This window comes from Pseudophryne corroboree, chromosome 1 (assembly GCF_028390025.1).
Source record: "Pseudophryne corroboree isolate aPseCor3 chromosome 1, aPseCor3.hap2, whole genome shotgun sequence".
NCBI lineage: Eukaryota > Metazoa > Chordata > Amphibia > Anura > Myobatrachidae > Pseudophryne > Pseudophryne corroboree.
Window position 1 is genome coordinate 363,280,691 of NC_086444.1, and position 72,089 is coordinate 363,352,779.

Sequence of the window (72,089 nt, forward strand, 5' to 3'; positions counted from 1 at the left end):
ATGCTAGGGAGCGTGGAAACAGAAGAGTTGACAAGAGGTTACCGGTGGTAGTGGATACTGCTGGTAAGTAGGGATCCGCTGGAACAACACCGGCACTTTAAGGAAACTGGATACTGCTGGAAGCTGACCGCTGGAAGCAGATGGGTTAATAGCTGGAAGCTGGAATAGCCACGGAGGGCTGCAGAGTCAGGCTGCACCGCAGGATGGAAGGCAGGTGCGGGTCTTGTAGTGGATGCTAGAGACAGGAGCTGGAACCTGGAGAAACAACCACAGGAGAGAGAGACTGGAACAAGGTTTGACATTCAAAGCACTGACCATTTCCTGGTTCAGGCACAGGATACTTATACCTGCTGCAGGGCAGGCATTGGCTGGCCAATCATGCATATTCACAGTGCAGCAGATTGGTGGAGACTGAACATGTGACTGGAACAAACATGGCTGCGCCCATGTTAATACTGGAGGGAAAGTTGGTTTTGAAAACCATGTGGAAACACAGCAGCAATGACGGCGCCGGCCGCGGAGGACAGGAGACGCCAAACTGACAACTGCACACTGAGACACATGGATGACAGCGGAGGCCGCGGCAGGCATGGGGCACCACTCTGACAACCTGCATACTGGAACACAGGAGCGGCGGCGGAGGCCGCGGAGGACGGGAGACGCCACACTAGATTCAAACATGGCGCCGCTGTGACAGCATCTCAGAGTGACAGGAGGGATATGCAGAGTGTGGACATCAGTAACACAGATGAGATCCGGCCCTGGAACGCTGAGCCAGCTTCAGAAGACATCTAAAAGGCAAGTAATGGCGTCCAGATACCCGGATCGTGACACTGTTTGGGGACTATTTTTTTGAAGTGCCATCCTGCTTGACACTGCAGTGCCACTCCTAGATGGGCCAGGTGTTTGTGTCGGCCACTTGTGTCGCTTAGCTTAGCCATCCAGCGACCTTGTGCAAATTTTAGGACTAAAAATAATATTGTGAGGTGTGAGGTGTTCAGAATAGACTGAAAATGAGTGTAAATTATGGTTATTGAGGTTAATAATACTATGGGATCAAAATGACCCACAAATTCTATGATTTAAGCTGTTTTTGAGGGTTTTTTGTAAAAAAACACCCGAATCCAAAACACACCCGAATCCGACAAAAAATTTTCAGGGAGGTTTTGGCAAAACGCGTCCGAATCCAAAACACGGCCGCGGAACCGAATCCAAAACCAAAACCCGAAAAATTTCCGGTGCACATCTCTATAACACAGGTGCAGTAGTATGTACTGCTGGAAATTTGGTGAGTTTTGATCAGAGATTTGCAGAAATGCACGGCCTCACATGCCGTAGACTGTTTACTCATGAGTTTCGACTATAAAAATTATTAGAATAATACAAAAAAGATGTTTCTAATATTTCTATTTTTCATGACAGGAGATGTTCTGCTTCACCTCACCGCATGTCACTGGCCTTGATGGATCTGGCCTAAACTTATATATACTGTACCTTTCATTATCCAACTTACTATACTAGAAAGAGGTTTCAAGTGGAAAAATCCACCCCTTGCTGGGCCCCAATCACAAAAAAGAATATAGAATATGCATAGTGTTCACTCTAGGAGTGAAAAGGGGCAGGGCGCCGGACTCCGGGGGCACATGTGCGCCGCGCGCGCGTCCGAAACGGGGGCACGGCCACGCAAATTAGGGAGCCTGGCCACGCCTACGTCATTTTAGGGGGCGGTGCGGCCCACAGACGCTACTATAGAGCGTCTGTGGCCGGCGACGTCACTGTTGGGGGCGTGCCCAGCACCTCCGTCGGTGCTGGGCTTCCCCCAGCCCTCTCCCAATGCGTGAATGGATGCCGCGCGCATGCGCACGGCATCTATACACGCCGGGAGGGCAGGAAGCGGGCGGCTGTTCTAGCAGGGCGCCGCAAAAGGGGCAGGGCGCGGCGCCCTGCTAAATCAGCCTAGAGTGAACACTATATGCACTAGTCTGTTAGTGTGTTTGCCTGTCCGATCTGACAGCTCACCAGCAGTAGGCGATATTACCGGAACGCTATTCACATAAGGTTAGTGAAGGACAAAGTTAAGTGCAGCTTAGTGCAATTAGGTGGTGGCAGATTCTGAGCGTGATTAACGAGAATCAGAGGAAAGTAGAAATTATTGACAGTTACACATACCCTTCATTATCCAAATTAAAATACTTTATTGAAAAATACTTTATTAAATGCTCATCTAAAAAAATACACCCCTTTCGGGACCTGGGCTTAATACAGTATCTACAGTATCCTATAGTTTGCGCTGGGAACTCTGTAGCAGCACACTAATGGTAATCCCCTGCTAGTGGGGACTAAAAATAGATATAAGCAACAAAAATACCTCAGTGCGCTATGGATATATTCTATAAAATACCCTGAAGATATATTATTTTAAAATACCATAAGTAAATTTGCTTAAAATGATTTATTCATGTTTAGCAGACAAAGTGACCTTCATATAAGGCATGATGCAATACATAAAGTACAATATTTTATCATACGCAACAATAACATATAACCTGCTAGTTCGGGGGATACGATGTAATATGACTTCCACCTCACACTAATGGGTGTGAGCTCATAGGTGGATTGCCCCTCAAATGTTGCAGGCTGTTGTGTAGATGACCCAACGCGTTTAACTGACTTCTTCAAGGGTATATATCTTAAAGAATAAAAATACATACACACATATATATATATATATATATATATATATATATATATATAAAAAACAGTTAAAATACATAATTTCATAAAAATTCATATCTCAGGGTATATATGATATTCATAGGAGGATGCAAGCAAATAATGTCAAATGTATATATAATTTAAGTTATATAATACATACTGTATATTTAAAGTGATTACTAAAGTGATAGCTATTAGTACATGGTTTGAAATTAATATTGGTATTAATCATGTTATGGCTACCTATTTATACGTACCAGTAAATTCAGTAAAACTGTGAACCGAATCACCGTAGATAGGTTGTTAGTCCTCTAATTAGTAGTATGAGTTCTTTAGAGTGACTTTATGACACCTAATATGGAAGTAGTATCATCAATATAAAATTCTTGATGAATTTCTCTCATTATATAAAGACCCTTTTATTAATACAGACCAATCTTCAAATGGGTGTGTAATTAAAAGAATATCATGTGTTTTTCTTACATGAGTACCAACAGATAGGAACCTAGTTTAAATAATATTAGAACCATTAAGTTACTAAACTGGTATTACAATATGTATATATACTAAAAATAAATTTCTTATGTGTGGCTATCATGAATATAAATCAAAATCATATTTGTAATTCCCAATTTTGATATAAACCACTAGGATATTATTAGCTTATATTGTATAATTATTATACATGATATATGAGGGGAAGGCATTACATTTGTGATTTATTATCATATTATTGAAATTCTTATACATACATAAGCTGTAGAAGAAGTACAAAGACTCAAGTCACAGTACATACTCTAACAGATAAACTACAGATGGAGCCAGTGTTACCTTCCCCGGCCTAGTCGCAGGCGTGCACTCCCGGCGTGACTAGGTGATCCGTCCGCCTAGTCACCCCGGGAGTGCACAAAGCCGCTTCCCATTCAGAGCGTCTCTGTCTGGGCGCTCTCACTGCGCGCCTAGTCACACACGGAGAAAAGACAATGGAGGCTCCATCTGTACCTGCATAGTGCATACATCGCATATGGGGGGTAATTCCAAGTTGATCGCAGCAGGAAATTTTTTAGCAGTTGGGCAAAACCATGTGCACTGCAGGGGAGGCAGATATAACATGTGCAAAGAGAGTTAGATTTGGGTGGGTTATTTTGTTTCTGTGCAGGGTAAATACTGGCTGCTTTATTTTTACACTGCAATTTAGATTGCAGATTGAACACACCACACCCAAATCTAACTCTCTCTGCACATGTTATATCTGCCTCCCCTGCAGTGCACATGGTTTTGCCCAACTGCTAAAAAATGTCCTGCTGCGATCAACTTGGAATTACCCCAATGGTTAACAAATAGTGATCACAAAAAGCCAGTTTACTCACTTGTAATAGCAGTGTCTGTGTCTCTCCCTCTGTAAAGCAGCAATGTGTTAGGGATGACGCCTGGCTGTTAATTTATACTAGCCCAGTCTTACATCACTTCCTCCTCATGTGTTTCACAAATATGGGACTAATTAGTGGAATATTAGGCTGGATAAGTTTTTAATGATGGATTAATAATTTCTTAAAATAAAAGTGTATTTTATAGATGGATTACCTTCTAATTCTATATACAATATCTATTTACAACCTAATTATAGTAGGTACCCATAATGCATAGCGCCATTGGAACGCATGCTATACTAACCACAAATGTGTACCAGCTGTAAAATATTTCCCCTAATTAGTAGAAGCTATCTATATGGGTGGCGCTGTATAAAGCTAACAAAAATAGGGTAAGAGATGATCCCTGCGCACCAGGAGCAGCTATAGTAAATATGAGCAGGAATGTATCACCAAACACATTCAGGGATTAATGGACATACAGGTTATTGCTCACACCTTCAGTAGCGCTCCACATATATACAGAGCCGGCCATAGGCATAGGCAAACTAGGCAATTGCCTAGGGCATTTGATATGCCTAGGGGCATCATCAGCTTCTGCTTATTAAAATGATATGCGGCATGCCTATATTCTGTATGTAGCATTTCATATGCAGATACAGCCACAGTCTCACACAGTATATAGGCATGCTGCATATCAGTTTAATCAGCAGAAGCTGCTTGTGCATCCTAGCCACATAGCAATGCAAATAAGATGCATTTTCATTAAAAAAGGTGCCCGACGTTAGCATTGATGTAAGATTTGTGAGGACACATCTGTATCCAAGCAGAGGCAGAGGTCACAGTGTTAGTGGAAGTGTGAGTGCTGTGTGCATGTGAGTGGGTTGGTTGTGCAGTAGTGTTCAGAATATGTGTAAGGAGCATTATGTGTGTCATGTAAAAATGCATTAATAATGTGCAACATATGTGTAAAGGGCCACTATGTGTGTCATTATGTGTATAAGAGCATTAATAATGTGCGGCATATGTGTAACAGGGTACTACTGTATGTGTGTCATTATGTGTATAGGGGCACTAATAATGTGCAGCAAATGTGTAGGGGGCACTATGTGTGTCATTATGTGTATAAGGGCATTAATAATGTGCGGCATATGTGTAAGGGACATTATGTGTAAAAGAGCATTAATAAAGGTTGTCATAATGTGTAAGGTGCATTATTTTTATAAGGACATTAATGTGTCTCATATGTGCAGTGCCAGATTAAGGGCAACATGGGCCTGGAGCTGAAATTTACAAAGGGCCTAATTGTGTGCGGCAACAAGGGATATGGCTAGTGATATGGGGTGCATGCGGTGCAGTGATCGCGCTGAGCAAAAAAAGTTGTGGGTCTCAGGGACTCCTCAATTTAAGAAATTGGGGTCCTACTTCACGGTTTCTGGGTCCCATCACAATTTATGCATTATAGGCAGTGCTGGGGGAAGGCAGCAGTTGGGGTAGAGCTGGGGGTTGAGGCAGGGAACACTTAGGGCGGGAGGGGGTTAAGGGCAGGCAGTGCTGGGGGTAGTGAGGAGGTAAGAGCAGGCAACACTTTGAGAAGTGCTGTGAGTGGGTAGAATTTGGGGTAGAGGGAGATAAGGGCATGCAGTAGAGGGTAAGGAAAGACAGCAGCTGGGGAAGTACTGGGGCAATGCTGGGGATAGGTAGGGTGTAAGTGTAGGTAGGTAATGGGGGCAGTACTGGGGATAGTGGTAGATTTCAGCTGGTGCAGTATTGGGGGCAAGGAGTGGGTTAAGGGGCAGACAGTGTCAGAGGTAATGCTGGGGTAGCGAGGGGGTAAATTTGGGGGGGTTGAAAGTACACTGCTTTGTAATTATACCACTAAATCATGGTGAAAGGTAGTTTTTTTTATTGCAGCAGTAACTGGCAATAGAAAACCAGAGGTAGAGTGTGATGCCTTGTGGAGACAGAGAGTGACGGGAGAGTGGGTGATGGGGAGATAGTGATGCAGGGGAGAAGCAGAGGGTGAGGCAGTGGGTGACAGGGGGAGGCAGAGGGTGACAGGAGATTGTGATAGTGAGAGGCATTGGGTGATGCCAGGGTGTGGGTGACATAGAGGATAATGGGAGAGGCCGTTGGTGACAGAGAAGTGAGGTGACAAGTAGATATAGGAGGAGACGGAGAGGCAGTGGGTGACAGGAAAGGGTGATGGGGATAGAGAGGGTGACAGGGAGAGATAGTGGGAGACAGAGAGGCAGTGGGTGACAGTGTCACGTCTCCTTTATGCGTGCACAGGTGAAGCTTGGGCGTACGCTCCAGCTGCTCCAATTGTGATAGATATGAAACAGACCTAAAAGGGGAGGTAATGGGGTAAGGTAGAATGGGGTAAGGGACCAGAGATAGGGGGACGAGACAGAACGGTGGGGATGGAACCATGATAGAGCAGGGGTAGGGGGGAAGGCGGGACAGAGCGAGTTGGGGCAGACGCTGGGTGATGCGCATAATGTGCAAAATGTTTCGAAATATTAATTAGAACACTGCAGGATAATTATGGAACCACTGCCTGCTACAATGTCTTACCTGGTGAGTGCACCCCCAGGGCCCCAGCTCCCTCAGCTATTCCACTGACACCAGATGGTGCGAATGCAGCAGTAGAGACTTCTTCCAATTCTCCCTGAGCCTGGCATTCATGCTGCCTGCCCCGAGTCCTCTCACTCTGTGTCCTGCAGAATCAGACAGAGCAGCAGCACTCCCATCCACACAAACAGTGACCCGGAGCGCGCTACTGCACAGTGCACACAGCTCCTCAGCCACAGCCAGAAGGGGGCAAAGCCCCGGCTGCAGTGTCGTAAGTTTATTCCCATTGCCCGGAGGCAAGTTAGAGTTTGGTGCCCCCCACCACCCCCCTCCCACACAGCTATTTACCCTTTTATAGCTATCCTTTCCTCACACAGACCCCTCCTCCACACACACAGCTATCCCCCTTAGCTCCCCAGAAACACACATACAGCGCACCACCCTCACACAATCCCCCATCACAAAGCTTCTCCCCCTTCCTGCTGCTCCAAATCTACCGTCTGCCCGCTCCCTCCTGACTGGTCAGCGGACCTCCTTAGGTGACAAAATGGGATGGGGCTCACTCACCGATCCCCCTAATTTTTTGCCACCTAGCTCCTCTCCCCCTTAGATGGCTCCAGCACCATCTTGGCATCCTTTGCCCCTAATAAACACACACACACACACACACACACACACACACACACACACACACACACACACACACACACACACACTGCTGTCACCCATTACAGTCAGCTCCCCTGAAACACACATACAGTGCTCCACCCTCACACAATACCCCATCAGAATGCTGTCCTGTCCTCACACAGACCCAACCCCCCCCCCCCCCCCTTACTCAGCTCCCCTCAAACAGCGCACCACCCTCACATAGATCCCGCCCCCTCCCCTCACCTATACCGTAGGTCACCTTTCCTCATACAGGTTCCCACACACAGGCACAGCTCACCCCAGTCCCCAATCAGCTGCTCTCCCCAGTCCCCAATCAGCTCTTTACTCCCACCACACAGACACACAGTCACACAGCATACACACGCACGCGCACACACACACACACACACACACACACACACACACACACACACACACACACACAGCAAGCTATCCTCCCCACAGACACACAAACTCTTTAGTCCACCCACACAGATCGGCTCCCCTACACTGAGATCTCCTCCAGGCGCAGAGTCTTAACGGCCGGCTTTCACTTCCGCCGCGGGGAGGATCACTTGCTGAGCGTCTGTTTCCAGTGCAGACAGTGCTGCACTGCGTGTCCTGATCACTGCTGCCCACAGTGATTGGGACACAGTGTGAGAGAAGACACCACTTCTGAGAGAGATACTCAGTCGCCAGGAAGGGGGGGGTTGTGGGCTGTCCGATCACTGACCAGCAGTGTTCGGGACACACTGGAGGTGGAGCCGCCGCTGCAGGGGGACTGACCGGGTCTCAGGCGGCGATTAAATGTGGAGATGTGAGGCGCTGCTGACAGTGACTGGATGTGGAAACGGGGGACGCTGCCGGCGGTGATTGGCTGGGATAGGGAATGCGGCTGATTGGTTGGGGAGTCAGAGCGCATCCTGCAGGACCCACTCATATTTCAAAATTGTGTCCCTCACTGCCTATAGCACATAAAATACACACACACATACAGTACACACACGTACACTACCTCAACATACACACACACAGTACACACTACACACACATACCGTATGTACACACCACATGCACATACAGTACACACACACACAGTACTCACTACACACATACTACTGCATATACACACACAGTACACCAACACATATACACACATACAGTACACACACACTACTGCTGCTGCTTATATACACACACACACACACACACACACACACACACACACACACACTTCAGACCCTCCAACATGACCCGCCCCACTAGGTACAAAATGCTCTGTTCGTGGACTTCCCTCTTAATTTATGATTTCCATCACCTGTGTTGAACTAGTTAAATGATGAGAAAGCTGTTTCTTCACAGGTGATGGCAATAATAAAGTCCAGAAACAGAGCATTTTGTACCTAGTGGGGCGGGTGATGTTGGAGGGTATGACACTTATATATACACACACAGTAGAGTACACACTACACACATACAGTACACACACCACTGCAGAATACACACACACACACACACACACACACACACACACACACACACACACACACACACACACTTCAGACCCTCCAACATGACCCGCCCCACTAGGTACAAAATGCTCTGTTCGTGGACTTCCCTCTTAATTTATGATTTCCATCACCTGTGTTGAACTAGTTAAATGATGAGAAAGCTGTTTCTTCACAGGTGATGGCAATAATAAAGTCCAGAAACAGAGCATTTTGTACCTAGTGGGGCGGGTGATGTTGGAGGGTATGACACTTATATATACACACACAGTAGAGTACACACTACACACATACAGTACACACACCACTGCAGAATACACACACACACACACACACACACACACACACACACACACACACACACTACTTATACCTTAAGTACCAGGCTTCCTGCAGCAGCTGCAGCTCCTCGTGTGGTCTGGGGGCGGAGCTTGTGACAGGCTCAGTCAGGACCCCGGAGAAGGAGAGACTGGAGGGGAGAGGTGGCCCCCACACTGCCTGCACGGCTCTCTGTGGCTGATCTCAGAGTGCTGAGCTGAAGGAGGCAAGGTAGGAGAGAGAGGGCAGCCGCTGGCAGTGTGTGACAGGAAAAAGGTTTTTTTCCAGTCAACGCTGTCAGTGAGTCTCCTGTGGGCCTATTTTCAATGGGAGGCCTGGAGCTGCAGCTCCATCCGCCCCATTGTTAATCCGGCCCTGCTGTGAATCGACCAATAAAACTCTTCTTAAAAAAAAAAAAGATTATTTGTTGTAAATGTGCTGCAGTTGTGTACTTGCAATTGATTTTCAACATTGACAAATACAACTCACCCCCAAAAAACAGCTCTATTGATGTTCAACTTTGTAAAGCTGTTTTGTGTGAGGTTTTCAAACTCTGACTCCATTACATCAGCTGAGTTGTATCTGACTTTTTACCGGGGGCTCATGTTCAGAGTAGAAAACATCCGACTTTTCATGAACTCAGACGCTGTGACATTGGCCAAAATTTACAAAATATCCGGCTTTTGTGGCAAAATCAGACCTTTTACAATCTCTGCTCAAACTTGACTCCCATTACATGCCGGCCTTTGTGTGAAGATAAAATATTTCTGCAGGTCTCTTCTAGAGTATCCCAGTTATCTCATAGTGGTTGACGATATCCAAAATAATGATGATAATAATAATAATAATAATAATAATAATAATAGTATAATATGTATTAGTAAATAGTGACCTTAGACAACATTCATATAGGTAAATCCTACACCGTACACAGCACTCTTGTGTATCAGAAAAACACACTCCAAACATGATAAAGTGCACAGTGCTTATAAAAGTTCTTCAATAGGAAACCATATCCCAGGTACAGTGGCATAACTACCGTGGGTGCATGGGATGCAGCTGCTATGGGGCCCAAGCTGCTTCCAGGGCCCGCAGCTTTCCCTGCAGTCAGTCACGCATGCACTGCTGCACGCCTCCGTTGGTGCTCTGAGTATCAGAGTGATCCGATCTGATGCTGGTCCCTCAAATAGGAATAGGACAGGGGGCATGGTATCCTTGGCGGCCCCAATCAAAGCACTGGGACCGGCAGCAGTGGATAGCGCTGGTGGCCAGAGAGGGTACAGTCAGCAGAGCTGTGACCATCTCTCTCTATGTGCTGAAGGCAGCAACATTCCACTCCAGCCACTCGCGCGCCTACCTGTATGATGGCTGCTTAGTCAGGAACTGATGCCGGTAGCCAGCAGAAAGGAGCTGGGTTCCCGATCACTGCTGGTCACAGTGATCGGGACAGAGGGAGAGGGCAGAGCTATGACTGGCTGCTGTTCTTAACCTGATGGGAGTGAGGCTGGACTGTCTGGACACACATTCTTGCTGGGCGTGGTGGTGGGTGCAGAGACTACCCAATAACTGTGGCCAGCCTTATCAGCACACAATGGAGCAGAGCCGGAGCCATAGGTGCAGGGTGACCGGGAGCCGCACAGTGGGCACTTATGACTGGTCACATCAGATGCTACCATGTCAGGGAAAGCCCAGCCTGGTGTCGCATCTAAAGCGACCATGCCAGGCAAGTGTTTAAGGAGGTAGGTCCCTGTACTAACTAGTGTTGAGCGGGTTCGGTTCCTCGGAATCCGAACCCCCCCGAACTTCACCCTTTTTACACGGGTCCAAAGCATACTCGGATTCTCCCGTATGGCTCGGTTAACCCGAGCGCGCCCAAACGTCATCATCCCGCTGTCGGATTCTCGCGAGATTCGGATTCTATATAAGGAGCTGCGCGTCGCCGCCATTTTTCACTCGTGCATTGGAAATGATAGTGAGAGGACGTGGCTGGCGTCCTCTCACTTTGTTTCAGGGGGCTGCAGTGCAAATATCTTTATTCTGGGGACCAGCAGTATTATAGGAGGAGTACAGTGCAGAGTTTTGCTGACCAGTGACCACCAGTATTATACGTTGTCTGCCTGAAATACGCTCCATATCTGTGCTCAGTGTGTTGCATATATCTGTGCTCACACTGCTTTATTGTGGGGACTGGGGACCAGCAGTATTATATAGGAGGAGTACAGTGCAGAGTTTTGCTGACCAGTGACCACCAGTATACGTTGTCTGCATGAAAAACGCTCCATATCTGTGCTCAGTGTGCTGCATATATCTGTGATCACACTGCTTTATTGTGGGGACTGGGCACCAGCAGTATTATATAGGAGGAGTACAGTGCAGAGATTTGCTGACCAGTGACCACCAGTATTATACGTTCTCTGCCTGAAAAACGCTCCATATCTGTGCTCAGAGTGCTGCATATATCTGTGCTCACACTGCTTTATTGTGGGGACTGGGGACCAGCAGTATTATATAGGAGAAGTACAGTGCAGAGTTTTGCTGACCAGTGACCACCAGTATTATACGTTCTCTGCCTGAAAAACGCTCCATATCTGTGCTCAGTGTGCTGCATATATCTGTGCTCACACTGCTTTATTGTGGGGACTGGGGACCAGCAGTATTATATAGGAGGAGTACAGTGCAGAGTTTTGCTGACCAGTGACCACCAGTATTATACGTTCTCTGCCTGAAAAATGCTCCATATCTGTGCTGCATTGTAGTATATAGTAGGAGTACAGTGCATAATTTTGCTGACCACTAGTATATAATATATAAGAGTACGGTACAGAAGGCCACTGCTCTACCTACCTCTGTGTCGTCAAGTATACTATCCATCCATACCTGTGGTGCATTTCAGTTTTGCACAGTTTGCTGACCACCAGTATATAATATATAGTAGTACGGTACAGTAGGCCACTGCTCTACCTACCCCTGTGTCGTCAAGTATACTATCCATCCATACCTGTGGTGCATTTCAGTTTTGCACAGTTTGCTGACCACCAGTATATAATATATAGCAGTACAGTACAGTAGGCCACTGCTCTACCTACCTCTGTGTCGTCAAGTATACTATCCATCCATACCTGTGGTGCATTTCAGTTTTGCACAGTTTGCTGTCCACCAGTATATAATATATAGCAGTACGGTACAGTAGGCCACTGCTCTACCTACCTCTGTGTCGTCAAGTATACTATCCATCCATACCTGTGGTGCATTTCAGTTGTGCGCAGTATATATAGTAGTAGGCCATTGCTATTGATACTGGCATATAATTCCACACATTAAAAAATGGAGAACAAAAATGTGGAGGTTAAAATAGGGAAAGATCAAGATCCACTTCCACCTCGTGCTGAAGCTGCTGCCACTAGTCATGGCCGAGACGATGAAATGCCATCAACGTCGTCTGCCAAGGCCGATGCCCAATGTCATAGTAGAGAGCATGTAAAATCAAAAAAACAAAAGTTCAGTAAAATGACCCAAAAATCAAAATTAAAAGTGTCTGAGGAGAAGCGTAAACTTGCCAATATGCCATTTACGACACGGAGTGGCAAGGAACGGCTGAGGCCCTGGCCTATGTTCATGGCTAGTGGTTCAGCTTCACATGAGGATGGAAGCACTCATCCTCTCGCTAGAAAAATGAAAAGACTTAAGCTGGCAAAAGCACAGCAAAGAACTGTGCGTTTTTCTAAATCACAAATCCCCAAGGAGAGTCCAATTGTGTCGGCTGCGATGCCTGACCTTCCCAACACTGGACGGGAAGAGGTGGCGCCCAAGGACAATTCCATCTTGCACCTCTTTTTTCTTTCATTTTTCTTTGCATCATGTGCTGTTTGGGGACTATTTTTTTGAAGTGCCATCCTGCCTGACATTGCAGTGCCACTCCTAGATGGGCCAGGTGTTTGTGTCGGCCACTTGTGTCGCTTAGCTTAGCCGTCCAGCGACCACAGTGCACCTCTTTTTTCTTTGCATCATGTGCTGTTTGGGGACTATTTTTTAAAACGACCATCCTGTCTGACACTGCAGTGCCACTCCTAGATGGGCCAGGTGTTTGTGTCAGCCACTTGGGTCGCTTAGCTTAGTCATCCAACGACCTCGGTGCAAATTTTAGGACTAAAAATAATATTGTGAGGTATGAGGTGTTCAGAATAGACTGGAAATGATGGTTATTGAGGTTAATAATACTATGGGATCAAAATGACCCCCAAGTTCTATGATTTAAGCTGTTTTTGAGGGTTTTTTGTAAAAAACACCCGAATCCAAAACACATCCGAATCCGACAAAAAAATTTTCAGGGAGGTTTTGCCAAAACGCGTCCGAATCCAAAATCAAAACACAAAACCCGAAAAATGTCCGGTGCACATCACTAGTACTATCGCTGCCTAATCCTACCTTAGTTAGACACCATCTGTGGCTGTGCAGTGCTGAGAGGCTGAGCAGCAGTTAAGCTGGGTGCACACTGGGAGGACAGGCATTAATTCCGACATTGGAATGAATACCCGTCAACCCAGGTCCTATACACACTCCAGCTATGTTAATGAAGGATGGGATAACTGTGTTTTGTGCTTCGTTACCATGAACAAGGACGTTAGCAATATTGCTCAGTTTGATATGCAGCGCATCAAGTCTAGTGTCCATCGCTAGCGACTGTGGGAGCGCACATATCAGACATACACACTGCCTGATATGCTCTATTCTGAGCGATATGCGTATGTGTTATGCACACCAGTGCCAGCAGGAATGTACTGGTGTCTGAACGGTGAGGGATGCAAAACAAATGAACTCACAGACAGACTGGGGAATATGACATTACATACACAGAAGGTGATAGGGTAACAAAATAAACACACAGTGAACAGAGAAGCTCAAAGGCTAAGAAACTGGGTGTCTCCCTAGTATTAGGAATGCTCAGATGGAAAGAAGCAAGATGTAGTGATTTAATACGTAGAGAACCCGAAATGCTGTTGCTAAGGGCAACAGCAAAACCCTAAAGGGTTACCAACGGGTGTGGCAGTAAACTCCTTGGTCAGAGATGGAATAATAGACACAAGGAGAGTCTCCACAATCCTAGTCCTCACTTGCAGTGCACTGGTTCAGCTTACTGCCACTAAACTGACACCTGAACACCTTGCACAGTGAGAAAGGATTTTGGCAGGCAAGTCTGAGAATACAGCCGCAAACTTGCTAGGTTCACAGAGTAGCAAAAGAACCCCAGCAGGTTAAACGACTGACTCCAGTCTTACTGCTAGGTCTGGATTGGCAGAGTGTAATACCAAATCCCAAGGCCTATTTGCAGTAAGCAACAAACAAATACAAAGTTACACAGTACTAGCTAGCTTTCAGGAACTGACTAACCAACAAAGATTCAGCAGCATCTGCCTAACCTGAGAAGAGGGTTTATATAGCAGGTGCTGTCCACGCCCCACTCAGACCTCACAGACTGTGAGCACAAAAACCAGCACCAGATCCCCTGCCGTGCACAGAGCCTGTAACCACTGCACAGCAAAAGACCTGAACCGGAGTATCAGCTACGCTCAGGTTACTCCGCTAGCACTTGTCTCCCGGTTGCCATGACGACGTGGCAGCACAGAGCAGGAGACCCTAACAGTACCCCCCCTCTGACGAGGGGTCAAAGAACCCCTACCGCCGGGTTTATCGGGGAACTGCGAGAAGAAAGAGCGTAACAGTCTGGGGGCATGAAGATCACAACTGCGCACCCACGACCGCTCCTCCGGGCCATACCCCTTCCAGTGCACCAAAAATGACAGCCGACCCCGAACCATCTTGGAGTCAAGAATCCTTTCAACAACAAACGCCCTCTGGCCACGTATCAGAAGAGGGGAAGGTCTTCCACTGGAAGAAGGATTACTAATCGCCCGTTTTAAAAGGGAACAATGAAATGTTTTATTGATACCCAAAGAACGGGGTAGATCTAACTGAAATGCCACCGGATTGATAACCCTAGTGATCTTATAAGGACCGATGAACCGGGGGCCTAACTTATGAGATGGCTGTCTCAACTTCAAATTCTTGGTAGACAACCAGACGAAGTCTCCTAATTTGAAGCTGCAGGGTCTTTTCCGCTTATCAAAAACCCTTTTGGTCACTAATGACACAGACACAAGGGCTTTCTTCACTTTCCTCCAAATACCTCTAAGGACCGAAACCACAGAGGAACCACCAGGCGTGGAGTCCAGGGGGTCAAAAGAATTGGCCTTAGGATGATGCCCATACACACAAAGGAAGGGAGAGATCCCTGTAGCAGAGTGAGCCGCGTTGTTATAGGCAAACTCCGCCATGGACAGATGAGCAACCCAGTCAGTCTGACACTCGGAGACATAACACCTGAGGAACTGCTCCAAGGACTGGTTCACCCTTTCAGTCTGCCCATTAGACTGCGGATGGTAGCCTGACGACAAGCTGACAGAAATCTGGAGATCGGAACAAAATGCCCTCCAGAATTTGGCCACAAACTGGGATCCGCGGTCAGAGACCACATCAAGTGGCAACCCGTGGAGGCGCACAACATGCAGCATAAATAATTCAGACAGGCGTCTGGCCGATGGCAGCCCAACCAATGGAACGAAGTGCGCCATCTTCGAAAACCTGTCAACGACAACCCAGATGGCTGTCATCCCCGAGGATTTGGGCAAGTCCACCACAAAATCCATTGAAATGTGCGTCCATGGCTTAGATGGAATAGAGAGTGGATGTAATGGGCCAACAGGAACCCCTCTAGGAGTCTTATTTCGGGCACAGATGTCACATGCCCGAACCCACTGATCCACATCCCTAGCCACCGAGGGCCACCACACTGCCCTAGATAGCAACTCCCGAGTTCTGGCAATACCCGGGTGACCTGCCGACTTCTTGGCATGGAATTCCAGGAACACTCGCTGTCTTTACCTAGGAGGCACAAACAAAAGACCTACCGGAAGGTCTGGAGGAGCCTGCTCCTGTGCTCTAAGGACTAATGACAAGAGGTCCTGGGTAATGCCCACTTTAATACATGATGGGGACACAATGGGCAATGGCTCCTCGGTGGTCTCCTGGATTGGAGCAAAACTCTGCGAGAGCGCATCAGCCTTGATGTTTTTTGACCCAGGGCGATATGTTATCAAAAAATTAAAGCGAGCAAAAAACAAAGCCCATCGTGCCTGTCTGGCATTGAGGCGCTTCGCTGACTCTAAATATGCCAAATTCTTATGGTCGGTGAGAATTGAGACCACACACTTAGCCCCCTCAAGCCAGTGTCTCCACTCCTCGAGTGCATCCTTAATAGCCAACAATTCCCGGTTACCCACGTCATAATTCATCTCGGCAGGCAAAAATTTACGGGAAAAGTAAGCACAGGGATGAAGGCGATTATCAGACACCTCCATCTGAGAGAGCACTGCCCCAATACCCATCTCAGAGGCATCCACCTCCACCACAAAAGGACGCTCTGGATCTGAGTGTCGCAGCACCTTGGCCGAGACAAATGCCCTTTTGAGACGGGCAAAAGCCGCTTTGGCCTCACAAGACCAGTGAGCAACATCCGCCCCTTTCTTAGTGAGTGCCACCAAGGGCGCCACTATAGACGAAAATCCAGCGATAAATCATCTATAAAAATTCGCAAAGCCCAGAAAACGCTGAAGCGCCTTCAAACTAGTGGGCTGCACCCAATCCAGGACTGCCTGTACCTTGGAACCCTCCATTTGGAAACCTTCTGGGGAGATAATATATCCTAGAAATGCGATTTGCTGAACTTCAAATTCGCACTTCTCCAGCTTCGCCCCAAGCCGGTGGTCTCTGAGTTTCTGGAGGACTAAGCGTACATGCTTCCGATATTCCTCCAGGGAATGGGAGAAGATTAGGATGTCATCTAAGTATACAACTAAGAATCTATCCAAATATTCCCTGAGCACATCGTTCATGAAGTTCTGGAAGACTGCCGGGGCATTACAGAGCCCAAAAGGCATCACCAAATATTCATAATGCCCTGAGTGGGTATTAAAGGCAGTCTTCCATTCATCCCCCTCTCTTATTCGGATTAGATTGTACGCACCGCGTAGGTCAATCTTAGAAAAAATGGTGGCAGTACGAAGCTGGTCAAACAAGACCGAAATGAGAGGCAGTGGGTATGAGTTTTTAATCGTGATACGGTTCAATTCCCTGAAGTCGATGCAGGGTCGCAACGAACCGTCCTTTTTACCCACGAAGAAGAACCCCGACCCAACTGGAGACTGTGAAGGTCTGATAAATCCCTTAGCCAAGTTCTCCTGAATGTACTCTGCCATAGCCTGAGTCTCAGAACGTGACAGGGAGTACAACCTGCTCTTGGGAAGCTTAGCATTCGGCAACAAATCAATGGCACAGTCATAGGGGCGATGGGGAGGTAGTACCTCTGCAACTCTTTTGGAGAACACGTCCACAAAATCTGCATAACATCCTGGCAATCCTGGCAAACTTAGCTGCTAAAGCCTGACTGGAAGGCTCAAGCAACCCCTGAAACAATCAGTACCCCAACTAAGAATCTCCCCAGAGACCCAGTCAAACTGAGGATTGTGGGCCCTTAACCAGGGTAACCCCAACACCAATGGGGCAAAAGTACAGACAGTCACATAAAAGGACAATTTTTCAGAGTTTGTGGCTCCAATAAACAAAGAAATCTGGCTAGTGCAAGAGGTAATTTTACCCTGGGATAATGGTTCCCCGTTTAACCCACAAATCTCAATTTCCGATGCCAAGGGTACTAAGGGAACAGAGTGTTTCAGGGCGAATTGGCGGTCCATAAAAACTCCGTCGGCCCCACTGTCCACAAAGACCTCAGTCTTGACAGTTTGACCGAGGATCTTCAAGGTCACCGGAATGATAAAAGTCTTCTTGGGAAATTCTGACTTCTGGCCTGACAGGATATTTCCCATCACCCTCAGGCCCTGAAGTTTTCCGGCTTTTCTGGGCATGATACTACCACATGACCTTTATTCCCACAGTACAAACATAACCCCTGCTGTCTCCTCCGCGTCTTCTCACGAGAGGAGAGGCGGGTAGCCCCAATCTGCATAGGCTCCTCAGAAAATTCCTTAGAGTCTGAGGTTCCCTTGGGAAAGAAGGAAACCTCGGTCTCCCTTTCAAGCCTGCGCTCTCTCAGCCGTCTATCCACCCGAATGGATAACTGCATGAGCTGATCCAAGCTATCAGGCAAGGGATATTGTACCAGTTGGTCTTTTAACTGGTTAGAAAGACCTCTTCGGTACTGGTGTCTCAGGGCTGGGTCATTCCACTGGGTATCATGGGCCAACCTCCGAAACTCCGTACAATAAACCTCAACTGGCCTTCGCCCTTGCTTAAGGATCGAAATCTGAGCCTCGGCTGAGGCCGTCTTGTCAGGGTCATCATACAACATGCCCAGTGCCGTAAGAAAAGCATCAACACTTTTAAGCGACGGACAGTCAGGCTGCAACCCATATGCCCAGACCTGTGGGTCTCCTTGTAGCAAGGAAATCACTATGCCCACCCGCTGAATCTCCGACCCAGAAGACTGAGGCCTAAGCTGGAAATATAGCTTGCAGCTCTCCTTGAAACAAAAGAACTGCGAGCGATCTCCAGAAAAACGATCCGGTAGATTTACTTTTGGCTCCTTAACCCCTGAAGGTACTGCTGCTGCGGGAGCTCTGCCAGCGGCCTGCGAGGTGTGCATTTTAATGGACAAATCATTAAATTGTCGAGTCAGGACCTGCACCTGATCGACCACCTGTTGCAAAGTATTTTGAGGGGTATGCTCCATATTCCCACAAAATTTCAACAGGAGTATTAGGCTGCTGAATATGTTATGCACACCAGTGCCAGCAGGAATGTACTGGTGTCTGAACGGTGAGGGATGCAAAACAAATGAACTCACAGACAGACTGGGGAATATGACATTACATACACAGAAGGTGATAGGGTAACAAAATAAACACAAAGTGAACAGAGAAGCTCAAAGGCTAAGAAACTGGGTGTCTCCCTAGTATTAGGAATGCTCAGATGGAAAGAAGCAAGATGTAGTGATTTAATACGTAGAGAACCCGAAATGCTGTTGCTAAGGGCAACAGCAAAACCCTAAAGGGTTACCAACGGGTGTGGCAGTAAACTCCTTGGTCAGAGATGGAATAATAGACACAAGGAGAGTCTCCACAATCCTAGTCCTCACTTGCAGTGCACTGGTTCAGCTTACTGCCACTAAACTGACACCTTGCACAGTGAGAAAGGATTTTGGCAGGCAAGTCTGAGAATACAGCCGCAAACTTGCTAGGTTCACAGAGTAGCAAAAGAACCCCAGCAGGTTAAACGACTGACTCCAGTCTTACTGCTAGGTCTGGATTGGCAGAGTGTAATACCAAATGCCAAGGCCTATTTGCAGTAAGCAACAAACAAATACAAAATTACACAGTACTAGCTAGCTTTCAGGAACTGACTAACCAACAAAGATTCAGCAGCATCTGCCTAACCTGAGAAGAGGGTTTATATAGCAGGTGCTGTCCACGCCCCACTCAGACCTCACAGACTGTGAGCACAAAAACCAGCACCGGATCCCCTGCCGTGCACAGAGCCTGTAACCACTGCACAGCAAAAGACCCGAACCGGAGTATCAGCTACGCTCAGGTTACTCCGCTAGCACTTGTCTCCCGGTTGCCATGACGACGTGGCAGCACAGAGCAGGAGACCCTAACAGTATGATCCAGAACGGCATATCGCTCAGTGTGTACCCAGCAGGTAATGGCTTGTACTGCACCACAGTGCTGAGGGACTGAGCCTGCAGTGCTAGGTATGTTTTTTTCATGTGGTGGCCAATGAGGTTTTTTTTTACTTTTGTTTTGGTGCCAATTATGAGGGGGAGGGGAGAAGGGGGCCATTTTGCTATGGAGCACACAAAGCTCTAGTTATGCCACCTGCCCAGGTAAAAAAAATAAAGTGTATGTGTTCATACCAAGGACGCAATCGCAATGCATCTCAAATCCAATTTGTAAAAGATATGGAGAAAGCAACCATGAAATAGTGTATAAAAAAATAACATTTAAGAAATAATATCCAAACATACATGTAAGATCGGGAAGTAGGGCTTATCTGCTGTTGCACAAATGCATATTCCAGGCAGCCAGGGGCGCTTTAAGAGGGGAGGAGGCCTGTTTTTTAGCCTCCTCTCTGCTGGCAGCACTGTAGAGTCTGAGCACTGGAGTGCTCAGACTCTACTGTACATACACAAATATTCGGGAAAGTGGGGTGGTGCCCATTTTCCCAGTGATTTCTCTAATGCACATGCGCAGAATGCTGTGAAAATGCCCGCTGCGCCATTTTCACAGTGATTTAACACTGCTACTGCCATCGGCGTGGGACTCCGGAGGGTGAGTATTCAAAATATGGGTGCAGTGGGGGCCCCCATGGACCCAGGTGCCCGTGTGCATGCACATACTGCACCCATTATAAATACGCCAGTTCAGGCAGCATAGGGTGTAGATACAGTAGGTCATCACAGAACCACCACAACATGTTTCGTAATTGGCTGGACTTCATCATGAGGATAGGATGTATGTGCCACTTGATGCAGTATATATACCCCTACTAATTACTTAAATTAGCAATCCAAGATGACCTCCAAATGATCCACTGCACATGTGAAGTAGCAGAGAATGATGGTAGAAAAAGTCACTTGCTTATTCTCATTGTATACATTTTACATGAAAAGCCTCACGGGAAAAGGTCAAACAGCTGCAATTGCTATTGGTACAAATATTATCACAAATACATAATGTAAACAAAAGAGGCTTGTTTACGGAGTGTGCCCCAGCTCCATACTATCCCCAGAGCCTGGCCCGGTACTAGCCTCTCTGCAAATGGATAAAGAGCAGATAGGCGTCAGGCTGGCGAGGTGCTATTATGGTTCATAAAATAAACTAGGACACTATTATTATCCCAACATTTATGATTAGGGGATCAGAACTATGCGCGGCAAAGTAACGCACTTCTGAAATGGAACAACTGCTGTGGAGTGGTGTCTCTCTAGAATTATCGGCATATGGGCCCCCTCAAAATGTTGCTATGGGGCCAACAAAATACTGACTACTCCCCTGTATTTGTGTGTGTGTATATATATATATATATATATAAGCACTGCCAAGGCCCTGCAAATGACCTCCAGCAAGCCACAAATGTGCATGTGTCTAGTGTCTACTCAAACGATCAGAAACAGACTCCATGAGGGTGGTATGAGGGACCGACGTCCACAGGTGGGGGTTGTGCTTACAGCATTTGCCAGAGAACACCAAGATTGGCAAATTCGCCACTGGCGCCCTGTGCTCTTCACAGATGAAAGCAGGTTCTCACTGAGCACATGTGACAGACGTGACAGAGTCTGGAGACGCCAAGGAGAACGTTCTGCTGCCTGCAACATCCTCCAGCATGACCGGTTTGGCAGTGGGTCAGTAATGGTGTGGGGTGGCATTTCTATGGGGGGCCGCACAGCCCTCCATGTGCTCGCCAGAGGTAGCCTGACTGCCATTAGGTACCGAGATGAGATCCTCAGACCCCTTGTGAGACCATATGCTGGTGCGGTTGGCCCTGGGTTCCTCCTAATGCAAGACAATGCTAGACCTCATGTGGCTGGAGTGTGTCAGCAGTTCCTGCAAGACGAAGGCATTGATGCTATGGACTGGCCCGCCCGTTCCCCAGACCTGAATCCAATTTAGCACTTCTGGGACATCATGTCACGCTCCATCCACCAACGCCACGTTGCACCACAGACTGTCCAGGAGTTGGCGGATGCTTTAGTCCAGGTCTGGGAGGAGATCCCTCAGGAGACCATCCACTACCTCATCAGGAGCATGCCCAGGCGTTGTAGGGAGGTCATACAGGCACGTGGAGGCCACACACACTACTGAGCCTCATTTTGACTTGTTTTAAGGACATTACATCAAAGTTGAATCAGCCTGTAGTGTGTTTTTCCAGGCTCCAAATCCAGACCTCCATGGGTTAATAAATTTGATTTCCATTGATAATTTTTGTGTGATTTTGTTGTCAGCACATTCAACTATGTAAAGAACAAAGCATTTAATAAGAATATTTCATTCATTCAGATCTAGGATGTGTTATTTTAGTGTTCCCTTTATTATTTTGAGCAGTGTATATATATATATATATATATAAATAACTGTATATATAATTTATGTAGATGATACACTTAAAATACTTTTTTATTCTTTTATTATTATAGCTACCTGCACAATTGATTGTGTGCTTTTCTGCTTTCTCCTGGTTAACTTCACACCATATAAAATGGAGAAAATGTATCTTCTATCTATATGAATAGCATAAATGATCACTCCCCATTGAAACCTATAGGAGCTGAATCACCAAGAGAAGAGAAATCATCAAGTTTACTACAGTTTTCTCTTCTATAAATATGGAGAAGTGAAAAATTTATTTTCTACTACTGAAGTACTAAAGAAAATTAATTTTTGTATTTACTAAATAGTCCCACGTAGGCACCATGGACAGCACTTGCAGTTTTATATTTCTCAAGTAGAAGGTATGAGAAGAATCTTCTAAGTAGCAGCTGATATTACTGCCTAAGATGTGGTTGTTGTTGGCAATTCATTCTTGGTGGACTTAAAGCCAGAGATATAGATCTGTACATGTGCAGAAATTATGACTAATCTAGAATTGTGCTGCTTGGTACATTTGAAATTAAATTACCTGTAAATACTATCAGACATCTCTGATGAATTTAAGTAACTCTGAGTTGCTGGTGAACTTGTTCATGGATAAAATAGTGTCTGCAACACATTAATACTTTGATGAGAAACGGGATTATTTGATGTACACAAACAGTGGGAGACAGAAGGAGTGAGTGAGAGACAGTTGGAGATGGCAGGAGCGAGAGACAGTGGGAGACGGAGCAAGAGAGACAGGGGGAGACAAATGGGGCGAGACAGTGAGAGATGGAGGGAGCAAGAAAGAGAGTGGGAGACGGAGGGAGAATGAGAGTAGAAGACAGAGGAAGTGAAACAGTGGGAGACAGGTGGTGCGAGAGAGAGACAGTGGAAAACAGATGAAGCGAGACAGTAGGAGACGGATGGAGTGAGAGACAGTGGAAGTGAAAACAGACGGAAAAGGCCTATTTCCTTTACCTGTGTGCTCTTTAGAAGGCCAGCCCATTATGTAAATTGCTGGAATATTTGGCACTAGAGATGAGCGGGTTTGGTTCTCCGAGAACTGAACCCCCCCCCGAACTCCACGTGGTTTACACGGGTCCGAGGCAGCCTCGGTTCTTCCCGCCTGACTCGGAAAACCCGAACGAGGCAAAAGTCATCATCCCGCTGTCGGATTCTTGCGAGATTCGGATTCCATATAAAGAGCCGCGCTTCGCCGCCATTTTCACTCGTGCATTGTAGAGAGAGCGAGAGGACGTGGCTACGTTCTCTGAGTGGAAAGCTCAATATCAGCTCAATATCAGTGCTCAGTATCAGTGCTGCATTGTGGTGACCAGTATACTACAATAGTCCAGTGCTGCATCTCGCTGCTCAGTGTCAGTTCTAGTATCCTCATCAGTGCTCAGGATCACTGCTCATTGTCTTGTGCTGCATTGTGGTGACCAGTATACTACAGTACAATAGTCCAGTGCTGCATCTTGCTGCCCAGTGTCAGTTCTAGTATCCTCATCAGTGCTCAGTATCACTGCTCATTGTCTTGTGCTGCATTGTGGTGACCAGTATACTACAGTACAATAGTCCAGTGCTGCATCTTGCTGCCCAGTGTCAGTTCTAGTATCCTCATCAGTGCTCAGTATCATTGCTCATTGTCTTGTGCTGCATTGTGGTGACCAGTATACTACAGTACAATAGTCCAGTGCTGTTCTCACTGCCCAGTGTCAGTTCTAGTATCCTCATCATCAGTGCTCAGTATCACTACTCATTGTCTTGTGCTGCATTGTGGTGACCAGTATACTACAGTACAATAGTCCAGTGCTGCATCTCGCTGCCCAGTGTCAGTTCTAGTATCCTCATCAGTGCTCAGTATCACTGCTCATTGTCTTGTGCTGCATTGTGGTGACCAGTATACTACAGTACAATAGTCCAGTGCTGCATCTTGCTGCCCAGTGTCAGTTCTAGTATCATCATCAGTGCTCAGTATCACTGCTCATTGTCTTGTGCTGCATTGTGTGGTGACCAGTATACTACAGTACAATAGTCCAGTGCTGCATCTTGCTGCCCAGTGTCAGTTCTAGTATCCTCATCAGTGCTCAGTATCATTGCTCATTGTCTTGTGCTGCATTGTGGTGACCAGTATACTACAGTACAATAGTCCAGTGCTGCATCTTGCTGCCCAATGTCAGTTCTAGTATCCTCATCAGTGCTCAGTATCACTGCTCATTGTCTTGTGCTGCATTGTGTGGTGATCATTATACTACAGTACAATAGTCCAGTGCTGCATCTTGCTGCCCAGTCTCAGTTCTAGTATCCTCATCAGTGCTCAGTATCACTGCTCATTGTCTTGTGCTGCATTGTGGTGACCAGTATACTACAGTACAATAGTCCAGTGCTGCATCTGGCTGCCCAGTGTCAGTTCTAGTGTCTCATCAGTGCTCAGTATCACTGCTCATTGTCTTGTGCTGCATTGTGTGGTGCTCAGTATACTACAGTACAATAGTCCAGTGCTGCATCTTGCTGCCCAGTGTCAGTTCTAGTATCTCATCAGTGCTCAGTATCACTGCTCATTGTCTTGTGCTGCATTGTGTGGTGCTCAGTATACTACAGTACAATAGTCCAGTGCTGCATCTTGCTGCCCAGTGTCAGTTCTAGTATCCTCATCAGTGCTCAGGATCACTGCTCATTGTCTTGTGTTGCATTGTGTGGTGCTCAGTATACTACAGTACATTGCTAATAGTCCAATGTCTTGTGCTGCATCTTGCTGCTGTAGGGTGCTGTGGTAGTGTCCTGTCACTGTGCATAGGTCATCATCATTCCAGTCACAGTGGTACCTGGGAGGTGACAATTCCAGAGGGCTTTTGAGCTGCTCACTAATACTAGTACAGTGTCTTGTGCTGCATCGTGCTGCTCAGTGTCAGTTCTCCGTAGTATCATCAGTGCTCAGTATAATCAGTGCTCAGTATAATCAGTGCTCAGTAAAATCAGTGCTCAGTATAATCAGTGATCAGTATAATCAGTGATCAGTATAATCAGTGCTCAGTATAATCAGTGCGCTGTTAGACATGCGCCCGTTATCCGCCATTAGTGCAGTGGGATTTAGACAATTGATGAAGTTATTGTGTCCCCGGTACCAAATCCCATCTAGATTCCACTTCACTAGGCAGGCGATAGCGAGATTTTGCCAATTAATTCCAGTGATTTGGACGTAGCATTACAGTCATTTTACCAATAATATCAGTGATTTATAATTATTAATTACAGTGATCTTGACAAATAATTCCAGTGATTTGGATGTAGCATTACAGTGATTTTACCAATTAATATCAGTGATTTATAATTATTAATTACAGTGATCTTGCCAAATAATTCCAGTGATTTGGACATATAATTCCAGTTGGAATTGTTTGTGTCGCTTGGCTTAGTCATACAGCTACCTCATTGCACCTCTTTGACATCTTTGCATGAGGTGCTGTTTGGGGCCTAGTTTTTAAAGAGTGCCATCCTGTGTGACACTGCCATATTAGTCCTGGGGTACTGCCGTATAAGTCCACCAATTGCATATTTTTTTAAAGTGACTGGAGCGTGCTGGAGATGCTGTCAGTGGACCGAACAATTGCGGCCTACTCTTGACATTCAGCCACTGCGTGAGACTACTAGATGGGCCAGGTGGTTGTGTCGCTTAGCTTAGGCCTACAGCAACCTCGGTGCACCTTTTTTTCGTCTTTGTATCATGTGCTGTTAGGGGCCTTTTTTTGATATCTGCCCTCCTGTCTGTCACTGCAGTGCCACTCCTAGATGGGCCAGGTATTTGTGCTGACCACTTGGGTCATCCAGTGACCTCGGTGCAACCTTTTGGCCTAAAAACAATATTGTGAGGTGTGAGGTGTTCAGAATAGACTGGAAATGAGTGGAAATTCTGGTTATTGAGGTTAATAATACTATAGGATCAAAATTACCCCCAAATTCTATGATTTAAGCTGTTTTTGAGGGTTTTCTTTTTAAAAAAAATACCCGAATCCAAAACGCACCCGAATCTGACAAAAATTCTTAAGGGAGGTTTTGCCAAAATGCGTCCGAATCCAAAACACGACCGCGGAACCGAATCCAAAACCAAAACACAAAACCCCAAAAATGCCCGCTGCACATCTCTATTTGGCACATTTCATGACGACGATCTCCCAGTGTGTACAGACGAAATATTAATTGGACAGTGTCCTCACAACAGATAAATCTTTAGATGGCAATGATGTTTGGTCAGTGTATATGAGCGTTGAGCTCAGTTTTACCACACCCAAGTTCAGATTACACCATCCTGAGATGGTGAATTTGATCTCCTTGGAGAAGCGGAAAGCAGAGCTTTCCGTTCCTTCTTGAATCACACTCACCACACAAAGTATGGTGATGCGATTCAGCCACGGATTGGGGGTGTTGCTGGAGTAGTCAGGAACTTCTCCATGGTAACCCGCTCTGTGAATAGCCCAAAGCAGAGAAAAACCTTGTTTTCCGCAAAACAGGGCTTTTCTCTGCTTTAGGAATCGGGTCCTTACAACATTAGCCAACTGCCTACAGCATTGACACTGAGTCCATCTCTCAATCAGGCCTGATGTGTTTTAACTTTGTCGGTCACATCTGATCATTTCAATTTTGGGGGGTATACGTTCATCAAGCATAGTGAAATGTATACACCGATCAGCCATAACTTTAAAAACCACTGACAGGTGAAGCCTTTAGTAGGAGAAGGATTATAGATGTTTGGTCATTTGCACTTGCATTGAAATTTTACATGGTATATAATTACAGCCTTGTACAATTATTCATCTAACTGCGTGTTTAACTATTTTTGTTCAGTATTATACAACAGTCATGTAGCATGGACAAGGGCATTTATAGCCATGTCATTTAGTTAATGAGTGCATAAAAGGCTGTGAGCTGAAAACATTAAGCAGGGAAAAAATGTACTAGTTCTTAAAATCAGTTACCTGATTGAAGACTAGCTAATATAATGTCCCCCCTCTGGATAAAATGGGTTAATGAGTTCTCTGTTGAAGGATTTATGAATAGCCTTTTATTTGAAGGATCTAAACCTTTCCAAGGTTACCGTATACCCTTTATGTCTCTTTAGTAGGGGTATTAACTGGTATTAGTTGCTCTATACAGGCATTATATTCTTTGTTATGCAACTGACACGTCTTTCTATACAAACCAATGAAATGTTTAGCAGAAGAACCCCCTTCTTATCCAATGATCGTACTTCCTCATGTACAGTTTGTCTACATTTTATGAATCTTTTGTTTTATGTTAGTTTATTAATGAATCAATGCCACATACTCTTGCTTTTATTTACAGGTATGTTCCTAGATTCTATTTTATTGTATGATCAATTGTACTTTGTATGCATCACAGCTTTTCCTATGTTTCTGATATAGAGAACCAGTCTCTATGCTATCTCTATGTCTAGCTAGCTTAAGGCTGTAACAAGCAAACACCATATATATCTGTATATTAGTTGTAAGCACTTTCAAGTTTACATATTGTAATTGTCTGTATACGCAATGCATCATTAGACCAACTAACAGTAAATACCACTAATTGCACAAAGAACATTTTATCTTTTTGGAATTGGTTATATGAGTTCCCTGTTGATGGATTTATGAATAGCTTGTATTTTGCTGTCACCTTCCTAACAGCTGGTTCCCTGCCTCAGGATGCTTTATCAAACCCATGATTATTGCTAACATTACTATTATAGATTGTTTTCTGTGTTAATTCCTCCAACATAATTCCCACATAGTTCCGTACTATCCTTCTCTTTCAGAGGCTGTCTGACTTCAATGATGCTGTCATCTCTGTTCCTTTGCCCATTGCATAGTGTAAACATTTTCAATGATTTGTTACACATATTTGTTAGGTGTTCGGTTACTTGGTAATATGGTATTTCTAATGGGTATGGACCAGCGCCTACAAACTACTTTACCAAACCGATCAGACTGAAAGTAACTACCTGTTATTCATTGACAGTCTCTTTGCAGTAGGAAGAGATTTACCTGAATGTCCCAGGAGGAGTCATACTGACTGTTCTGCCCACCACACAGGTGGGAAAGAGTTAATGTAAAACCTTTAGCCTGATCCTTATATATATATATATATATCACTATGAGGCTGAATGGGTCTTTAGGCAATCCTGCTGGGTCTGTGAGAAGTAAGGACCAGTAGTGGGACTCTGTGGTGTAGTCTTCAAATGCACAGCTTCAGCATGAAGATATTCCAGCTCTGTGTGACTTTAACCACAGTTCCCTTAATTATACAGGCATCTGGAGGAGGTGAGAATACGTTACCACCATTACTGAATGTTACTGGGCACTGCGAGGGTCACCTCCTTTTCCAATAGATCTTCATAACATTGCACTTCTAGAACCAATACAGACTGTGCACAAGAACATTTAGGGTCTATTTACTAAGCCTTGGATGGATAAAGTACCAGCCAATCACCTCCTAACTGCCATGTCACAGAGTGTGTTTGAAAAATGAAAGTTAGAAGGTGATTGGCCGGTGCTTTATCTCCGTGCACTTTGTCTCCATCCAAGGCTTAGTAAATAGACCCCTTTAGTTTACTATTGCACTAAAACAACTTTGTATATTAACTGTCTTCAAAAAACGTTTGGGTATTATGTCTTCTAAGGGTCAGTGAAATGAGCAGCTATAATAAAAAGCAAATACAGGTTGAGTATCCCATATCCAAAATGCTTGGGACCAGACGTATTTTGGATATCGGATTTTTCCGTATTTTGGAATAATTGCATACCATAATGAGATATCATGGTGATGGGACCTAAATCTAAGCACAGAATGCATTTATGTTTCATATACACCGTATACACACAGCCTGAAGGTCATTTAATACAATATTTTTAATAGCTTTGTGTATTAAACAAAGTTTGTGTACATTGAGTCATCAAAAAACAAAGGTTTCACTATCTCCGTCTCATTCAAAAAAGTCCGTATTTCGGAATATTCCGTATTTCGGAATATTTGGATATGGGATACTCAACCTGTATATGTATTCAATGTGAAGAGAGTAATAGTTCCCCTATGACCCTCCCTTCCTGAAATGCACAAATTAACAGCTGTTAAAACTGATTTACAATGAATTAATTATACTAATTTATAACAAAAGTGTATGGTTGCCAGACTAAAGGCCAGTATTCACGGCCCGATGCTGGAGAGATGTGTGCTGAGCGAACCGCTCAGCACACATCTCTCCCTGCGCTCAGCACAGCGCGATCTGTGCTAAGCGTGCGGGGGGAGACGGGGGGGGCGCTCACTTCACCCAGCGGGTGAAGTGAGCGACCCGCTAGATTGGCCTGCATGCAGGCCAATCTAGCAGCAGCGACAGCGATGCGTGGGACTGCGCATCGCTATCGCTGTTAGGGCTACACACGGAGCGATCTTGCTGAAAATCTAAGCAATATAGTCAGATTGCTTAGATTATCGCTCTGTGTGTACCCCCCTTTAGTCAATTTACTGACCATCAGTAACAATGAAATAAAGTTGACATTTATCAGCAAGGTCAGGAGGATTCTAGCAATGAGCTGATGCAATTATACTAAAGTAACAATGACTGGTACGGTATAGAATTGTTACCCCTCTACTTATAGTCCCTAAACTTCTCTATATATACGGTGTGTAGCCTAGCAATGGGAGTTACTGTAATTAACAATACAGTTCATAAGTGTAAAAACCCCATAGCAACTGTTTTCATTGTTACAGCTTTACTAGATAGATTAAGGCATTATACTTTTATAGGTTATTACACATTTTCAATTGTTAGTTATTATATATCTTTATTATGCAAATAAAATACATATAATATATAGTTTATGTGCAGAAAATCTTATTTATTTATGTAATTAGTTCATTAATTACATGTGATGTCTCTATCTTCTACTTTTTTCAACCGCACCACATCACCAGTAGCTGCACAGAAATGTCAGTCACCAATTGCTGCTTATTATTGGTGACTGATAACGCTTCTGCATACATTAGCCAAACATAATTTCCTAACCAGCAGCTACAATTGTAACTGTATCTTGTGTTCATCTCTTTCTTCTCTTATGGTGCCCACACACTTGTGCAATTTGGACCGTTTTCATCCGATTTCAACATATCGGGCCGAGAAATCGGATGAAAAGTGGCAAATTGCAGGTGTTTTACCTCAGATTCCTATCCGATGTGCAGTCCCATGCCCAATGGAGTCAGAGATCGCAGTCTGCACTATACGTTTGTCGGATCCCGCAGCCTTGGCTGGGATCGTATACGATACATCGTATGCAAAAGGACAGCTGCCGGGGAGCTCAAGGGAATCCTATGCAACTTCCCCCCTCGGAGAAGTCGCATAAGTGTATGGGGACCTTTAGATTGTAAGCCCATTCAGACAGAGTCATCTTCACCTATTGTTTCATGTCTTTGTATGTTATTTATTTGTATCCTTTCTGATCCTCTCAGTGTACAACTCCGAATAATATGCTTGCATTTTATAAAAAGAAAACTGCAAGATGATAATAATAATAATAATAATAATAATTGTAAAAACATCTCACTGCAAAAGTTAAAAGTTGCAGTTTTCTACAGCAAAGTGTAGTATCACATAAGCAAGTAAAATGCCACCTTTAGCTGGACTTCATATTCTCTAAACCTCTTAGAAATTAATGGAGACTGAGAGCATGCCATTGTAAAGAGTGAAAATATTAATTCCTGAACTTTACATTATTATGTATCAATACTTAAGCAATGAAGAGTGCTGATGAACTTATTGCTCCTGAGACATTACCTGCAGTATTATGTCACACACAGCTACAAAATTCCAGCATAAACTTTGACAAACATACAGTACATACAATTTAGCTTCTGAAAACAAATACAATACGTACATTTGTTTTGTAAAAGAAAATACAGGTGTTTGTCCTCCATATGAACCTACGGTAAAGTAGATGAACTGGTAGTTTCAGTTTCTTCAGGAATTTTTACACTTCAGTAGCCTTCTTTTATTCTTTTATAAAGAAATGCGGTGCATTGTACATCTGCAAATATGGTGTGAAAAGTATAGTAAGATATGTAGGGGGCAAGTCAATTGTTTATGCCCGATCTCCTGTCTAAAGTGATGGGAGATCGGGGGGGACGCTAATCAGTAATGAGCGCAAAACGAACAGTGTTGTTTGGGCGGCCAAACAGCCAACTTTTCGCACACTTCAGCTTGTCACTTCTGGGGTCTGCAATCAGAAATTTGTCACCCCCACAACTGAATTACTTCATCAGGCTAGTGGCAGCCACAGGGATAAAAATTGAATTCCCCTAATAATGTCTAGTACAAGTTTGCTTATAGCTAGTACCTGCAATCCTACTGTAAATATACAAAATTGATGATGGATAAAAACATCATCCTACATCCAAGAAAACATATTATTGAGGGTTACTGAAAATAGATGCAAATCTGCAATAAACCATTGCAACCAATTGGCTTTTATCAGTCAAGTTAGCATAGCTTTCTGTGGGTCATTTCACTCGTGCTGTTATGCAGAGGCAGAACTCTGGGAGGCAACGGAGTCATCTGCCGCCGGGCTCCTGCTCTGAAGGGGGGCACCTCTCCTCCCATTCTGTGACACCATTGAATTAAGTTAATTGATAGCTGTCGCTGTCTTTTCAGTGGCCGACTTCCTCACTGGTCCCTGCACCTTACAAATCACATCCTCTCTATTATACTGAATATACACATTTTACAAGTGTCACACCCAGGATTAGAAACCACGACCTATTACACTGGAAGCAGATACCTTACTGATGAAGCTGTTTGCTCCTGTATAGGAAATATGAGAATTTTAACTACTGTATATGAAGATACTTCTCTGACAATTACATGTAACGTCATATAGTTAGAATTCTCATGCTTCCCGTACAGGAGCAAATAGCTCTATCAGTAAAGTGTCTGCTGTTAGTGTAACAGGTCATGGGTTCTAATCCTGGGTATGACTGCTAATAAATGTGTGATTCAAAATAAAAGACAATTAAATGTATAAATATAGTATATACATTTTTTCAAAACACTACACACACACACACACACACACACACACACACACACACACACACACACTTATCTTAATATAGGAAATAGGGGGGCACCAATATTTATCTTGCCTCCGGGCAACTGGGACGAACTTACGCCATTGCTGTTATGCACCTGTTTGAAAAACTCTGCAAAAAAACTAAATAAAACACAAACTAACTTCAATCCACATGTAGAATAGGCAGTAACGTACAGTATAACAATAAATCACACATCATCTCTTAACAATTACTTATATACAGACTAATATCTGATTGTCTGGTGTTGGTCACACCTCACGTTTTATTAGTGCCTTTTATGAAATAAACACTAATATTTCTCTATATGTATGTACTGTCTTTATTAGTGTAAAAGGGAACTGTCACCCTGCTAAAGTAAAATATTATCCAAAGACACCAATAGGACAATGGCCAAATTCTTATGTTCAATCATCATCATCATCATCATCATTTGCAGTCAGATATGGTACCAGAAAACACTGTAGCACCTGCCAGTTTTACAATAAGTAATACAAACAAGTTCTAGATAGAAAAAATACAAGGTTAGTTGACGGAGAAGCTGCAGACATGAAATAAAGAACAACAATAGACAGAAAAGGATTGTCTTTTCGTTGCCGCACTTTATAGAGAGAAAAACATATATTTTATTAAAATATTTAACTTTTATTTTTATTTAGTAAAAATTGCTTAGCAATTGAGAAACATATTTGTGAAAAACTTAAATGAATTGTGCACTATAAGTGATTCAATTATGTGCTGAAAAATTAAAAGCTGATTCACTGTGCTCGAACACTTGTTCCGCTCAATTTATTATATTTATTGAATATCACTGGAATATCACTGTAATGTGGTCGATTCACCGGCTTTCCGTGTACCTTAATTCCTGTCCCTTTATGGCATATGAGAGAAATTATACTCTATAGTGGATGAACAAAACAATTGTGTATAAAGAGGCCTGTGCCACACTATAGTTACTTACCCTTGGCATCAATTTCATGTTCACCGCATACTTGTGAAATATATGCTGTCTTGATTTACATTTAATACATAACAGGTACTAACAATAAAAATATGAACAATTCCAGTGATATTCAATAAATATAATAAATTGAGCGGAACAAGTGTTCGAGCACAGTGAATCAGCTTTTAATTTTTCAGCACATAATTTAATCACTTATAGTGCACAATTCATTTCAGTTTTTCACAAATATGTTTCTCAATTGCTAGGCAATTTTTACTAAATAAAAATAAAAGTTATATTTTAATAAAATATATACGTAAGTGCGCCAACAAAGAGACAATCTTTTTCTGTCTATTGTTGTTCTCCATTCTTATTGTCTATGGCAGCACCCCCTATTGACGGAAGCAGAATTTTCATGCAATAATACAATTTGGGGATTACATTACTGAATAAAATTATAAACTTTGTCTGGTGCAGGAGACATCCCTCTTCCCCATTTTCCCAATATATATTGACATGAAATAAAGGGTAGAGATTGAGAGAGTTTCCAATCATCAGGGAGAGAGCAAAACTGACAATTGGATGGTATGTTAGCTGGTATGAACCAGAGCAGTTGGGTATGTTAGGATATAGTGAAGCATTGAAGGTTGACCAAGAGTCTGGTCAGGGGGAATTGGGAGTTAGTTCCATAAGTGGGGAACCAAGGTAGTAATAAGAGATGATATAAAAGACAGACCTAATTAAGCATGACAGAGAGAGTTCTCGTGCTGAGGTCAGAGGTCAGAGATGAATGAAGGGAAGAGCTAGTGAGGGCTTTGATATTGAGGATGTCATTTGAATTGCATCTAGGAGATCATTATGCGCCAGTATAGGGTTTGCAGAGCTGCAGTGCCTGTGGTGCATCAAAATGGAGATAGGCTCATTTGTCATTTTTGATATTGTGAATTGATCAAATAGGAGGAACTTGGACTGACTATTTTAAAGCTGAAACCCCATTCAATACTGTCTCATTTACTCTCTTCTCCAACATAAACCAAGCCCTTGGTGACCCCCTATCCCCTTCCACCACCAGTTCCCCATATATCCTTCTCACCAACCAAGCACTCAGTATTTACGAACAATCTTCTCAAACATGGTGCCCATGTCCTAGATCATGTGGTTATTCGTTACTCTTTTATATTTCTAAGCAATGTTATATATCATTGTCTTGATTTCTGTCCCACACTTTTGCTGATCTCCCCTTTCACCTCCCTTTATTTTCCATGCTTTCACAGGTTACCCTATACATGTCATTGTTTAACCTTGTATTATTGTTTAAAAATACTCAATAAAAAGATTAATAATAATAATAATAATAATAATAATAATAATAATAAGGGGTGTAACAACAAGGGTGACTTAAACTGATAGAGGACATGAAAGCCATAGAAGCAAATACTAAACACTAGCTATGTACCATACATACTGGCTGCACTCTACATATATCTGCTTGGCTTTGAGATTTTTTTTTGATTTTTTTAAGCATTTTGAGTCATACAGAATATAGAATAATACATCAGATTTTAAATAATGCAGATGTCTGCAAGTCCTTTTGGTTGTACACAATATCTGAGTCATTTAAGAAAACTGATGCCGGAACATTGTTCCTTCACTTGTATCATATGCCACAAAACCATAAAATGACATACATTATTTAGAAACAGAGAATTTAACGGCAGATAAGAGCCACTTACATACTAGGGCATATTTTTGTCAGGAGACAATTTATCTACCAGTTTATAATTGCATTGCGTGAGGAAACCAGAGTACCCAGAGGAAACCAATGCAAGCAGGGGGAGAATATACAAACACCACACAGTTAGGGCCTTGGTGGGAATCGAACCCATGACCTCAGGGCTTTGAGGCAGCAATGCTAACCATTACATCATCCGTGCTGCCCTTACTACCTTGGGGGAAGTAAGAATCCATTCAGCAATCACTTTATACCTATGTGAGATATATATGATAGGATGACATTATGATGTAAAGTTAGCTGAACGGGGGAGGGGCATTCCTAGCTCATGCCATGTGGTGTCATGCAGACACTTCTGGATTTAAGATATGGTGGACACTGGTAGAATATCTATATAATGTTCCAGAATCTTTATTTTTTTAACAAAATGAGGGGGATGCAATCAATTTACCGTCTGTCGGAATTCCAGTGGTCAGGATACCGAATCCAGAATCCCGACAGTCGACAATACAAGGCCTTCTGTCACTAAAATAATTCACGTTCCAGCATATTTTCCTTTATGTTTATGGACCATTCTTGTCTTGGAATTAGGCAGCTTTAAAATTGCTAGTTTGTTTTATGTTATGCTCATTCTAATAATAAATTCATTTATTAATTTAAGAATTATAATTTATTTGTCAATTTTTAACAGGTCAATGGTGTTATTCCTCTCAGAACCCACAATGTGGTGAGTAATGTACTGACAACATGTCTGATAGATGAGCAATAATAACCCCAAATTTTCAATTTCTTTTGAATAAAAACAGGATGAATAATGTAGACTTTAACTGCTACCCCAAAGATTGCTCCATATGGTGAATAATTCTTTCCTCACTATTAAGTCAGGAAACATCTGCCTTCAGACAAACCATGGATGCCTTTCCTCGGGTACCAATCACAGAATAATGTGCCATATATGATAGTGTGACCATGTGAGGCTCAAGCTACTGGACCAAGATCTTATTTTATTTTTAATTGAGCATAGGAATCTTTTTTATCAGTAAGCAGGTCTCCCATTAATCCCAATTTGGTAATCAATCCTGGTTTGTAGACTTCTAAGAAACTTGTCATCTGCAAAATACGGGTATGGGTATGCATACTGGGGGCATGACTTCTTTTGTCCTTATTTTAATATTCAATTGCTTGGTTTCATGCAGTGCTGCAAGTATGGCGGTATGGCGTACCGGTAAGAAATTCCCAGCCAGTAGGCCGTACTACCGGGCTGTCCACCATACCTGCATTCCACTGCTGTGTGAGGGGAGGAGAGCGCAGCGCCTCTCCTGCCCCTCAATTCTCTGTGATGTCCAGTGTCCGGCGGCGGTGGTGGTGTGAATCTTAATAAGGCACCGGTTTGCTAGCCAATCAGAGCTCGCGGACCGGCAGCCATGGCTCCTGATTGGCTGCCGATCCGCGAGATCTCATTGGCTAATGAACCGGCACCTCATTTGAGATACCCACCACCGGAGATCGGACTTCACAAACATTGAGGGGCAGGAGAGGTGCTGTGCTCTCCTCCCCTCATATTGCAGCAACAGAGGCAGCGGTGAGCAATGGGGGGCACTCTGGGGCAATGTATATCTGGCACTGTGGTGTAATGTATATCTGGCACTGTGGGGCAATGTACAGATGGAGCCACGCTCAACTTGGCTTCTCTGCTGCGCCTAGGTGCACCATGGTTTATTAGCATAAACCTTTCTATTGTTCTCAGCTGCAATACAATGCAGAGAGAACAATACAGCAGGGGATTAAGTCATTACAGCTGGGGATTAAGTCTGACTGACCTGGCTCAATTAATCCTATTAAAGGCAAAGATGAAGAGGGCTCCATCTGTATATCTGACACTGGGGCAATCTCTATCTTACACTGTGGGGGCATTTGTGTATCTGGCACTGTGGGGCAATGTATATCTGACACTGAGCAATGTGTATCTGACACTGGGGTATTTGTGTATCTGGCACTGTGGGGCAATGTGCATCTGGCACTGTGGGGGCATTTGTGTATCTGGCACTCTGGGGCAATGTATATCTGACACTGGGGCAACGTGTATCTGACACTGTGGGGGAATGTATGTCTGACACTGGGGCAATGTGTATCTGACACTGGGGCAATGTGTATCTGGCACTGTGGGGCAATGTATAACTGACACTGGGGCAATGTGTATCTGACACTGTGGGGCAATGTACAGTATATCTGGCATTGTGGGGGCATTTGTGTGTCTGGCACTGTGGGGGCATTTGTGTATCAGGCACTATGGGGCAATGTATATCTGACACTGGGGCAATGTGTATCTGACACTGGGGAATTTGTGTATCTGGCACTGTTGGGCAATGTGTATCTGGCACTGTGGGGCAATGTGTACCTGGCACTCTGGGGGCATTTGTGTATCTGGCACTGTGGGAGCATTTGTGTGTCTGGCACTGTGGGGGCATTTGTGTATCTGGCACTGTGGGTCAATGTATATCTGGCACTGGGGCAATGTGCATCTGACACTGGGGCAATATATATCTGACACTGGGGCAATGTGTATCTGACACTGGGGGGCAATGTGTATCTGACACTGGGGCAATATGTATCTGACACTGTGGGGGCATTTGTGTATCTGGCACTCTGGGGCAATGTATATCTGGCACTGTGGGGGCATTTGTGTATCTGGCACTGTGGGACAATGTATATCTGACACTGGGGCAATGTGTATCTGACACTGGGGCAATGTATATCTGACACTGGGGAGCAATGTGTATCTGACACTTGGGCAATGTGTATCTGACACTGTGGGGGCATTTGTGTATCTGGGACTCTGGGGCAATGTATATCTGGCACTGTGGGGGCATTTGTGTATCTGGCACTGTGGGGCAATGTATATCTGACACTGGGGAGCAATGTGTATCTGACACTGGGGCAATGTGTATCTGGCCCTATTGGGGTCTGGCACTGTGGGGGCACTTGTGTATCTGGCACTCTGGAGCAATGTGTATCTGGCACTCTGGGGCAATGTATATCTGGCACTGTGGGGCAATGTATATCTGGCACTGTGGGGCAACGTGTATCTGGCCCTATTGGGGTCAAATGTGTAGCTGCCCCCCCATATGCCTTCGGCGCACGCACACAGTACCTATAAAATATTTTTTTTTCTACTTGCACCACTGGTTTCATGAAAGAGGTATAGTTTCTACTACTACTACTTAATTTCTAGACAGGTTGAACTAAAAGCTAAAGCAGGGTAACTTTACATATATATCCTATTTTGTTCATTGGGACCAGGTCCTGAGCACTGGAAGGACATTAGTCATAACTGTGGGGGTGGACATCAGTCTCCTATTAACATTGAAAAAGCCAAAGTAAAGAAAGACAGCCACCTAAGCGCCATCACTTTCCAAGGCTATGATCACGCTCCTTCTGGCCAATGGAAGCTCATGAATGATGGACACTCAGGTGAGGCATTCTCTTAGATGTTTTGCTGTTTTTAGATCTTCTCTTTAAGAAGTAGACAATGAACATTTAGGCCCAAATGTAATATTCTCCAATTTGCTGGTACCGAAGCGATTCTAACGATAAAGTAACTCGTTTTAAGGTAAAAACTGCTGCTTTAAATCTAGTATCTATATTGTGGGAATGATGTTGGTACCAGCAAATGGGAACTTATCACATTTGGGCCTTAGTGGCAAGTCACTGCACAATCATTCTCTTCTGCCACATACATAGTAAATGTAGATTGTTAGCTCTTCAGAGCAGGGCCCTCTTTCCTCTTGTTGTCAAAGCCCTCTTCTTGCTCATCTCTATCTATGGCCGCCAGCCCCAAGTAGTACGGTGATTACTCCCTCGCTACTTACATCTTAGCTGTATTATGTTTTGAGAATTGTGGTGCTCTTTGTTACCTGTACTCTATTTTTGTTATTTATTTACTGTAATGCTAAGTTTTGTCTCCCTGTACTGTCCTTTGTACGGCGCTGCGAAACACTTGTGGCGCCTTATAAATAAAATGTAATAATAATAATAATAATAATAATAATAATAATAACCCATCCTCAAACTTACTGCTGTTTTCTCATTTCTTTCTTGTACTGACTCCCTACTTTAGTTATAGACTCATAATGGTCTACAATGATATGTCTGCTAACTGCTATGGTTTGTCTATCACTCTCTGCAGTTTTACTGAGTCTCTCAGGGGACATTAGTATCAGTGGAGCAGGACTACCCACCACATACAAGGCTTTACAATTCCACTTTCACTGGGGAAGTCCCACTAAGGATGGATCAGAACATACAGTGGATGGGAAGCAGTTGCCACTTGAGGTACCTGTCTCTACCTTTTCTATCCCTTCTATTCTGCTCAGGCATCTCATATTTGTAGTATAGTTGCCCATCAGTACGGGATTATTATACAGTACTAATGTAATTTATCACACAACATTGCTAACGATTTGATATAAAAGGGCTCCTTTATTTTTTATATGTGTACCTGTGTACCCTCATTTCTTAAGTATGCCCAAAGACAACATAAGTTGGGATGTGGCACAATATCATATTGGAAAATTAATATTATCAGGCAGAAGAGGGGGCATAATCAAAAAAGAACAAATATAACTGACAATAGAGATGGTAATAATACAATACCCGTATATATGGAGACACATTGGGGGGAATTCAAATGTTATCGTCACCGATCTCCCATCTAAAGTGACAGGAGATTGCAAGGGGCGATATACAAATGAGCGCTATTGCGCTGATCACACCCATTTGTGTCGGTTTTAGCCACGTAAAGCAGCTAAATCCGACTAAACTAATGGTCGCGATTGGGAAAAGTGCCACTTTCCAAACATTTCAGCTTGCCACCCCTGGCGGGTGCGACACCGGCAAACGATAACGCCCAAACGGAGCTTCATTAGAATAGCTCTGTTCAACGCCATCTAGTGGCTGTCGGCGGTAAAAACTTTAGAATCTCGTCCATTATGTGGGAGATTTATCAAAATCTTGAAGAGATAAAGGCCCTCATTCTGAGTTGTTCGCTTGCTAGCTGCTTTCAGCAGCATTGCACACGCTAAGCCGCCGCCCTCTGGGAGTGTATCTTAGCATAGCAGAATTGCGAATGAAAGATTAGCAGAATTGCGAATAGAAATTTCTTAGCAGTTTCTGAGTAGCTCGAGACTTACTCAGCCATTGCGATCAGTTCAGTCAGTTTCGTTCCTGGTTTGACGTCACAAACACACCCAGCGTTCGCCCAGACACTCCCCCGTTTCTTCAGACACTCCCGCGTTTTTCCCAGAAACGCCAGCGTTTTTTCGCACACGCCCAGAAAACGGCAAGTTTCCGCCCAGAAACACCCACTTCCTGTCAATCACAGTACGATCACCAGAACGATGAAAAAACCTTGTTATGCCGTGAGTAAAATATCTAACTTTTGTGTAAAATAAATAAGCGCATGCCCTCTGCGAACCTTGCGCATGCGCAGTAAGCGACTAATTGCAGTATAGCGAAAATCGGCAACGAGCGAACAACTCGGAATGACCCCCAAAGTGGAGAAGTTGCTCATAGCAACCAACCAATCAGCTTATATATGTAATTGACAGTTACAAGCTGATTGATTGGTACTTTATCTCTCTCCACTTTATATCTCTCCAAGATTTGATGGGTCTAGCTAATCAGTGATTGAGCAGGGTGGAAAAATAATTTCCAATGTCTTTGGGTTTGGAAGAAAAATATGTAATTTGCAAAGATCCTATCACTATTTTGGTGCTAGAAGTGATAACATTGTACAGGTTGCCCACGGTCACCTGCATATTGTAGGTGAGTGGCCCACAGTAGTGCTGTGCTGCTGCATGTAGGGAAGTGATGGCAAACAGGGAAATAATAGCAGAGCCTGCCAATTGTTACTAGGTGAGACTTGCTGTATCTTGTAAAGGGAGAGAGGAAGTTAGAAAATTGCAATGGAAATCAAATAGTAATTCAGCTAAATCAGCTGTTGTAATGTATTTAAAACTATTATTTGGAAAATCTAAAAATATAACTTAATGGGGGGTATTCAATTGTTTGAAACGTCAGTTGGGAGTTTGTTTAGTCCTATCTATTAGACAGGAAAAAAACAGACACCCAACCAACTTTACAAACAATTGAATTCCACTTGTGTTCTTATCAGTTTTACCATGTCAGGTGTTCCATCAAAACGCTGACATTGTTGCGCTTTCTCACTTACACCTTACCTAGACTATGCTATATTGTAGCAGAGAACTAAAGCTTCCAGAACTTTCCAAATATTTGTTAGCAGTTTGTGCAGAAAGAGACCCACTGGCGCACAGGTACAAAGAGGAATTGTCTATCTGATCTGGACAGATATATTAGCAGGCTATTAAAAACCACTTCTCACTCTATATGTGAGTGGCTACAGTCTTATAATAATAATTGATTTGGCAAACTGTCTGCCCACAGCTGCATATTGTTCACATGAATGCCAAATACAACAGCATCGCTGAAGCCAAGAAGGACTCCCAAGGTTTGGCTGTACTAGGCATCCTGATCACAGTAAGATAAACGTCCATGGTCTGTGTTTTAAGGATTCATGTTTCTATGGAATGGGTATGACAATGCTTTGTGTTTAGGTAGGAGACAGTGATAACCCCAGTTACAGCACATTGGTTTCTGCTATGAAGAATGTGTCAATGGAAGGTCAGTATGCACAAAAGTGTAAAAAGAAAAAATGTCAATCTAATATTTTCACGGGACATTTCACTTGATTTTGTTCACAATTCTGGTTTATTAGCAAATCACAGCATTAGAATGTTCCCAATGTATAAGCAAACAAACGTGTACAGTATCTGTAACATGAGTCTGTATGTAGAATGGTGGATATGCATCTAAATTGTCTGTAGTTTTTTTTGGTAGGAGTTAGTAGAGTAAGTTTATTATATGCAGCTGAGGTGCTCTGTATAACTTTCGTATTGCTCCATGACAGTCTGCATAAATCAACACACCAAAAAAGTAGGGGGTCTATTTGGTAAGCCTTGGATGGAGATAAGTACCAGCCAATCATCTCCTAACTATCATGTCACAGGCTGGATTTGAAAAATGGCAGTTAAGAGCTGACTGTCTGTACTTTATCTCCATCCAACGATTAGTAAATAGACCCCTAGGGCACATTTATCTCAATTCAGTAACCACGCTGCATTATGAAATCTCGCCTTTACATAGAATTGTGTCCTACACTTTGTAAATGAGACCTGCAAGGCAGTCAAAATGGATATATGCAGTGGTGCCTAGAGAGGGGGAAGAGGGTACAAGTTACCTGGGCCCAGATTTGATGGAGAGGCCCAGTGGGGGCCCAGGGGGGCCCCGGGCCCCTTCCCCCTAACCTGGGAGCAACAGCTGCAGCTCTTCTCCTCAGCACATGCTGCGGTGTGCTGGGCTGCAGTGTGGCGCTAAAATACCATTTTTTTCAGTATTTTTTTCAAAGGGTGCATGACCACACCTCCTGTGATTAGGCCACACACCCTTAAAAGTACCTGGGCCCAGCCAGACTCTCTACTGCCCTGAATATATGATTGTTGTTACCTCACATCATTGCCTTCTGCACTATGCTAAGGAACAAGTGTTTCTTTGTATAACCTCTGCCTGCTGAGAAGAGCAGTGAAGACCAGGCTCAGCAGGGACATCCCCATTGCTTCTGAGTATGCCACCCACATTCTCCTACCCACCCGTACTAAGATCTGATCAAAATAATGTTATCCCAATTTTACTTCTGCCGCTAATTACCTGCTATTGTGGGTTTTTTTTTCCCCCATTGCTCGCTTCACCCCACCATGTGTTTTTCCTGTAATGTTAACCTCCACTGATTGCACACCTTGCCATTGTGCCCTACATGCAGGGTACATCATACTACTACATAAGCATCAGTTTTCCCATATATGAACTTGGCCCTTGTATGGCTCACCTACCACAGTGTAACCTTCAAAGTGCGCCCAACATGGCTGCCCCATATGGTACACTTGTGGATGGGATGAAAAATACATGGACCTTGTGGTTTTGTATGAACCCTACTCTAAACTGTAGGACTCTGAAATCACCCCCATTTTGTGTCATCTCTTCTAGGGGTGGACTATTCCACCCTGGGTAATCCTACGCTGAGCGCCCAAGATGGCTGCCGCACTTGGTACCTTGTGAGGGTGGAATACACAACCCTTGGAAGTTATTACCCAAAATGCCTACACCAATCCTGCATTATGCTTTCTGTGTGCTTAAGGTTTTCTTTTATGTCTATGTGGCTTATCTATTGCTGTATTACTTAAATCTTCTGTATTATGTGTATTGTTTTTGATGTCTGTAAAGCGCCTTGAGTCCTGTTGGAGAAAGAGCGCTATATAAATAAAATTATTATTATTATTATTATTATTATTATTATCCTGCTCTAATGAGCACCAATAAGAGTCAAACAGTCTGTCTGATGATTTTTTTCCCTTAGTTCCATCTGTAATCTACAGTAGTTTCTCTGTTGTTACGACAATTTATTTTACAGGGGATTACATAGAGCTGAAGTCAACATTTCCTCTGGAAAGCCTCCTCCCACCCCATGACAAGTTATCTCAGTATTATCGATATCAGGGCTCTCTCACAACCCCTGACTGCTCGGAAGCTGTGATCTGGACAGTGTTTGAGCAGCCAGTCACTATTAGTCACGCACAGGTAACACCATGAGAAAGAGCGTAAAAAGCAATTTGTAAACTGTATTAGTTGCAATGTTCACTGAATAAATGATTCAGCATATAGAATATTTGTTTTTCTGGTACAGCTCTGTGAAATTATGTCTAAAGCAGTGTATTTATTTATATAGATTTACAACCTCAGTTTGACTAAGTGAATATTGATCAGAGGCCTAAACATTTTTTTTGTGGAGCCTATAAAGAAAGTACAAAACACACCTACATAGCAAATGATATCCCCCCAACCTTTCCCACTTTAATGAAAGTAGCCAACTAGGCCAATATGCACTCATGCTATTTACAGTGTTATGTACAATTACCTCACTCATGGTTATAATAAGGGGGATTTTATTTTGAGGCATAAAATTGTTTACAGTAATAAAACATAATTTAGTATATAAAATAATTATCATGTGAGTGTGCTCGCCAGAAGCTAGGCTACCAGTGGTTGTAGGAGTTACCAGTGACGTATGATGGGGTAAGGCAGAGCCTTTCCGGTCATACTAACCTATATGCCAGAGTTTTAACTATGGGGGTAATTCCAAGTTGATCGCAGCAGGAAATTTTTTAGCAGTTGGGCAAAACCATGTGCACTGCAGGGGAGGCAGATATAACATTTGCAGAGAGAGTTAAATTTGGGTGGGTTATTTTGTTTCTGTGCAGGGTAAATACTGGCTGCTTTATTTTTACACTGCAATTTAGATTGCAGATTGAACTCACCACACCCAAATCTATGTCTCTCTGCACGTTATATCTGCCTCCCCTGCAGTGCACATGGTTTTGCCCAACTGCTAACAAAATTCCTGCTGCGATCAACTTGGAATTACCCCCAATGTAAAGTATATGAAAAATACAAAGAATACATTAGAAATATTTTTTTTTGTATTAGTCTAATAACTTTTATAGTCAAAACGCTGGAGTAAAAAGTGTATGGCAGGTGAGGCACTGCCTTTATTTTCCACACATCTCTGATCGTGATCATCACCAAATTTCCAGCAGTATATACTGCTGCACCTGTATATAATGCCCACATGAACCCTTTGGCTCATATATTGTGTGTAAATCTGGCTCTGGTACTAGCCAGTGCCTCCTGAGCCATTTACCTCATCGCACACTCCTGGGATTTAATGCATGCTCTATTAGAATTCAACAGTTGCTGATCTGCTTACATCAGCTAAAAGAGTCCATCACAGATAATATATATTATAATTTCTTTGCAGCATCGAATCCTGACAGACACAGCTCATTTCACTGCTCAAGGAGAGGTTCTTCTAAAGATGACTGACAATTTCCGATCACCTCAACCTCTTAAGGGTCGCCAAGTATTGGCTTCCAGAGATGCTACAGCTAGCTGCTCAACTGCTCTTTGTGCCCCGATATTAACTTTGTGTCTGTTTTGCTTAACAACTAAAATATTGATGGACTAAGAGGACTGTTTCTAATATCTTCGGACTTTCACAATGAGATCTGATGGACAACTGAACTGCACCAAGGTCTGACTCTACAGTAAAGGATCTGCACCAAGGCCTAACTCAGTAAATGCACTCTCCGGGACTGGCTGCAGTTTAATGATTATCCAATAGAAACCTAGCCCCTGATATCCTGTCAAGTACTGCTACCTTGTCTAACAGTCCCAGTTCTCAGGTGACATTCATGTTTTCAGCAATGAAGACAGGGGAGCATACCAGTTTGGGAGCATGGGCTCAGGAAACGGGGTTATCAATAGGTGGATTAGTACTGTGGTTACATGTGATAGGTTTTGTCAGATTTAACTCTTGTGTTTTTGTTTTATTTGCCTTGTTGAATTATTTGATCTCTTCCATTTAATATTCTTCAATCTTTGTGAAGATGAATTCACTTGACATCAGCTATAAAGCTCCGTTGCTGCAAGCAGAGAGGATAGTCGGCAGTATCTTGATGTAAAACCATTGGCGGCAGGAACGGGGTTAGTTTAACAAGACATTTGCACATATTTAGTACAACTTATCCTAGTGTATATATAGGAGCTACCATGGCATGTTTGCTAATATCTAATATTTAGCTATCAATATCTCTTCAGGCATCATGTGGCTTTGTGGCTGCAAAAATACACAAATATATGGGTATTGTATAGATTTCCCTTAAGGGGCATACACACAGAGAGATCAGTGCTTACTTTCTAAGCAATCTGACTAGATTGCTTAGAAATTAAGCACAGATCTCTTTGTGTGTATGCCCCACAGCGATAGCGATGCGCGGCCACGTGCACCACTATCGCCGGTACTAGATTGGCCTACATGCAGGCTCAATCTAGTCGGGTCACTAATTTGACCGCTGGGTGAAATGAGCATTCCCACCCCCCCCCCCCCTCTGTGCTAGATTGCTTAGCACACATCTCTCCCTGTGTGTACTGGCCTTTACTTCTCTCTCCATCATTTATTCCGATTCCTACTGTTTATTGGGAAATCCAATTACCCACTTATCCACCTTATTGTAAACACACACAAAAGGAGAAGCTGCATAGTTATGCTTAGGACACATGTGCCCATAGTGCAACCTGCACTGAGCAACAGTGGGCCTGATTCATTCAGGATTCAAATGCAAAGCTGTTCGTAGCAGCTTTGAATTTGCAGTCCTTCGCAATGCAAATGCAGGAGGAGGAGCATACCACCTCTTCTCTGCATTTGCGATCGCATCTCTGATGAACATTGCGACCATTGGTCTCGATGTTCATCTGCGACAGCAGGTTGAATAAGCTTCAGCTTACTCAGGCTTAACGTTGCAGAGCGACTTGCGAGGTCAAGGAAACTGCATTTTGCGAGGCAGTCCTTGGCCTCACCACTCCTGGAAAACGGGGGAGACACCCCTCCGTTTTCCCAAACACCATTCCTCCCCGCAAACACCCCTGCCTGTCAATCAGGCAGAGGTGTTCGCAGACCTGCACCGTGATCGCAGGACCCTTTCTGCAATGCGCTGAACGGGTCCCGCACATGTGCAGGAGCCTAACATTGTGGAAATGCGATCCTTACTAAATCACCCCCAGTGTTTGCTCCTGGTTGGGCAAATGTGAGAAGGCCGGGCAGTAGAATCACATTGTACTACTATATTTGATATATGAGCACATGCATAGACCAACAGCAGTCCTCTGCCGTCTGGCATTTCATGTCTGCCCAAAAATGATTGGATCTTTCTTTCAGCAGATAGCTTTTGTGAATCATGAGTACAGTATGCTTATAGTATCCGGTCTTTAGAGCTAACACTAAAAAGGTCTACAGTCAATAGGTCGCCCACTAATGGTCGATAGGCATTAGGTCGACAGGGTCAAAATGTCAACATGTAAAAGGTAGACAGTTCAAAATCTTGATAGGTTCAAAAGGCCAACAGATTCAAAAGGTCGACATGATAATGGTCTACACACATATGGTCGACACAAGTTTTTTTTATTTCATTTTTCAACTTTTTCATACTTTACCATCTACGTGGACTACTATTGGGAATAGCAAACTGTGCAGAGTGCAGCGGTAGTGGAAAGAAGATACTTGCTTGAAACATGTGAGGGGACGTGGTACACTAATTTGGCTTTTTGTGGCAGAAAAGTGACAAAACACCCCCCCAAAAAAATGTGTCAACCTTTTTTTTTTTGGTGTCAACCTTGTCAACCTTTTGACCGTGTGAACATTTTCTACTGTCTACTTATTCCACGCCGACCTTTTGACCCTGTCGACCTAATGCATGTACACCATTAGTGGTCAACTTATTGACTGTAGACCTTTTTAGTGTAGATCTAATGATCCACACCCCTTAATGTAAGCAAAACAGTAAAAAAGGTGAGCAATCAAGATTTTTGATCTAATTATTATACGACTAGCTGTTCTACCCGTTCTTTGCACAGGAGTTTCTGAATTTCACGGTTGTAAATACAAATGAGTGTTCAAAATTTGAAAAATCTATAGAGATGTAAATTTGAATTGTTTTAATGTAAGTAAATATTAATCCATGGTTCTTGGTGTTACCCGAGGAGCACCCATAGCAGATACTGTAAAAAGTGACAGGACCACTTTTGTAGTGTATTAAATTCTACACACTGGATGTGCAATCCAAATTTTTGATCTGATTGTCTGTTTGGGCGTTATCGTTCACGCAACGCAAGCCACGCATTGGTAATGACATCATTATGTCAACCCCCTTTTCATCCCCGTAGGGGAGGTTTATTAAAATTCATATATGTAGTTTTCCTATTTCCCACCTGCAGAATACTTATGTTACATTGCAGCTTCCTAACATATCGGGAAGTCAGAAAATTAGTGATGAGTCAGTGAATGAGTGAGTGATTTCGCATTTTTGTAGTTTATTAAATTCTACACACTGGAGGCGCAATCCAAATATTAAACCGATTGTCCGTTTGGGCGTTATCGTTTACGCAACGTATTGGTAATGATGTCATTGTGTCAACCCTCTTTTCATCCCCTTAGAGGAGGTTTATTAAAATTCTAATTATGTAGTTTTCCTATTTCCCACCTGAAGAATACCTGTGTTAAATGTCATCTTCCTAACATATTGGGAAGTAAGAGAATTAGGGATGATTGAGTGAGTTAGGGCTTTTGTATTTATACTGTATACTGTATATAGATTTTCCACAACATCTGCATGAAACATTTTCCGCAGTATAAGATCATTAAGAAGGGACCACTTTAACATACTTACCATGAAATACACTACAGAAATACTGACCAGTCAGTTCTCAGTCTGTTTGTGAGCTTTAGAATAGGAATTTAAGGGAAAAATACATATGTGGTTAAATGTAATAGCTTCCAAATTCCAGAGGTGGAATGATCAATGTATAGTCAGTCAGTGTATGTGGGTACCTGTCTAGTCCAGCACAACATTTAGACCCTTAGTGGCTTGTTGTTCCCAGCTTCAGTCTCAGCGCTGGCTACTTTCCTTCCAGTCATCACAGAAAATTGGGATTGAACAGCTTTATGCAATCAGAAGAAGGAGCAGGGCTAGCATGGCATTGCAGTGAGAGAGGGAGAAGCCAAATAAGCCGAGGAGCAGATAATCCTATGTAGCTTTCGAACTAAACTATATTCACTAGAGAAGGATTTCACACTGAATAGAGCTTTTCAATGTACTGTGATCATGAACATACAGTATGGCCTCTTTATTTTACTGTGGTCACCCGGATATGAATTCTACCAAGGCCGGTGCAAAGTCTCTCTGCATCCTAGGCAAAGCTTCAGCCTAGTGCCCCCTAACCTGCAAACCTCCCCACCTCCTGAAAGGGGGATGCAGGTGGCCACTAGGTGTGCTGGGGTGAACTGCATCATTATACATATACAGAGAAAAGGGATGACATTAAAGGACTTTTAAAGTGAAAAAGTATATTGTAAACTAAGTCACAAATTGACTATATGTATATAAATATAGTAAGTTGATGTTTTAAACATGCATCTGCGGAACTTGAGTCCGCCCAATTTATGCAACGGAACCAGACTGTGGGGGTCATTCCGACATGATCGCACGCTAGGTTTTTTTGCTGCGGTATGATCAGATCAAATCTCGGCAAAACTGCGCATGCGTATGCATCGCAATGCGCAGGTGCGTCGTATGGGTACAAAGCGGATCGTTGCTGAGCGGTGGGTTTTTCGGAGAATCCATTTGCACAGCCGATCGCAAGGAGATTGACAGGTAGAGGGCGCTTATGGGTGGCAACTGACCGTTTTCTGGGAGTGTTTGGAAAAACGCAGGCATGTCCAAATGTTTGCAGGGCGGGTGTCTGACGTCAATTCCGGCCACGGACAGGCTGAAGTGATCGCAGCGGCTGGGTAAGTTCAAACCTACTCAGAAACTGCCCAAAACTTTTTTGTACCGCTCGGCTGCACAAGCGTTTGCACACTTGCAAAGCGAAAATACACTCCCCCATAGGCGGCGACTATCTGATCGCAGCGCTGCAAAAAATAGCTAGTGAGCGATCAACTTGGAATGACCCCCTTAAAGTAACTGCTCTGCAGAGAAACCTAACTTAGGCAGGGATTCTAACGGGATGTGGTGCAGGTGAGACTGTGTTTATACCACGTATACCACTTATCCCCAACAATTTTCCTTTTCAATTCAAGCACCTGCAGCTTCCACCTGTGTGGCGTATTGAGGCTAGGTGTATCATAACACATCTGTATGTCCACTATTGACTTACTCACTGCAATAAGAGATTATCAGGGACATGTATTAACATTCACCCATACCCTCCAACATTTTATACATAAAAATAGGTACAAATTAAAAAGGGGGCGTGGTCACAGGTAAAGGGGGGCATAGACTGTGTATGCGCAAGTGCCCAATACCATGGAGGGATCACACATATCCCACTCCTGGCAAATCATGCGATCTGTAACTGAGCTCTAAATAGCATAGACTATTGAGAACTTTGCTGCAGGGTCCCATAACAGCTGCCATGATTGCAATTACTCCACTAAACAGACATATCAATAACATTATTAGCAACTTTTGGATTTTTTAATTGAATGCACTGTGCTTATGTGTGGTGAGTGTGGTCACATATCATGGATGCTAGGTACTAAGTCACTCCAAATACCCTCCCGTCTCCTAAACACAATAAGGTGCATGTGACATGCGTTAATGGGGCACAAAGTTCTGGCCAGCAATATATGTGTGTTCATACATTTTTTGCAACAAGAAAATGTATTTACTACATGTTGCTGCGTCAGTCTGCCAATTGTTTGTTGCGTGGTTGCATTATAGCTCAGATACATTCCACGTGTGTTTGCACAGCATCAAATGCAGTCATGCATTATACAGTACATCGTAATATATTGGAATGCAACAGGGCAGGGCTGCCATCAAAAATTGTGGGGCCCAGGAGGACTGACAAAATAGACAGGGCCCGTCCCTCCCCCAAAAAAGATTCTGGCTCACTTCTCCATCCCTATGTGATGTCATACATTGTTACGTTACATATAGGTGGGGTATTGCCGACCTGCAGGAACGGTTTATAGAGAGCAGATACGCAAATAAGACTTGTTTTAAGAAGTCCTGCATGCGCATCAACCTGTTGCTCATTCACAGACTAGTGCAGCTCTACAAGTATTGACGTAGGAGCCAGGGGTGGGACCAGAGGCGGATTGGGCACAGGGCTTACAGGGAAGAGTCCCGGTGGGCCGACGCACCCGTGGGGCCTGTTTTGTTTGAGGACATGTGGTCCTATTTATAGACATAATGAATAAGATGCTAAATAATTTGCATATACGAAAATTACTTTGCCACTTAGCCTGTGATTGCAGATGATCTAGTGCACAGGTTCTCAAACTCGGTCTTCAGGACCCCACACAGTGCATGTTTTGCAGGTCTCCTCACAGAATCATAAGTGAAATAATTATCTCCACCTGTGGACCTTTTAAAATGTGTCAGTGAGTAATTAATACACCTGTGCACCTGCTGGGTTACCTGCAAAACATGCACTGTGTGGGGTCCTGAGGACCGAGTTTGAGAACCTATGATCTAGTGCATAGGTTCTCAAACTTTCCTCCGGACCCCACACAGCAGTGCCGTAACTAGGCATTTTAGCGCTGTGTGCAAGAAATGGCATTGGCGCCCCCCCATGCAAGACAGGGGCAGTGCACGCCGCAGGCGCGCAAAAACTATATAGGGGCGTGGCTTCATGGGTAAGGGCGTGGTCACAAAATAATACCAATTCATACTACGGTGCACGGTAGCGCCACTACACCAGGTAGAGCCCCTTTTACACATTACGGTAGACAGCGTCCCCCTTTTTACACATTACGGCAGACAGCGTCCCCCTTTTTACACATTACGGCAGACAGCATCTCCTTTTTACACATTACGGCAGACAACATCCCCTTTTTACACATTACGGCAGACTGCGTCCCCTTTTTACACATTACGGCAGACTGTCCCCCTTTTTACACATTACGGCAGACAGCGTCCCCTTTTTACACATTACGGCAGACAGCGTCTCCTTTTTACACATTACGGCAGACAGCGTTTACACATTACGGCAGACAGCGTCTCCTTTTTACACATTACGGCAGACAGCGTCTCCTTTTTACACATTACGGCAGACAGCGTCTCCTTTTTACACATTACGGCAGACAGCATCTCCTTTTTACACATTACGGCAGACAGAGAATAGAACAGTGAGTGACATGAGGGGGGGGGGGCAAAAAGTAAGTGACTTGGGGGGACACAACAGTGAGTGACATGGGGGGAGAACATTGAGTGACATGAGGAGGGGAGAACAGTGAGTGACATGAGGGGGGACACAAAAAATAAGTGACATGGGGGGACAACAGTGAGTGACATGGGGGGAGAACATTGAGTGACATGTTGGAGGGGAGAACAGTGAGTGACATGAGGGGGGGAGAACAGTGAGTGACATGAGGGGGGAGCAGAACAGTGCGTAACATGGGGGGAGAACAGTGAGTGATATGAGGGGGGGAGAACAGTGAGTGACATGAGGGGGGGAGAACAGTGAGTGACATGAGGGGGGGAGAACAGTGAGTGACATGAGGGGGGGGGACAGTGAGTGACATGAGGGGGGAGCAGAACAGTGTGTAAACATGGGGGGAGGACAGTGAGTGACATGAGGGGGGGAGAACAGTGAGTGACATGAGGGGGGGGGGACAGTGAGTGACATGAGGGGGGGGGACAGTGCGTAACATGGGGGGGAGAACAGTGAGTGACATGAGGAGGGGAGAACAGTGAGTGACATGGGGGGCAAAAAGTAAGTGACATGGGGGGACAACAGTGAGTGACATGGGGGGGAGAATATTGAGGGACATGAGGAGGGGAGAACAGTGAGTGGCATGAGGGGGTGAGAACAGTGAGTGACATGAGGGGGGGAGAACAGTGAGTGACATGAGGGGGGAGAACAGTGAGTGACATGAGGGGGGAGCAGAACAGTGCATGACATGGGGGGGAGAACAGTGAGTGACATGAGGGGGGGAGTACAGTGAGTGACATGAGGGGGGGAGAACAGTGAATAACATGAGGGGGGGGACAGTGAGTGACATGAGGGGGGGAGAACAGTGAGTGACATGAGGGGGGGGAACAGTGAGTGACATGAGGGGGGGGAGAACAGTGCGTAACATGGGGGGGAGAACAGTGAGTGACATGAGGGGGGGGAGAACAGTGAGTGACATGAGGGGGGGAGAACAGTGAGTGACATGGGGGGGGGGCAGTGAGTGACATGAAGGGGGAGCAGAACAGCGAGTAACATGGGGGGGGAGAACAGTGAGTGACATGAGGGGGGGGGAAACAGTGAGTGACATGAGGGGGGAGCAGAACAGTGAGTAACATGGGGGGGAGAACAGTGGGTGACATGAGGGTGGAGAACAGTGAGTGACATGAGAGGGAAGCAGAACAGTAAGTGACATGTGGGGGAGGGAGTAGTACAGTGAGTGACATGAGGGGGGGTGAGTAAGATGGTGGGGCCGTTCACTCCGCGGGTGGCATCAGTCCAGATCTGCACTGCAGGCACAGGCAGTTTGACACTGGCTGTTTGCTACATCTCCTACCCTGCTCTCCTCCCACCGATCGCTGCGGTTTCCCAGAGGATGCTGTGCCTAGCAGCCTAGGTGTCCTGTCTGTGACCCTCTCCCTATCGCCAGTAACCTGTCTGCAGGAGTGGATCCACGTCTGCATCTTGCTGCTCCGGAGGGGGGAGGGCCGCGGCTCCATGTTCTGTGGTGGGAAACCCACAGCTACAAGCTCCAGGGATAGCGGGGGCCCTTGGCCAGCTGGCGTTTCAGCCCATAAACGGACACCCTGTTGAACTGCAGGCGGGCATGTGGGAAGGAGGGGCGACCTTCAGAATTTCAGGGGGCGGTGCTTCAGGCGGCAAACGGCAGGCATGCTGCAGTAGAGGTACAAAGAAAATCCTGTCTACCGCATGCAGATCACTGATCGGGGCTGGATTTCTGGGGGCCCTGCCACTGGCCCCCTGGGAGCCGCCAGGCCCTAGGTGGACACCTAGGTTGCCTAGCGGTAAATCCGCCTCTGCCTGCAGCCGGTTCTTCCGCTCTCTCTCCTCCCGCTGCGCCCGTTCATGCTCCTCTCTCCCCTCACTGCTGACAGACGGGCTGGGGCTGGCGGGTCTCGATAGAGTTACGGATCACTCTTTCCTATGATCAACAAGAAGCGGAGGGTGGGGAGAGACGGGCGCGCGGGGGGGGGGGGGGTGTGCTGTCGATGGTGCGCCTTCAGTGCATGTGCGCTGTGGGCAAGGCACCACCGGCACACACCTAGTTACGGCACTGCCACACAGTGCATGTTTTGCAGGTCACCCAGCAGGTGCACAGGGTTATTAATTACTCACTGACACATTTTAAAAGGTCTACAGGTGGAGCTAATTATCTCACTTGTGATTCTGTGAGGAGACCTGCAAAACATGCACTGTGTGGGGTCCTGAGGACCGAGTTTGAGAACCTGTGATCTAGTGTATGCTCTGTCTGCCTGCTTGGCTGACATATAAGATTGAGTAAATAGTGATTGGGATACGGCTGGTGTAATAAGCAAAAAAATATATCTTTCTAAAGAATTATATAGTTTCCTAAATTCTGAAGGTGTATCATATAATGTGCTCATAATATTTAATTTTATTTCCTTTTAACTTACCCCTTGATGCTGGAGATGCCCACCCACTATCTGGAAAGTCTTGGGGGGGAGGGTGCTGCTGCCAGGGCCCATGGCTAGACCTTACACCTCTGGTGCTGCCCATGTGGGGCCACTAGTACAAATTTTTCCAGGGCTGCTTTTTATTCCCAATCCGCCCCTGGGTGGGACAACCTCTCTGTAAGGGCCCTGGACAAAAGTCCCCACAGTTTCCCCCTGATGGCTACCCTGCAGCAGAGCATTCTGTCTTTGTCATATTTATTCAGTATAATGGGCGGGATGTACTAAGAGGAAAATGCGGTAAACCCCCTGTTTACCGCATTTTCCTGATGTACCATCCCCCGGCCGGCAGGTCAGCGCCGCAGCGGGGTTCGCCAGCTTTAGCTGGTGATAGTCCATAGAAGCCTATGGGCTTCTCTCCGCGGCGCTGTGTGAGGAATCCGATCGGATCCCTCCCAGCATGCCTTGTGACCACCCCCGTCACCCTACGCATGCGCAGACTGACTCCTGGGGCCGAATCCCGGAAGTCAGGCTGCCGCTGTGCATCGCGGAGGACAGCTCTTATCGGAAGAGCTGTCCTCCGCAATGCTGATCGCATATGTAAGTACATATGCAATCAGCATCGTGGCGATGGGTGGCGATGTACATTAGTACATCCCGCCTAATGTCTGATATGACACTGACTGATATTCACCCATCTGTGTCCTTGAAAGGCTGACATAATGCCAGATTTGTTTTCCTCTGGTTACTCAACAGCTTTGTCAGTACTTCTTTCATAATCTTATTTATTTTCTTATGTCTAGGAAAGTCCTGCTAAGAATGAAATTTGAGCAAGGGAAATACCAGTACAATATGCAAAAGATCTTCATTGCCAGTTTACCATATTGCGTACTTAACCTTTTCAATTACAGAGTATCAAGTACTATGTGATTACGATTACAGTCTTCATGTCCATTATATTTTTACTGCACACGAATAAATCTTTTTGTCATCTTTATTATATGTTACCAATCGTTATATGGAACATTTCTGAAATTTGCTATAATACATAAACTATATAAAAAAATTACCTCAATTCCCAAGAGGCAGTTATTAACATTGGACCTTATTTAGGTTGCATCGCTAAAATGAGGCAACCACATTCTCCCATGATCGCGGGCACTGCGCAGGTCCCGTTCTGCATGTGCGCGGCCGGGAGAATGCGATCACATCGCATTGCTGCAAATGCCTCTGCCTGATTGACAGGCAGAGGCATTCATGGGGCGTCGATGCGGCATTGCGGGGGCTCAACTTGGCTTTGGGTGGGCGTGGTGACGAATATGGTGGCGGGGTGGCCACATGACGTCACATACGGCTACTGTGACCCCAAAAATAGCTGCCCTGCGTCTGCCTCTGCACATAGGCGTGCGCAGCACATTTTATTAGGGGGTGCACCGTTGGAGGGGTGTGTCTAGCACCGCCTTTTGGGCGTGTCCAGCACCATCTATTGACGGTCAACGCAATATAAAATATCAACACTTGTACCAATCCTAATAATGCAGATGCATTGTCAGATGTTGTGGTGTGCACCAAACAAACGCCCCTGATTGCACTCACTGCAATTACACTGCTCCTCCTCAGCCTGGTCTGGATCCCCCTCTCTTTCCCCTGCAAGCTGCAGTCACTCACTGACACTGACAGTCACAGACTAGTACTGCTGCTGCTAGAAAAACGAATGACGTGTCAATGCTGCTGCCGACCGCCTGCCAGTATTGAACGCTGGCTGCATGCTGCTCATCAGTGGCTGGCATTGGCATAGAATAGAAGGAGAGAGATGGGCATGTGGTGGGTGTGGCAGGTGGGCGCGCGAGCAGCATGATGTCATCACGTCACATCACGCCAGTGGCGGAAGTTCGTCACAGTTGCCCGTAGGCAAGATAAATACTGGTGCCCCCCCTATTTCCGATATTAAGATAAATAAATGTATGTATGTGTGTGTGTGTGTGTGCGTATGGAGTGTTCTGAAAAAAAATGTATATACTGTATTTATACATTTAATTGTCTTATATTTTAAATCACACATTTCTTAGCAGTCATACCCAGGATTAGAACCCATGACCTGTTACACTAACAGCAGACACTTTACTGATGGAGTTATTTGCTCCTGGATAGGAAACATGAGAATTCTAACTATATGAAGTTATGTGTAATTGTCAGAAAAGTAACTTCATATAGTTAAAATTCTCATATTTCCTATACAGGAGCAAATAGCTTCATCAGTAAGGTGACTGCTTCCAGTGTAATAGGTTGTGGGTTCTAATCCTGGGTGTGATACTTGTAAAATGTGTACCTATAGTATAATAAAAAAGGGTGTGATATGTAAGGTGCAGGGACCAGCGAGGAAGTCGGCCACTGAAAAGACAGCGACAGATATCAATTAACTTAATTCAATGGTGTCACAGAATGGGAGGAGAGATGCCCCCTTCAGAGCAGGAGCCCGGCGGCAGATGACTCCGTTGCCTCCCAGAGTTCCGCCTCTGCATCACGCTGTTTTTGTACATAGAGGTGGAGCCGGGAGTTTGAAAGCCGGTGGCAGTGGCACCCTTGATTAACCCAGGCGTCCGGTCAGTAATGCAGTCCTGACAGGGTGCAGCGCAGAGGGGACAGTAATCAGCCTGCTCGGCGATCGCTGCATCAGGCATGTGAGATTGGGGTGAGGGACATTAGGGGGTGCCTGTGCGCACCAGGAACCCCCCCTGCGCACACCTATGCCTCCGCAGCCTGGCAGGGGGTCTCCACAAATCAGCGATACGATGGCAATTAATTACATTGCGATCACATCACTGGCGGGCATTTGCATGCTGGGTGGCCTTGCCCTGTGCTGGGCAGCCCCCAGCATGTGATCACAGCCAGTCGCAGTTTTGCTAAAATATCAAAACTGCAATTGAAGCAGGTCCATTATGTGCTCTGTGCTGGTTGCAGTGGCGGCACCAGGGTCGGTGAAACTCGGTGCTGTAAATATCCCCCAGTGCGGCCAAAAAAGGGGCGTGGCATCAATTACAAGTATGGAAAATGTGATCTACTTATTATTATTATTATAATCCTTTATTTATATGGCACCACAGGGGATCCGCAGACCCCTTTACAGAGTACATAAACAAATGAGCAAAACAGCACTTACAGTTCAAGACAATATAGGACAAGTAAGGAAAACCAGGGGTTAGGTGCCATCATATGGAGTATAAGTCATAAGATAGTGAGTGCTGCAAGTATGGCAGTATAGGGCGGCAGCATCGGTGAACAGCCCTTGGGGGGGGGGGATGTGTACCTGACACTGTGAGGGCATATGTGTAACTGCCACTGTAAGGGCATATCTGGCACTGTGGGTATACGTGTATCTGGCACTGGGGCGCCAGAATGTGTTGATCACCCGTGCTCTTTCCTAGCCGGCTCTCACAGATGCATTACTGGGAGAAGGCGTGGCCATGCTAAGCCTGCTGGGACATCCTTGCCTCCTCCCAGTAATGCCTCTGTGAAAACTCAGCTGGACAGGACATGGGGCAGAGTCTCTGCAGTGATCTGGGGGTAATCGCTCCCCCTCCTCAATGCCTATGCCTCTGCCATGTTTGGGGTAGGCATGCTGCCCTCTTGCCCCCTTAATTTCTGATGCCTATGGTGGGGGCATATGTGTATCTGGCACTGGGGGCATATGTGTTATCTGGTACTGTGGGGCATATGTGTATCTGGCACTGTGGGGCATATATGTATCTGGTACTGTGGGGGCATATGTGTATCTGGCACTGTGGGGGCATATCTGGCACTGTGGGGGCATATCTGGCACGGTGGGGGCATATCCGGCACTGTAGGAGCATATATGTATCTGGCACTGTAGGGGCATATATGGCACTATGGGGGCATGTGTGCATCTAGCACAGGGGGCATATGTGTATCTGACACATACTAGGGAATTCAATTATCCGCAAATTCGCGGCAATTTTTCGCCCGAAATTTTTTCACGGCAATCGGGCGAAAATTGCAGCGAAAATGCTCAGTTTTTCGACCTATTTAATTCCAAACGGGTTTCACGTGAAAATTCTTGCAGTGAAAAGTGCAGGTGAAAATGGGGAAATCAGCCTGTACCCCAAAAAATGCTAAACTAACATAGGAAAACAGAAAAGAAGTGTGTTAGAGATCACATAAGAGCGTTTTTGGGGACTTAAATTGTGTGAAATGGCTGTTATATGCATTTTTAAAAAAATGCAAAAAAATGATAGAAAGCAAGTTTTTTTGAGCAAAATAAATGCTCTCATTAAATTTGGGGTACATGAAAATGGGTATAAGTATATATTTGGGTCATTTTAGGGTACTTTAAAAAAAAGTGGAAACAGACCGATTACTCCCATCTGCAAGCCTAAAAACACCTGTCCCACTCATAAAGCACCCCAATATACCTGTCCCATACCTTGAACCCCAATTTCCATCACTTTGTACTTTTTCACCCCAAAAATGACATGTCATTATTGGCCAATTAAAAATAATTAAAAACCTCAATGTGCCTAATTAGTCATTAAGGGGGGTGTCCCAGGAGTTCTGTACCATGGCCCTCATTCCGAGTTGATCGGTCGCAAGGCGAATTTAGCAGAGTTACACACGCTAAGCCGCCGCCTACTGGGAGTGAATCTTAGCTTCTTAAAATTGCGACCGATGTATTCGCAATATTGCGATTACTAACTACTTAGCAGTTTCAGAGTAGCTCCAGACTTACTCTGCCTGTGCGATCAGTTCAGTGCTTGTCGTTCCTGGTTGACGTCACAAACACACCCAGCGTTCGCCCAGGCACTCCCACCGTTTCTCCGGCCACTCCTGCGTTTTTTCCGGAAACGGTAGCGTTTTCAGCCACACGCCCCTGAAACGCCGTGTTTCCGCCCAGTAACACCCATTTCCTGTCAATCACATTACGATCGCCGGAGCGAAGAAAAAGCCGTGAGTAAAAATACTTTCTTCATAGTAAAGTTACTTGGCGCAGTCGCAGTGCGAACTTTGCGCATGCGTACTAAGCGGATTTTCACTGCGATGCGATGAAAAATACCGAGCGAACAACTCGGAATGAGGGCCCATATCCAAACATTTTTACCTTAAAATAGTGACTTTTCCCAACTTTTCACCTGCTTCAGAGTAGGTGAAGTAAAATTAGTGAAAAAATGATCACCGATAAATTTTCCAGGAAAATTGAATAGGCTGTAATTGCGTTTCGCGGGAAAAGTCCGGTTTTTCGCGCGAAAACCGGACTTTTCACGCGAAAAATCCGTTATTGCTGCTAATTGAATATACCCCATAGTTACATAGTTGGTGAGGTTGAAAAAAGACAAGATGTCCATCGAGTTCAACCTGTGTTATAAAATTATATATCACTTAGATGCTGTAGCATTGGATATTTCTATCTGTTAGGAATTTATCTAATCCATTTTTGAACTTATTTAGTGAGTCCACCATTACTACCTCCTCTGGTAGAGAATTCCAGATCTTTACTGTTCTTACTGTGAAGAACCCTTTCCTCCGTTGTGTATGAATTTTTTTTTTCTAACCTCAGGAGGTGTCCTTGTGTCCTGTGTAGCGTTTTTTTGATAAACAGATCGTCTGATAAGTCCTTGTATTGTCCTTTAATGTATTTATAAATATTGATATTGTCGTTCTCAACCTCCTCATTTCCAAAGTAAACATATCTAACCTTGTAAGTCTTTCCTCATAATTCAGTGACTCTAACCCCTTAACCAGTTTGGTGACTCGCCTCTGACCCCTTTTGAGTTCCAAGATATCTTTTTTATAGTGTGGAGCACAGAACTGTACTCAATATTCCAGGTGCGCCCTCACCAATGATTTATACAATGGCAAGATTACACTCTCATCCCTTGTCTCTGCTCTTGACGGGCCCTGTGTGCAAGTGGCAGGGTTCAGAAGGGTTGGCTACTGTTAAAAATTGGGGTCCTCTGGACATACTAAGAGGCAAGTCTGCATCACTTATATCTGAAAGAGGACAGACTATCTCCTGGGGATATTCGGTCATCATGTTGACATTCAGAAAGCCAACAGCATAATGTGAACAGAGTCTGAATGCAGCATTCAGAATGTCGACATACATTATGTCGACATTCACATTTGTCAGAATCTTGACATTGTGACAAGCAACAGCCAGAATTCTAACACATGGTAAGGGTTAGGTTTACATTTAAAATCCCATTGTTGACATTCTGGCAATATTGTCATTGTCATTCTGAACATGTGGACATTTTGAATGCCAATATAATATACCACACCCCCCCAGAGAATTGTGCATTACTACATCCTTTCAACCTTATTATTGAAACAACCTAAGCAAAAAACTTAACACTGATTCCATACCTCCCAACTGTCCCAATTTTGGTGGGACAGTCCGTTTTTCTGGAACTATCCCGCTGTCCCACCCATGGGTAGCAGTGGAGAAGCAATCAGGAGGCCTCTCACCTGCTGCTCTGCAGCAGTAAATAGGTGCTGTACACGTGCACAGCGTCTGTTCTCTGTGAGAGAGGGACAGGGGGCATGGTCAGCAGCTCACAGAGCACTGGTCTTACACACACACACAGGCCCGGCGTAATCTGCTCAGCATAGGGATGCAGAGCAGGTAGGCGCTGGGCTGGAGAGGCGCTGTCCCTGGCCTGCAACCCTTTGCTGTGTGTTGTGCTGCCGACTGCGCCTGTCACACTATTAAAGGCAGCGGCGCCGGCAGCTGTATGTGATATGTACTGTATTTGTTAAAAACAAACTGGGTAAAGTGGTGCCCTCTCTGGAGTCCAGAGTGGGCCAGGATTCAGCAAACCCCACCCCACCCTCATCCTCAGTGTGATTGCAGCAAGCACTGCCCACTCAGGCACCTCATATTGCTGCTGCTGCGATCAGCCATGCTGAGCTTCCCGGCTGTCGCCATGAAGTCCCCCCCCCCCCCCCCCCCCCCCGAGTCCTTACATCTGCGATGATCGGCGCACAAGGGGAAAACGCGCCTGGTTCCCAGTAAGTAGACCAGCATCGTGGTGGCCGCAGAGAGAGACAGGCAGCGCTGAGCCAGAAATCCGGTATCCCGAGTGGGCGGCTCTGAGCTCTGCACTGCAGTTCAGGTCACTGGGCAGGGGGAAGGTACGGGGCTGCAAGCTGTAAGTCATGCTGTACACCCCCCTTTCTCTGTGGTCTGTCACTGTATCACCCCCCCTGTGTTCTGTCACTGTACCCCTCTGTGTTCTGTCACTGTGTCACCCCTCTGTGTTCTGTCACTGCCCCCCCCCCCCCCGTGTTCTGGCACTGTGTCACCCCTCCCGTGTTCTGTCACTGTGTCAACCCCCCCTTGTGTTCTGTCACTGTGTCAACCCCCCCTTGTGTTCTGTCACTGTGTCACCACCCGTGTTCTATCATTGTGTCACACCCGCCCCCCATATTCTGTCACTGTGTCACAACCCCCATGTTCTGTCACTGTGTCACCCCTCCCCTGTGTTCTGTCACTGTGTTAACCCCCCCTTATGTTCTGTTACTGTGTCAGCCCCTGTGTTCTATCACTGTGCGTCATATCCCCCCTCTGTGTTCTGTCACGTCACTGTGTCACCACCCCATTTGTATTCTGTAATAGTGTCACCTCCCCATGTTCTGTTACTGTGTCGTCCCCCCGTGTTCTGTCACTGTGTCATACCCCCCTCTGTGTTCTGTCTCAGTGCGTCATATCCCCCCTCTGTGTTCTGTCACGTCACTGTGTCACCACCCCATTTGTATTCTGTCATAGTGTCACAACCCCCCCCCCCCTGTGTTCAGTTCCACTCACTGTGTCACTCAGTTACTGTGTCGACCCCACCCTCAACTAACACTGTGCCAGCGGTGCCTAGCACGCAGTGCATATGCACTGTGGGCGCAGAGCTGCTGGCAGCAGCCCCACGTCTGTGCCACCGCCGCACCATCAAACACATTGGAGGGAGGGCGCAAATTTATAGTTTGCAGGTGGGTGCCAGACACCCTAGCACCGGCCCTGCCCACACATTGGCAAAAAAACAGGGGCACGACCCGTGATCGCAGCACTTCCTGCGAGGACACGTCCCCTAACCTCAAAGCCATGCCCCCTAATTTCAGGCACGTGCCTTTGGCGTGCGTCTGTACCCCGCCTCCAACTTTCTATGCTGATTCCTACTTTTGAAAGTCCAAGCACATAATAATGCACTGGAGGCACTATGCCCTGAAGCCATTTGTTGCTTTCAGAAAATTTGCTTTAATGTTCCATTTGTTCTTTTTGCATTTAAAATTATTTTCCCCATATTTTTTCTAACCAACAAAGCCATAGAGAGTGCAATGTTTATGACACACAGTGACATTTATTAAGAACACAAAAAAAGACAGTTTTAAATTTAGACAGACCTAAAGAAATGGAACTTAGGTGGACATGTACTAAGCAGTGATAAAAGTGGAGAAGTGAGCCAGTGGAGAAATTGCCTATGGCAACCAATCAGCATTGACATAACATTTATAGTTTGTATACTATAAAAGTATACAGAGCAGCTGATTGGTTGCCATGGGCAACTTCTCCACTGGCTCACTTCTCTACTTTTATCACTGCTTAGTATATGTCCCCCATAATATCTTAAAATTAAAAATGTTAATCTTTATAACTTTGTATAGAGTACAGTAGTTCCCACCTGAGCAGCAAACATATTACTATTTAATGAACAGGAACGTGGTCGGAATACTGGGGACTATATACTAATATTGCATTTACTGTAGGTGCATTATTTGCACAACAACCAATTAGATTTCTGCTTTCATTATAAAGTGTGTACTAGAGAAAATCAAAGTAGTCATTGGTTGCCGTGGTTCAATATACATTTTTCACCTAAATGCAATGTTAGTTAATCAGCCCAGTGTCTTGCACATTGGGTGGCACTGGTCTAATAACTTAATTTACCATGGCATTACTGATTGTGAGAATCATATACAGTGAATTACATACATATTAACCATTGATATAAAAACCTGAGACGAACAATAGAGTTTTGTTTTGAATATATAGATTACTTTACCTCACATACATTGAGTACAACCCAGTATATACAAGGACCAGGTAATTAATCCTATACACTTTTTCTGGATAATTCTCTTAGACAGCAAAGGACAACAGAGACTAACAGGCCCTTAATGGGTTTTAGTAACTGAAATGCAATTTTGAGGAAGAGGGGCCACAGTCCTGTTAATAATCTTTTTCCCCCAGTTGCCATTACTTTGCAAATGGACTGACGGTTCTCCAGTCTTCAGAACAGGGATGTTGTTCTGTTTCCCAGTGGTTTGTGGGACAGGGTCAGAAACTGATCTTGTCCCAAGCCTAGACACTAGAGCATTTTTAGCTGCAATGGTGGTCATAGCCTTAAACAGTACCTGGTTCCTGCTAGGACCTGATTGGGGAAGTAGTGAAGGCACAGACTTTGCTTTGATTTGCGCATCCAGTTTAACAGGAGTCCGTGCCTCTTGTCCTTCCTTAACATTTACTATTTTAAAGACGCTTTTCCATTCAGCCCTTTTCTCAGCTGCTTGTGAGGCATCAGATTGTTTAGGAGGGCAGTGGTGACAGCAAACTCTGACCTCTTTATGTAATGCCTGTAGTTCCTGGCTTAGTTCTGTTCTCATAGCCTCAAGAGACGATTTCATCTCCAGCCGAAGTGCACTTAGCTCCACGTGCAGTCTCCCCTCCAACTCTGAGGCAAAGCATGTTGGACTGGAACAGTGGCAAAGTTTTGTGCCTTCTTGTGGCCCATTCCGTTTGTTTTTTTCCACAAGGGCCTTTGCACTCTGTTGTCCATAGGTCACCTTGTCTACAAGCTCTATCATTTGGTTCCTGGGACTGTGCTCCCTAATTTGTGCACGAATCTGCCCCCTCAGTTGTGCCAGTCTTGGGTGACTTTTGCTGCTTTTGTTATAAAGTCCATTTTTAATTGTTCTGCTGCTGTCATCCTGATTGCTACGAGTGTCTGATTGAGTTGTCTTTAGCTCCTGGTCCATGTCATGTGCTGTTGTAATACTTCCTGCACTCTGGGGGGAGATAGATGGGCTCTCACTGTGCGAGACCTCTGAGATAGTGTAGAGCAGACCCATAGTGCTGTGTGTAGTCATCTTAGATCGGCTTTGAAGAATGTGTGAGTGTCTGAGTCTCTCACTGGAAGCCCTGCAAATCCTGGGAGAATTTATGTCACAGCTACTGTGGCAACCAGGAACCACACTGCAGAACACAAGAACAAGGTACATCTCTTGGGATCCCAGCATTACTTGTTGTTCTTCGCAGACCTTAGAGGATGCAGCACATAGGCCACCCAACACTGTAAGTTACAGCATGCGGTATGCTGACTTACATACAGTGAAACTCTTATTTTCTTTGAGGCACCATCATTGCCTTAAGCCTATTACACTGACTGTACAATATTATTTCCCACATTTTATACCATAAATTTTTCCCATGTACAGTATTTTACATATCCTAATGTTGTACAGTAGTTTTTCTTGTGTATAATTGTACTTGCTGATTGCAGTACAGTAGAACTTTTTTGTATTACTATTTTAATTTAACTTATTTGAGACTGTAATCATTCATATCATCTTTAGATAATCAAAGCATGCAAACACTGCACCAGGAGCGGATTTAGGGCTCATGGCGCCCCTAGACACAACAGTAACGGCTGCCCCCCTCTGCCTAATTTTATTATTTTTATTAATTTGTTATAAGCCTAAATTGATGATTGGCAATTTAATATTGACATTCCATTTCATTTTTAATTATGTATGCATATTTACTTAGCAGGACAGCTTACAGGGGCAGTCCTACCCATTACACTCCACTTAAGATTCCATTTGGTACAGTAGAGTTAAAATATTTAGCAGATAGTGGTAAATTTCCATATAGTATTAAAACAAGCATCCAAGTGCTGCCCCCCAAAAAGTGGCGCCCCCTAGTGCCTAATGGGAAATCCACCACTGTACTGCACATGGCGTGCCTGCAGAACCGGAGATATGTCAGCTTGCATAGTATAGATGTGCAAACTCATAAAGGGATTAAAAAAATGCTTCCCACCCTTACAGTGAGATGGGATGGTGGAGAGAGGGTACAATGTGGTGAAGCTACAGTATAGTGAGGGCATGATCTGCACTTGTATGCCTGTATCTGTTGCAAATGCTGGTGTAAATACTAGTGATAACAATACTAATGAAAGTCTCAGTGATTTGGCCACTGCTGGCCTGGCTATTTGTGAATTCACCCTCATGCTGATAATGTGAATAAGTGCTAATGTTACAAAGTGATTGCTCTCACTACAACTGACAGCACTTCATTCATTGCTGCTGCCCATTTAAACACAATCAAGTGTCTGCTTCTTTGTGGGTTTAGATGTTGGAGATTTTTGTGCTTGGCGAAATGCGGGCTATTTGAACATTGTTAAAGTGTATTTTGGATGTATTAGGCTGAGGGGCATTTTCGCAGAGGAGGGAAGACATGAGCAATCTCTGTGCGGGCCTCTAAATGGAGCAGCACATTCACTGAGTAGACTCTTGCACTGGGCCAGAATCTATTGCACATGCGCAGATCTCTGGTGAGTATACTTGAAATGTGCTGGGTGTGCGGTGTAGGCACCCTGACGCGGGGGATCATGTACACTGTACACCCTGTGAACATAATAGATATGCCCATGATTAGGCCATATATTTATTTATGTAAAATATTGGCAGGGGTGTAGCCAGAACTTTGTGGGCCCCATACCAATATTTTAAAGGGGACCCTGTCCCAATGCATCTAAAGAGACAGCAGTGGTTATTTCCCTATAATAGTGTCCTAGCTTATTTTATAAACCATAGTAGTGCCCTAGTTCACGTTATGTGACATTGTAAGGCTGCCAATACACATTATGCAACACAGAACCCCTAATTTACATTATGACACACAGTGTTCCCCGTTAATATTATACCACATTACAGTGCCCCAGTTCATATTATGTAACATTATAATGCCCTCCAGTTCATTTTATACCACATTGCAATGAGCAGGTCCAGGGGCGTGACTAGATACTGTAGGCCCCAAGACAAAAGTTTGTTGGGGCCTCTGTGTACCTCCCAATTGTGAAAAATGTTCATGACATGTAACTCTGACTGGGAAGGCGAGTCCCTCTCAGCTCTGGGCCCCATAGCATCTGCACTCCCTGCACCTTCGGTAGCTATGCTCTTGAATATAGGGGTCTGTGTACTAAGCCTTGGAGAGAGATAAAGTAGACAGAGCTAAAGTACCAACCAACCAGCTCCTAACTGTCATTTTTTCAAACCCAACCCTGTAACATGGCAGTTAGGAGCTGGTTGGCTGGTACTTTATCTCTCTCCAAGGCTTAGTATATAGACCCCATAGTAACTTGTGTGCAGTTTTGTCTGTAGAATTGATGTCCCAGGAAAGTAGCCAATTCTTCTGCAACCTGGCATTCTACAGTCAAAAGTGGATGAGGCAATGGGGCATGAAATGTGTCATTGTGACACAAACCTGGGAATTACATGTTGCGATTCACAGTACCTCAACTCCATCCCGCCCACTTGGAGCACGCTCTCCAGGAACTCATGAAGAGGAAGTATGATTTACAACATGGAACACATTGTTTAGCACATTGCACAATTGGTTATCTGTTGACTTGACAATGGCCGACATCCATGTGCACTACAATTAAGAAAAGTAACCTGTGTTCAATTAGAAATTGAATTGTATTTTTCCTCTCATTATTTGAAGTGTTCTTACATTTTTTCTCAGTTTAAACTTTCCTGCATTTAACATCGATTTTGTCTGGTTCCTTGATAATGTAAAATAGAGATTTGAGAGTATTAATAATGTAATCCACAGAAAGCAAAGTTTTTGTACATTTTGCAAACTTACAAACTACTGTATGTGTTTAGTGTACCTTTAGGCTTGAGAAAATGTAGGAGCCAACTCTAATGCTACACGTAGGATCCAGGTGAAAGAAAATATAATCTTGCAAAAATGTGGGAAGGATTTATGCAAAAATATGTTTGTAATATTACACAAATTCATTACAGACAGTGCTGCTTATGCTGAGTTAGGCGCACACACATTTACTTAGTGTATACCACACAAATTTACCTGTGCATGCCCACAAAGCATACTCCTATGTCCATATCCAAATCTTACACGTACAATCAGAAAGGGAAGGAAGTAACTGTCCAACGCAGTCTGATCATAGTATGTACAGTATAACTGGCAGCAAGGGATGCAGTTATGCCTGCCAGTAGCCCTGTCACATGAAGGTAGCTGGGGGCTGGTGCAAACACCCCCTGATTATGACAATAGTCACTAGCACTATCTAAGCATTTCTGATTGGCTGATTGTGAATTCCCCTCTGAAGTTGACAGAGCTTTTTTTATTGATCGTGCCCATATTATATGATTTGAAGGGTATATTTATAATTTGCTATATGTTACTTTTATTTGTACAGGAGAAGGAAGATTATACCTTCTGTATTATAGAGGGTTATTTATTAAATCAAACCTAACAGCGAATGTGTGTTCTCGCTATCAAAACAAATGTAATGAAAAATGATTGTGCTTATGACCTGGCTGGGTGTAAGTCATACTTGCCTTCTCTCAAATTTTGGGGTTTCTACAAAAGAGTATGCCAGGTTCCCAGATCCACTCATTTCCTCAATGACGTGGGGGATCCTAGGGCTTAATGAGACAGTTTACTTGCATTGCATCATTGCAGCCCTGCCCGCACATGTACAAGGCCATGAATCACAGCACTGAGCAGTGTGTGTAGGGGAGGCACAATGATACATATCACCGTGCCATAAATCCTGCACTTCCTATCCAGGACTGCCAACTGGCATCTCCCAGAGAGCATTTTTAAATTGTCAGCATCTATGGTATAAGTATTCATAATGTATGGCAGAAATAAACCCGACGTATATGCCGCTTATGCAGTACTAGCTTAAGATGCATCTGGTATATGAGTGTAAATATGCTATTTTTATTGTTTGTTTATTTAGAACTATTTTGGACGCAGTCCCAGTATCTGATCCCAAGTACCTCTGCCACATCCTAGACCATGACTGCCATATAAGCATGCTGAATGTTACATGAAGGCACACCATAGGTTAAAATGTGGTCTTAGGGAAATGTGTTGACCATCCACTGCCCAAGTAGGATCAGGCCGGTCCTGGCACCATGATGCTGATTATTATCAACGCTATTTGTTTGTGTGCTGAGCAGAGTGGGGAAATACCCTACAGCTTGTATGAAGTCTGTCTATTTGTTCTGTAAGTTCAGTACATACTGTTATGTTAATAGGAGACATTAATGATCTCTGAGGCCTTATTAAGCACTGTGCTGCTCATCTATGAACACCCAAAGGACATGACAATTACATGCTGGTATTATATGCTAGGATCATAAAACAATAATGACACTGCAACAAAATCAACAATACATAGTGCATGTACTTAGGTATAATTAACAGCGCAGTAGCATTAGTGAGAGCAAAGAATACAGCACAGGAGTCTAGAATTGCTCCAGTAGATGAGCACCATGGGCTGATCAGTCTGCTTAAAGCGAGTAAGAAAAATGTAACAATTCTAGAATATGGTGATACATAAGCCTGTCTTTCTGGCTGATCCTACTTCTCCTACTGAATAGCTTACTTTTTATGCATATCTATCTACAAAGATTACTACATGTTTCAAAATAACACATTTATATCTCCTCTACTCTTGTGAGTTTAAATAATTAACCTGCCTCATACGGACCATAAACAGAGAGATCTATAGTCATATCTTAGTTTAATTTTAATTAAAGTATTCTTATTACCTGTACACCTACATATATTGTTTTCAACATATACCTTTTCCCTTCTCTTCATTGTTTTCTTTGTCCATTCTTTCTTCCATTTCCCTGACCTGCTCCCTTCTTCTCTTTCTCCCCATCCTTCAGGCACTTTCGGCAACCTAGGCTATGTCATTTGGCCCATACAGGTGAAGGGAGAAGTGGGAAACCCGATGTTGATGATGGTGCTGCAATATGACATTAGGCCCTAAGGAGCACATTTTTCCGAGTCCGCATTTTTAATGCTGATGTGATAAATATTTTTTGTTTAAACTTGCAAAGTGAAAATGGATATTTTAGCATTAATTTACCAAAAGGCTCTTGCCAAGAAATGGGCTGTGATAAGAGCCCATCCTGTTGAAACACTGGAAGCAGTGTGATCACTATCACACTGCTTTCTGGCGTGGGTCCCCGGAAGACAATGCACAAGAATTCCAGAAGAAATTGCCTTATAGTGTACAATAGACTACTCTAGGGTAACACCTTCTGTCTGGAGATGGCTTTATTCTATTGGGACTAAGCTCGGGAATGCTTCACATTCCAGAGCTTGGTAAATCTAGCAGCTTCTCAGACCCTATCGAAACCTATGGGGGCTGCAGCTTCTGTTGGAAATGAAAGGACTGCAGCAGATATTGGAGATACATTCAGGGGATTCTTAAAATTTGTTGCTATCCCCCGGAAAATGACTGTTCCACGGAATATCCTGCAAATATTATATGATAAATAGGCCCCTATAAGTGGCACAGCAGTCTATGAGGGTATGCAATTAGCTCAGATCATTTCAGAGATAATGAATTTTCCCCTCTGAGTATTCATTTAGGGCCGTTTTCATCTGTTTTGAAGGCTTTTTCACCAATGGCGAAAAATGCCTCAAAATCGTCGAAAATGGCCCACATTTTAGAGGGAAAACACATGGATTCGCCAATCCATGTGTTTTCCGCACCTGACGCATTTTTTGACTAGGCAAAAATCTGTCCCTCCTATTGCATATGGCAAATCCCCATTGGCCCTAAAAATAGCGAAAAGCTGAGTTTTTTTCGCCTAGGCAAAAAAAAATAAAAAAAAATGGAGCTAATTGCATACCTATTACCGTAACATTTAAAAACTTCCATTCTTCATGTGGATATAATATCTGAACACATTCTGTTAGATGCATACATATCAGTTATGTAATTACCTTCATAGGGCATAGGCTGGAACATCACTATGGCAATAATGACTATATGGACATGAGAATGTACTGTACTGCCAGTATCTTGACATGGTTATAATGCTAGAATATATTTAACCAAAAGTTAAGCTTAGGTGCTCGTAAGGTTTGTTTTGCCTAAAGCTGCTGCTACAGGTATGGGATAGTCAATTCCTAATAAAGCACAAGAAAAGGTGGCAGCGCTTGTGTAAGGTTATTTAAATTCAGATTGGAACGAATGTCTGATATAACCAATACATTTAATATGGTAGTTAAAAAACACAATTCAGAAAAGAACAGCTCTCTGAGTATCCATTCCTCCAAGACAAGTTATATAGACATATAACAACCATTGACGATGTACTATGCCCTTGTATTAGGAGTTACAGATTAGTTATTTGCCCTCCAGGGTTCAGTCCAGTGATCCTAATAGGAACAAGACATAATTGTATGCTTTTTTATTGTGGGTACTAGTTTATGAGCTGTTCTGTTATGAATTGTGTTTTTTAACTATCATATTAAATGTATTTATATCAGACAATGCTTCCAATTTTAATTTATTAACTTCACACAAGCGCTGCTACCTTTTCTTTTGTAATCTTATAGTTATAATACTACTTAAATAATTTTAACCATGTGGGCATTATAACTTTAAGCATGCCGGTAAAGCAATATTTATACCACTTTGGGATATTGGCACTGGCAGTCTTATGTTGACATTGTCACTGTTGGCATAGTATCTATCGACATAGTGGCTACATATGGACAGGCTACCTATTTAAGGTCTGGTACGGTACTATGTGCTCGACATAAGCCAAATTCTTTAAATCAGGGGTGGCCGGACGTTCGACCTGGGATCTACTTTTCGTTCACTTACTTCCCGGTGATCTACCGGTGTCAAATAACAACACCAATAATAACGCACACATTTAAAAATAACATTAATAATAACGCCATCAAATAACAACACCAATAATAACGTGCACATTTAAAAATAGCATTACTAATGACGCCATCAAATAACAGCACTGATAATGGCCCTCATTCCGAGTTGATCGCTCGCTGACGATTTTCGCAGCAGAGCAATCAGGCAAAACAACGGCAAAATTGCGCATGCGTACGGTCCGCAGGGCGCACACGCAACGTACTTTCACACAAAACTATGCAGTTTTACACAAGGTCTAGCGACTCTTTTTCGTCGCTCTGTTGATCGGTGAGTGATTGACAGGAAGCGGGTGTTTCTGGGTGGTAACTGACTGTTTTTTGGGAGTGTGCTAAAAAACGCAGGTGTGTCAGGTGAAAACGCAGGCGTGCCTGGGGAAACGGGGGAGTGGCTGGCTGAACGCAGGGCGTGTTTGTGACGTCAAAGCAGGAACTAAACAGACTGAAGTGATCGCAAGGAAGGAGTAAGTTTTGAGCTGCTCAGAAAATGCACAATCTTTTTTTGTAGCAGTTCTGCTATCCTTTCGTTCACACTTCTGCTAAGCTAAGATACACTCCCAGAGGGCGGCGGCC

At 44.4% G+C, this 72,089-nt stretch overlaps 1 protein-coding gene and 1 long non-coding RNA gene across 2 annotated transcripts; one reads left to right on the plus strand and one right to left on the minus strand.

The window, feature by feature from the left end:
* Window positions 1-2,224: 2,224 nt before the first annotated feature.
* Window positions 2,225-4,222, minus strand: LOC135070901 (uncharacterized). The gene is made up of 3 exons (XR_010257101.1): window positions 4,086-4,222; window positions 2,973-3,067; window positions 2,225-2,689 (listed from the first exon to the last, which is right to left on the minus strand). It is a non-coding gene; the product is annotated as an uncharacterized LOC135070901 (long non-coding RNA).
* Window positions 4,223-28,588: 24,366 nt separating this feature from the next.
* On the plus strand, window positions 28,589-45,302 carry LOC134945483 (carbonic anhydrase 15-like). Its single transcript, XM_063934840.1, has 8 exons — window positions 28,589-28,655; window positions 35,839-35,874; window positions 38,448-38,618; window positions 39,334-39,479; window positions 41,610-41,702; window positions 41,780-41,846; window positions 43,690-43,856; window positions 45,094-45,302. The coding sequence occupies exons 1-8, from the start codon at window positions 28,589-28,591 to the stop codon at window positions 45,298-45,300; spliced, it is 954 nt and encodes a 317-aa protein (XP_063790910.1). The 3' UTR covers window positions 45,301-45,302.
* The last annotated feature ends 26,787 nt before the right edge of the window (window positions 45,303-72,089 follow it).

What these genes read in the sequence shown, in the direction of transcription:
- LOC134945483 (XM_063934840.1), top strand. Translation starts at nt 28,589, where the DNA reads ATGAAGATATTCCAGCTCTGTGTGACTTTAACCACAGTTCCCTTAATT. An exon ending in TATACAGGCATCTGGAGGAG is followed by an intron (nt 28,656 to 35,838) that starts GTGAGAATACGT and finishes AATTTTTAACAG; the next exon opens with GTCAATGGTGTTATTCCTCT. An exon ending in GGAAGCAGTTGCCACTTGAG is followed by an intron (nt 39,480 to 41,609) that starts GTACCTGTCTCT and finishes GTCTGCCCACAG; the next exon opens with CTGCATATTGTTCACATGAA.